The following is a 67,226-nucleotide window of genomic DNA, read 5'->3' on the forward strand; positions in this document are numbered from 1 at the left end:
GTAAGTGTAATTGAACCAAATATAGATTATTGCCACCATTTGATTGAAATTTTAGTAACGGATGTATCAGAAAAAGAAAAGAAGTAGCTGGAGGAGTTAAGTGCGTTGGGACATAACAAAACAATGGACATTGATTAGGAACGGAGAAGTATATATAACCCGAAAGATATATCGTATAAACATTGATTATGAGATGAAAGTCGCATCTCAACCAACAAAAATAGAAAACAAAACCCTGCACGTCTAATTCACGAGATGTTTGCTTTCACTTCATTTCTTCCCAAACCCAAAATCCAGAGTCAAAACGATTCTCTAGTTTAGGCGCCATAATCACAACCAAAAATAAAGTTCGCGATTGCCACCTTGGATCTTTCTAACCAATCAAGAACCGCCACGTCACTAGTCTCTCAAAGAAAAAGTGCACGTGAAGCCAGCTGTGGAGGTTTAATTGGAGGGTACAAAGACAAATATCCAAGATCCGAGTGCAGAGTATAATTCGCAGACATAATCATAATTCAGAATTCAGCATCCCCAACCATAGCAACCGCTTTATTGATTGATTCCACTTCAAATTTGGGCACCGCTTAAAATTCTCAGAACTTAGATCTAAAACTGATACTACTCACTCCAACACAAGCTCTTTCTCACTCTAACAACAATGCCTCCCACTGAAGGAGACTTCGATCTTAGGGTAAAACTCCGAGAATCCCTATTCACGTTTTTCTCCGTCTCTATTTCTCTCACCCTATCTCTTTTCTCTGCAGCAACCTTCTCAATCTGCCTTCGCAACCGGGTTAGTTTAGTACCTCAGAAAACCCTATGCTCTTCAATTTTTTCTTCCACGGTAATCCATTCGTAGGGTTTTCGATTTCCTTTATTTGTTTCAGAGAGTACACGTTCGCCGATGTGGAGAATTTGGAGCATTGCGCTAAGTATCTCAACCAATCGCTCGTAACGTTCGGATTCCCTGCTTCGCTCGATCTCTTCGCAAATGACCCCGTAAGAATTTAACTGATATTCACTTAACATCGTTTTTTTCGCCAATGTGTGTTTGTATGTTATGTGAATGGTGTTGTTTTGGAAAATGTGGTAGGTTTCCATTGCGCGGACGTGCAATTGCATTTACTTTCTGCTCCAACAGAGACAGCGCGATGTTGAATTTAGAGAGTCTGCTAATGATCAAAGACAACGGTAGTTCCTATATGGATACTTGTTCGGTGTTTCCCTCGTGATTCATTATCTGAACGAGTTCAATGTGTTTTGCCTTCGATGTTGTTGTAGACTGTTGTCTGACATCTCGAGGTTAGAAGCCAAAGTGGAGAGGCTTGAAGGTCAACTACAAGTCAAAGACAGGGAGATAGCGACTATTACTAGAACAGTAAGTAGATGCTTGGATTTCTGGTTTTCACAAACGTAAAGCATATTATTGTTTTGCTTAAATGAAATGTTCAGAGGCGTGTCTCTATTATGCAAACGGACAACAATTTCCTTATTTGTGCACTGATGCCACCTGAATTTATTTGTTTATTTATTGTTTTATTTTAATTGGGGTTGAGTTCCTGTGTATAGGAAGCTAAAAACACGGCAGCTTTGAAGGCTCAAATTGAGAAGCTGCAGCAGGAGAGGGATGAGTTTCAGAGAATGGTTATTGGTAATCAGGTTAGAATTTGATATACTTTGCTTATTCGTCTTATTTGGATTACCCTACTTCAAAATGAATAAGCCTCTGACTCTTGTCAATCTGACCATTGAATGGTGTTAAAGCAAGTAAAGACTCAACAACTGCATGAGATGAAGAAGAAGGAAAAGGAATACATAAAGTTGCAGGTGAGGTATCTTTGCTTTTGTATAGTTCGATGAAAACTAAATTTTGGTGATTGGTGCTCTTGCATCGGAGGAACTTTACCGATGATTGATTGAATGATTCCACAGTTCATTAGATTTTGGAAATGATGAAAGGCTGTTATTTTTGTATTTGCAGGAGAGACTAAACCAAGTTTTAATGGAGAAGAAAAAAGAGTCTAGGTCAGGCATGGAGATAATGAATTTGCTTCAGGTACGAGCTGTCCATTTGTTTTGGACTTTGCTTGGAAGATATTCAGTTTCATGATGGTTTGGTTTTTATAATGTGTGTAAACAGAAGGAAGGGAGGCAACGTGGAACATGGAATGGGAAGAAAGCTGACAATGATTTTTACAAAAAGATTGTATGCTGAATAATAAGCTTTCACCTTGTTTTTATAGTTTTTGCATTCTGTAAACATCCTCATCTCCTACCCTTTAATTTAATATTGAAAGGTGGATGCTTATGAGGCAAAAAATCAAGAACTGATGGCAGAGAATACTGATTTAAGAGCATTGTTAAGATCAATGCAGGTAGGTTCATGATTTATAATTATCGTTATATGCTGAAATTTCTAATAGCATGTATTTACGAATGCAAACTGTTTCATTTTTTCACATTTCACTGATTGTCCTTGATGTAATTTTTGTATCTTCATAAACTTTTGCTATGATATAATTCAGTCACTATGTGCTTCCTTTTTATTGTTTTCATCTTGCCTTCAGTTTTAGATAGGTCTCTTTTCCTGTTATTTCCTTTCTTCCCAAGTGAATATCTATGCGTGAATGTGTGTGTGCACACCTCTGCTGTACATGAATGGGTTTGCCTGTTTCTTCTATTATCTTTTCCATTATTAAAAGTTTTATGTCTTTGGTTTGGTCTCAAAGTCAATAATATAAAAAATTTGATGTGTTATGGGAATCAGTTAATTTGTCATTCAAAGTGCAAAATGATGGATGGCCATTTTAACTAAGCGGGAAATGGAAGAACATTGACATGATAGTGTATTTGTGATATTGGTGGCTTTCAGCATTTTTCTTTTCTGATTTCATCCAATATTCTAATTTATGTCTCCTACAGTCTTTGTTTTCCCCTGTATAAAGGCCTGTATTCTGTAATGCACCCCTCTAAAGCATGTTCCTCAACCTAGATTATGAGATTTGTGAGTATACTGATTACAGGTGGATATGCGTGATTTCTTAAATGCGCCTAACGGACTACCTAAGCAATCTCTCACTGGCAATGAAAGAGTTGAAAGTGATCCTTCACAATCTCCATTGGTTGGGAAAATGGTAAAGAAGCTTATTAAATTTTCATACTTTGTTCCCCTTTCAAACTACCCTTGGATATTGTTAATGAGTTTGTTACTTGCAGGACGTATTTGACCTACCTTTTCATATGGCCAGAGATCAAATAGAAGAAAGCCTTCGTAACAAAATGACTTCTATAAAGGTACTTACTGATTCTTTTCTTTAAGTATTTACATACATGAACTGTTTGTCTATGGTTGTTAAGTGCTTGAAAATTGAAATATGAAGGAGCGCATGGTTCAATTGCAAGATGCTCAAAAGGGAGCAGAAGTTACTTCGGAGGCTAGTGAGAGGGAACTTGAGCTTGAAGCTCAGCTTGTTGAAGCAAGAAGCATCATACAGGAGCAGGTAATATTTTGTGTTTTCCCGAGTTAGGTCACAGGCATTTAGAGCCTGTTTGATACTTTGACTGTGATGTAAACCAACACAAGCTGCTTTTTAGTCAGAGAAGCTCTTCTTTGTTATGTTTCGTACGTAGTGTCTAGCCAAAATACAAAATGATCTTTAAAATGACAGGTGGTGAAAAACAGATTTGTTAGAAGAAGCAAGAATAGGTGCTTCGCTTGTGTACATAGCGAGAAAATGGAGGGAAAATAGAAAGAAAGGAAGTACTGCTGTTTTGAGTATTTCTGTCTACATATATGCTAGGTTAATTGAAATTTCCACAGATACTCTAAATTTTCAACTTTTGTATGACTATATCTGCTAAAGCAGGTCTATATCTGCTACTAACAGCATAAAACTACTAATTGAAAGGCTTAAATCCATTTCTGGTTCCCATAGTTGTGAATGTGCAATTTTAGTTCCTATAAAATTTTAATGGCACGTTCCGTTCCCTAATTTTCCAAAATTAAGCAATTTTAGGCCACTGCTATTACATTATGAATTTCCAAAATTCTCTAGTAATAATAGTTTGTTACTTATTTATACAGGATAGTCATAGTAATCTTTAAAAATAAGTTTTAATATCTTTTATCACTGAAAACACACAAGTAGTTTTGTTAGCAATTGATGATGTATTTATGTTCGACCAAAATTGTTTAGTTTTGGAAATCTTAGGACCAAATGTGCAATTAAATATTTTTTAGGGACCGAAATTGTACATTGACGAAATTATGGAGATTGAAATTGGATTTAAGCATAATTTAAATCTGTGTAACTCCTATTTTTCATTAACTGAAATTTGAAAAGCTCGTGGATCAATATATATGTGGACTCTAATTTTTCTTTTTTCTGGGGGAGGTGTGTCATACTAAACGAGTGTCTCAATTCAAACACTTCTCTCTTTCTATAAATCCAAGTACTTTTCCTTTTAATCATGCCTTTTAATATAATTGCCTTACAGTATTTTTTAGCATATGTTTGTGTTACGTTGACACCGCATTACAAATTTTTTAATTTATTAATGTGATAATGTGTCGTATCGCAGGCATCAATAATGTCTAAACATCTTGCAAAATCTGATAGGCCAAGGTACTCTATACTTTTGATTTGTTAACAACTATCTAATCATGAAAAGATGCAGTATGTTTAAATGCTTTTCAACCTTTACAGGGATTCTCTCATTCCAGCACCGGCTGAGGTATGTATTTATGTATATGTTGTTTCGGCGAAGTATTTGTTACGTCCATTTAGCAGTCAACCTTGTTTCATATAATTAAGATTCTGAAGGTTTTTCATATTGTGATTGGATTTGTGGTAATTGGTTGTTAAGTAGCTTTGGAAAATTATTTGTAGCGAGGTATACTTTATTTTATAAAGTTATTATGGCCTTAAACTATCTTCATGGACTTCTCATTACTTGAATATCCCAATCTGAGTCTCTGTTTCTTGAGTTTCTTATCGAGATAGTTTATAGTTTTCACGTGTGATATAACATCTGACATTTGTCTATCCAAAAGTTCTCACGTATGAACTTTACAATGCTGAAAATATATTCAAAATGTATTCTGTCTAAAGCCATGAAATTCTGAAGCTAAGTTGTTAGTACTGAGAATTATAGAAATATAAAGGATAATAGAAATGGATTTCCATCATACTTACGCCGCTACTGGCTGCAGAAGGGATCAAATTATTAGTGTTGGCATGGTCTTGTGTGCCTTTGTGGTGTTGGCGGGATTTTGGTGTGGAAAGAGGGGTGTGGTGGTAACATTTAGAATTAACCATTTTTGTGGCCTCCGGTGCTGATTCTTTTAAATGGTGTTTTAATTCTCTTCGCTTGAAATGTTGATTAACATATGATTTAGGATTCAATCATAAAGTCGACATCATTATCTTGCATAATTATACTGGTAATTGGCAGCTTCTAATATGAAATGAGGTAATATTATTGTGTTCATCGTGTCACTTTCAGCTCTGTAGATTTATTGTTACTTCTCTATTGATCACATTGATGGTGCCAGCGTTGTGAAGTTGTTTTTTCTTGATTTGCAGGCAGTATGTAATTAACAAAAGCGAGGTTACTCATATTTGATGCATCGCATGATTAACTGAGTTGGTCTGCAGTATAACAGGCATGGGCATCGTTCTTTTAGACTATTTAACTAATCTTGCTTGTTCATCCTGCACTGCCGTAGTTTATGTTAGCAGGCAGGGTATGGTTGAATGTCTTTGTAATTACTAGAATGATGTTGTAATTAGTGTTATTGTACCCTTGAAACTGGTAGAAGAAAATTTAGATATTTATGTCACAACTTCACAAGGACCATTCAAACTACGTAGCATTTAAGATCGACGGTTAGAGTAGAGAGATTTTCTGATACCACTTTTGTCTCTTCTAAAATTCGTTTTCTCATTTATTCAGAGGAAATACACAGTTCACTTAGATTTTTTGAAGAAATGGTGGTGATAGCTTTCAAAGATAAATGCAGAGGGAGTAGTTGGGGACCAGTGCTCCGTAGAGCCAACAATTACTAGAAAACATTTATTCCATTTTAGGATCTTTCGTGAACCCCCGCCCCCCTAAAGCATTAAAAGTTATTTAATGCGGTGTACTTTTTATTTAAAATTAATAATTTATTTGCGAAATTTATTACATTTGAAGTGTTGAGTAATATTTTTCGGTGGGAGATAGTTTTTTTTATTGGATTGGGGTTGGGGGTGGAATGAGAAAGAGCGAAGAGGAAAGATATGAAAAGGAAATTGTTTGGATGAGAGGAAAGTGAATAGATTTCGTTAGAAAGAGAAATGTGATTATAAAAAAGTAAAAGTTACAATATATAAAAGATACTAAGTTTTTTGGATAATTTTATTAAAAATGTCCGTAATAGATTTGAATAGTGATTTATTGTATGAATAATGAATTGCAAATAAATATTTCTAGACATTTATTATCTTGGAATTATATTATATATTGTGAATGAATGTGTGTGTAAAAATAAAAGCAAATATATGGAATTGGAGATGAATTGATACGAATATAGTTATTTGAAGACTAAAAGAAAAAAAAAAGCAATTAATGTCGTAGGAAAATCAAATCTATTTATGCATGAACCAAATTCATGTCAGCAACATTTTTTGCACTGTAATTGGATGAGGTGTCCACCGATTTTGCATGCAACTTCAAGGATTGATTGATATTATTAATTATCATTTATATTTTGGTTTTGGTTGCACGTTTTGGCGTTGCTATAATTATTGCATTAAAACCAATTTAAATGTGGTTTAAATGATAAATTGAATGATTGAGTGTTGGGAATAAATTTAGAACCAATTTTTTGAGGATTAATACCCAATTCAAAGACAAATGTGTAACTGTATTGATGACGTTTATTTCAACACAGCCTATTGATGACGCCTTTGAAGGTTATATGCATATATGTTATCAACTGAACAATAAGAGTAGTTAACTTTAAATTTGAGCTTTTGCAGATACATTTTTGGAAGTGGGAGGATTTTTTCTATAGAGTAAATTTATGATATGCACTATAAATTAGTAAATTAATCAAAAGTAAAAGAATATGATACATAAGCAAAAAGGAGAAATGCGGAGGTACATGTTTCTCCAAGTTTGGGTATCTATAATCAATAATTTAAGTTCAAGTATCAATAATATAAAACAGTGTAGAATATTTTTTTTTTATCAGCAATAACAGCGTAGAAATTAATGAAATTGTGATACACAATATACAAGTTGAATGGCTGGAATGAAGAAAAATATAAAGAATTTTTGGTGACCACAAAGTACCTTAGTTATTGAGAGTTTTAATTTAGTGTTTTATTTTCTTATATTACGATTGGGTTATATTCCATTATATGAATATTAAACATAAAAGGGAGAAGAGAAAACTATGATTAGTATTAATGAGATAAAAGGGATGTGACCATACAATGTGAACCAATTGTCTGTGAAGTGATATTGGTATAGTAGTATCAATTGAAGAAAAAAATAACAATTTAGATTAAGATGATTTGAATACATAAAAAAAAAAAAAGGGCCATTAGAAGCAATGAGAGAGTGGGGTGATGTATGTAACAAACCTTGCTTAATGGCACTTCAACTGTTATTTTGAATTTGTTTTTTATGATGGATTTCGATGAATGACAGCTGTTTGAGTGAACATGTGAAATTTCTTACAGCTATGTAATTTATAAATAGTATTATATATTTTTTAGCAGGACTTCTTACCTTTTTTTTCTTTGCCAATAATACGAGTTGATTAGGTTATTTGAGTAGAGAGGCTTGACAAGCGTTGTTTTCGGCATGTAGGCCCAAAAGGCTTTTAAATGTATGGGTTGAGGTGAAGTGGCATGGAAAACACTAACTCCAAGTTACTTGTTTATGAAGAGTGATGATGAGGGTGTAGGTTACATGTTATAGTTACAACTAACTAGGCCTACTATGGCTCACCAAGACACATGGATGTGATGTGATAGCTTTTGGGTTTATGATGAAGGGGAGGGGAATGTGCAAAAGTTTGGTCACCCCATCTTACCAATCTACACTGCTTCACACAAAAATCGACTTTAAGGAATGTTTCCCAAACAGTTCTTTCCAATGTTTTTACTCTTATCGGAGAAAATACGTTACTCCCACCACTTTATAACTCCAACATATGCATCTTGTGTCGTCGTCCATACAAGAAGATACATAATTATTACTAGAATTTTATCGACTGAAATATATTGATAAAACAAATATTATAAATAAAATTCTAAATTTTAATTTATATTAATAATGGATTAATCGGTAAAATTTGTCAATAAATTATAATTTTTATTATTGATAAAAATATTTATTGGTAAAGTATTTTAATAAAAATTGTCGGTAAATTTCATCAATAAAATATGTGTTAAAGTTCCAATTCGTTAGTTACAAATGTATTTTGAAATTTGTTAGTAAATATGTTAGTAATAGATTTTCTTAAAATTTGTTGATAAATCTGTGACCAATTGATTTATTTGAGAATGCAGGGATAAATCTATTAGTAAATGTTTTTCTTAAAAGTCAATTGGTAATTCTGTGTGTAAAATGAGTATCTATTTCCCTATCAAATTTGACAAAAATATTTGTTATAAATTAAATTGAGATCAATGAGAAAAAGTAAAAAAAAAAAAGAAGAAAGAGAAAAAAAAGACGAAATGCAACATTGGTAGCGACGAAGCCAACAATGGTGAAGGTGACACTATTAATGGCAAACGCGACACCAACAATAACGAATGTAATGTCGATAATGGAGAAAATGACGTCGATAATAGAAAAGGTGAGGCAAACAACAACATATATGCAGGGGAGAGGAGAAGTTGAATGCGACAAACGTGACTATGACAACAACAACCAAGGACGAGAAGGAGAAAAACGAAGACGAAGACAGAGAAAATAATTACCAATGTATTTTTTTATTCATTGGTAAAATTTATTGATAAATATTTTATCGATACATTTTTTGCCATCAATAAATCGTCAATAATTTTAATTTATCTACAAATTTTAATGATTACTGTAGTTGTAGGCCAAAGACTGATATGTTGAGGAGCACAAATGTCGATTATGTTATTCTTTGGGAAAATTCTTTGGTCTTATGCTTTTTTTCAAGTTAAGGTTGAGGGGGGTGTTTAGTGATAGGTCAAAGGTGAATCTGTTGAAGAGTCCAAATGCTAATTGAGTTTAGGATGATCACCAATGGAGATGCTATGCTACAATAATGGAATAATAATTTAGATATTTAAAAAAAAAAATTATTCAAGCAACTGTTCCAGACATGTTAAAGGGTACACTTTAAATGAAAAAAGTTATCGAGTAATAAATGAGATGGTTTTAAAAGACTAAGAAGATAGGAATTTAGGGTGTCTCAAGGCAAAAGATAGAAAAAAGGGAGAAAAAGACAACTTTGAATGCTATGTTTTATTAGTCTCTTACCTTGTGGGTAGAATAATTATCAACAAATTTTAATCAATTTTATTATGTTTTAAAGAGTTAAAGTTATATATATATATATATATATATATATATATATATATATATATATATATATATATATATATATATATACGGTAAGTTTTTCTCGTACCATAGTGTACATGAAGAGTTATTACTCCATTAAATTCATTTTATAATTATTTCAGTTTATAATTTCATTTTCAATGTATTTATTTCTAATTGAATAACTCAATTCAACTATTTTTTACTATTTATTTTTATTTTTATTTATTTAATTTGTCTTAAGGTTAAGACCCTTCAAATTTGGCATCAAATACATATATGAATGTGGATAAAAAAATAATAGTTAGAGGGAGGAGCGTTGAAAATCTCTTATTAACTATAAATAAGATGAATTTATAATAAATAAGTAGATTTTTTAAGGTTGAATTAGATTTAAAGTCAACTCTTTAAAATGTTATCAGAGTGATGCCAATTCTATCTTAGCAAAAGTTATATTTATTGGACATATTAGCCTGAAAGATCCTTAAAAGTTAGTTTTGTAAGGTTGAGTTAAATTTAAAATATATCTTTTAATCTAAAGTCTATGATAGCAAAAATTGTGATTTGTTTGGTCTATCAACGTGAGAGATATGTTGAAGTCATATCAACTAAAGATAGAAGAATTTACAATATATGAAATGAGCGGAAATTTTATATACAAGTTGATTTTATAAACTTTAGTAACACTTAAACTCGTAGGAGAGACTTTCACAAAAGTGATTTCTTCTACCAAAATTAGTCTTCAACACTATATACTTCATAAAAAATGCATAATCACTATGTGCACGAATAAAAACGAAAATCTAGAGCCAGTTATCTTTCAAGTTTTCCTAACCAGAGTGAGCGAATTTTTTACATGATCGTCATAAAGTAAAGAATAACAATGTATGTGTCTTCGTCACAGCAGTTGAAGTGGCTGCATTAGACTTTGCCGAGAGGCTCTGATCGATAAAACTATTATTAGATGATGAAATTTTTACAAAATGAAAAATAATGTGAGTGTGTGCGCGAGAGAATATACCATTCTAAAGTAAACAGAATTAGCAGAACTAACTGCATATACAGAGAGTTATACATTTCAATCACGCCTTGCAACAGAAACGAAAACTCTGCTAACATGCATGGGGAAGCAACCAAAGCTCAAAGGCTTTCCATACACTTCTCTCACAGTAGTCGTAGGACTCTTCACGAATGACATAGACGACCAAGAAGAGAAACTCGAGCCACGCGAGGATGCCACAGACTCAGAATCGGAGCTGCAATCGAACCTTGCTAACATCTCCAAACCAATAACATCTTCTTCGTGGAAACAATCTTGGGATGACTTTTTGCTCTTTCCGCGCTCAACCCTTTTCTTCCAAAACCTTAACCTTGACCGTGATGAAGGTTTCGGGTCTGGAACGCAGGGTTTGGGTAGCCCCATGCTGAGAAGTGCTGGTGGGGGACTCAGTGGAGGAAGATCATCTTTTGGTCGTTCCTTTGCCACCCCTGGTTGCATTTCCCATTTGAACGGAACCCCTTCCCCACTCCTATAGTAAGAGTTGCGAGAGGAGCACCCCAGAGAGGATCTCCTTGAAAGAATTTTGCTCAATGACATCTTCTCGTACTCGAAATCCATCGTAGCTTTTCCAATAAACAAAGTTAGACGAAGTTGTGTTTATATAGGATGAAGTGTGTGGTGTTTGGTTTGGTGTAGTATTGTTTATATACGTAAACACTGTTTTTGACCATACAGACACTCATAATTGTTAATTACATTGATTGGTCATAGGTTGTTACTTCTAGTTTGAGTGACTCAAAGCCTTTTTGTATTGACAAGGAAACGAATAGTGAAGCAAAAGATGGGTACGTAGTTACTGTCGTTGTTTCTAAGGCTGCTGCAAACCAATTATTATTGTAAGTTGGCCGGCCTCTGTTGCATGTGCCATTACCATACCGTAGGACTTAGTCACCATCACATTTATATATGAATTAGGGTTTGTGATGATCACTGAGATTATTTATTTATTTATTTATTGGCTTGTGTTATATGTGATGCACATGTCAGGGTTGCAGTGGAAAGTAAGGCTAGGCTTTTTGTGCTTGAATTAAGTAAAATGATATATTAATACGTGTGACAACTAAGGGCCATCTTCTTATCTTCACGGCTTTGATTGGAACATAGATAACTTTTCTCAATTGCTAAGAAAGCAAAGTCCATTACTTGGAAATTACCTAAGGTTTCATTCATTGAATTTGAACCAGTGCAGATGCCACTGGCTAGCTACTATTTCATTATTATGAGAATGAAGAGGACTTTTCACAATAACTTCTTTTTAATTGTCTGCCATATACCCTTTAGTTTTATAATTATAACTTCTTAAAGAGTATGATTTGGAACTGTTAACCGAACTGTGGAAGATAATTTGGCCCAGCAGTTCAAATATTATTCTGTGTATATGTATGACTGAGGAGACAAGATCACGTTATGTTCACACCGACTTCAAGAAAATTCTTTGGTACGATTGAGCTTCACTGTTATTAATTATACCCTTTTACTTGGTCCAGCTCTGAAGTCCAAGTGAATGGTAAAGTTTCTATATTTACCCAAACAACAGCACTTCTTGTGGTTTGGTATCATTTAATATATCTTTTTGACAATGCATTGGATATGGATGTATCATTGTATATGAATAAGACATTTACATGTTATCTAATCCTAAAACATTAGGTACCTTTTGGCGAACACCCTATATAAAGCCGAGCAATTATACTCCGCAGGATCCATTTGGTTTATATTTTCGTGTATAAGGGTGGTAAAAAAAATCTATTTTTTTTTTATCCCAAAAAAATCTAATTTTTTTTATCCGATTTCATTTTACTTTTGATTCAATCCATTTAAAATTTATTTTATTAAAATTTCAATCAATTTTATTAAATTTGAATTGAATATTCATTTTTTAATCTAGATTTTTAATTATGAAAAATTCAAAATATTTAATCTAAACTTTTAGTTGGGTTGAATGGAAGGTCAGGATGGGTTAGTCCAGACCGAAGATCAAGACGAGTCGATACAGATCGAAAGTTAAGACAGATCAATATAGACACAAGGTCGAACTAGGTAGGCCCAAGACGAAGGTCGAGTCAGACTAGCGTAGGCTCAAGGGCGAGACGTGTCGGAGGTAGAGTGAAATTCAACCACAACTAAAATTTGGTTAAGTCGGTCCCGACCGAAATCCAGTCGAAATTCAGCCGAATCATCCTCGACCGAAATTTGGCTGAATTCGATCGAGTCGATCCAGATCGAAATTTGGTCATATTCAACTTGGTCTGTCCAATCACCCCCAAATGAAATACAACCATATTCAATCGAGTTGATCACGACCAAAATTCCGTGAATTCAACCAAGTAGGTCCAACTAAAATTTGACCATTTTCATCCAAGACGACTCCAATCAAAATTAGACCGAGTTAGTCTCGCCCAAAATTCGATCTCGTTAACCTAGCCTAAACTAAATTGAATCGGTCTCTACCAAAATTTGGCGAAATCAATCTCGATTGTATTCGATTGAGAAGGACATAATCTTAAAATAATGATTATTTTGTTACGTACGTGGAATGTTATTCACAGTATTAACTCTCGTAACAAAAATGTTGATTAAATTTAATATCTTGTTATAAAAAATTATTAAATTTCAGGCAGCCAATTAAAATATCTAAAATATAATCTAATTTATAAACTTTATCAAAATTAATTTGAAACTAATAGTTTATCCAAAATTCGTTTCTTCGTTACTATATAAATTTAATATGTACTTTTTCAAAGAGCTTAGAATTAACATATTTCTGGTAAATCCGACTATTCCCATATTTATATTCTCAAATATTAATTATATTTCAATTATTCGTAAATATCTTCATTCGCCATATTCCTGATCCATAAACCTCTTAATTTGAAAATTCTTTCACGCGCTCGACCTTTGCCGCGCTCCCGGTTCCAATCTCAAGCTACCTTTATCGTAACCTTAGGTTCGTCTCTCTCCTTTCTGGGGTTTTTGTTTCTTAGTTTTTCCCATAGGGTTTGATTCCTTTGTTGTTCCCATGTCTTTCTCTGTTTCTGCACTGGATTGTTAATCCTGTGTTGGACTGCTGGCTGTTACTGATTTCTCGGATGAATGTGTGATTGAGTATTTACTCTTCTAGATGTTTTTCATTGGAGTTCAGAGGATTGGATGAAAATTAGAAAAAAAAGGTGTATTTTGCGTTTGGGCACAGATATAGGTACAGCTGAGTTTGTCTGAATCCTGAAAACGCAAACAAATCCCACAATTAATTAGTCTGGAAAACTAAAATTTAATGACCTACCGTTAACGCGACCAATTTGGTTCACTCATCCAGTGGATGTCTAAACAACGGAAAAGAACACAAAAAATCCTGATTAAATGAAAAATATTCTACATTAAAAAAATATAGCAATAGTTGATTGACTCTGTTCCAAGACTATCACAATTAATTTGTTGAATCACAAATTTGATTTGAAGGTTTGGAAGTACAGAAGACCAATTTATTGCTGTTCACCAGAATGAAGAAATGCTAACTGTATTTAATACACCTATTTATCTGTAACATTCTAAATTCCACTCAATGACTGACGAGGGTGGCATAGTGTGTTGCCTTTTTCGGATGGCGAGTTTGTGAATATCGTAGGGTCTGAAGATGCGTGTGAAGCAATGTTTTATATTCAATGTTACAAAGCTTCTGTTTTTTAGATTCACAGTTGGAGATGTCTTGGAAGGACTAATTTTCCTTGGTTCAGATTTTGAGTTGTTGGTTTCTTAGATTCCTACTACCTCTCTACCACTTAAAGCTTCTATTTGTTTCTCAGTTTTCACCTCTCTACCAGATTCTTCTTGTGGATGGTTATGTAGATTCTGAAGTATCAAACTCCACTTATTTTCTTTTTCCGCTGTTCTGTCTTCTGATAAATATTCAGCCATTGACTCGTTTCAATTTAGATGTCCTGGTTGTCATATGATATAACTTATTGATTGGTATTTCTAATTTCTACTAATGATTTTTTTTGTTGTTTAAAGATATTACATGATTTTGTCTACTAGTGCTAGAATTGGAAGTTTTTATCTTATAATTAGCATATATATTATTTAATGGTAACTTACTGAGGTTTTGGCTTTATTTTTCAAGAATTTTATTTGCTATTCACTGTTCTGCTGCAGAAATGGAGATAGATGTGCTATGGTTATTTATTTGATTATTTTAATTATGAAGTGGGCATCTTTTATATGCTCTCATGTGTTCCTTAACAGTTCTTATATACATCAAATTGTTTGCATTCGTATATAGTTAGAATCCTTTATGTTTCCTGAAATAGTTTAAAGGTGGATCACTCATATGGTTACCATCCTTTGTCTTCTCTTTTCTAAACGAGCTTTGTCTTTATATTAGTTTTTTTTTTTGTTAAAATAGTTTGTTTTCTCTTCATTTCGTCCCTAAACAATCGCAAGTGATTTGGGTATTTTTTTCAGTGGATGATGTAAACCAGCTACATAACCACGACATGTTGTACTGTTTTGTTTTCATCAAGTTACCAACAATAAGGCAAATAAAACATTTATCTACTTTTACATTGTGTTCTTTTTGGGTGAAAAGGGAAGAAACATTCAAAAAAACCATAGTTTAGCCAACAACGGCTAGGTCATGCATGTAAGCATCCAAAAAAAAAATGGTGGAATTTTACAGAGGTTGTTTGGTAGACCATTTTTTTTTTATTTTAAAAAAGACAATGTCTAGGAGGAAAGAAACAGAAATAATGGGGGGAAACCAACTTTTGTATTTCCATATTATTATTATTATTTTTATTTTAAAAAAACAATTTATAGGAGGAAATAAACAGAAATAATGGGGGGAAACCAGCTTTTGTATTTCCATAATAATATTAATATTAATACTAAAGACTAAACAGAAAGGGCTTTTTATATAAGTTTCAGTTACAGTACGCACACCAAATTTTGAAACTTGTGTATGCATATCGATTCTACAAGTGAAGAAGCATGTATTCGAGTCCGAGCCAGTTCGATGGCAACGCAGCCTTCTCCGGCGGCGGATTTATGCCTTCTCAGGCCACTCAGGGCACTGATCCTTCATTGGTTACCTCGAAGGTCTCTTCTCCTTTTTTCTTTTTCTTTTTCTTTTTTTCCTTTTTATCATACTCACAACCACATTCAACACTAATACATTCCTAGGGTTTTGCTCTTCTTTTAATTAGAAGTTCTTGAGAAAATGATGTGGTTTGAAGTCATATTTTATGATTTTTTATTGTTTTTGTAGAATCGCGATGCTCAGTCCCTGCTTCCTCTAACAGTGAAGCAAATACACGATGCACTTCAATCGAGCGATGATAAAGCCAATTTGATTATTGACGGTGTGGACGTTAATAATGTGCGTTCTCCTTGAATCTTTGTTTGTTAATTTGGTTAAAGTTTGGAGGTTCTGACAATTCGAGTCCAGGTTACTCTTATAGGAAGGGTGTGCAACAAAGCCGGACGAGTTACTGATGTTACTTTTGTGCTTGATGATGGTACTGGGAAGATTGAGTGTAATAAATGGTAATTGTCGTTAAATTTGTTATGTCTAGATCATGATTCTTGATTTAATCTTTTTTTCTTTTGCGCCATTTTCTTTTAGCAGTGACGAGTTTTTGTTCATGTGCAGGTTTCATGAAGCTGCTGATACAAATGAAGCAGAGGCTATCTTGTATGCTACTGCAATATTGTATTGGCTGTGTGGATTTTCATTTTGTATTTAGGTTCTGTTCGAATAAAATTCTCAATAAATACTTATAGGAAAATAAAATAAAAAAGATGAAATTAATTAAATTTCTTTTATGAGTTTAAATTAATTTTTGTGTATGCTAATTTAAGAAAGGTTCTTTAATTTTTAACTTTTTCAAAAACTAATTTTAGTTTATTAAAGAAGTTTAATTCATTTTAGTTTCTTATTTTATTCTCTTATGTGTGTGTTTACTGATAATTTATTCAAATAGGGTCTTAAAAATCGATTTTTAGACTTTTTTGAGTAAGTATTGAGAATAATGGTTTTAATCACTCCGTTTCTCCATTAGAATCTTCTTCTCAAACTATACGTGTTTACTTGTTTAATTCAGAAAGGAAATGACATGTTTTGAATTACATCTTGCTGCTGAAATAAATAAAAAAAAGGTACAGAAATATGCCCATCTTATTTATTCTTCTGCAAGAAAATTAACAGCAGATACACTCAACTGATCATTTTGTTCATGTTTTGTAGAATTGTTATTTGTCGTCACACGTATATGTTTGTATTTTTTTTCAGACAATTCAGTTCATATAGTATGTAGTAATGATGTTCTGGTTTCATTCTTAGGGACGGAATGTATGCGAGGCTCCATGGACACTTGAAAAACTTCCAGGGTAAAAGGACCTTAAATATTTTCCATTTCAGGTGTGGTACTAAGTTTACCTATCACTTCTTATTTTAGCAGTCCAATATTTTTAAATTGTCTTGGATGTCTATCATTATCTTAGTTAAGGATGGTTATCTTCTTGTCTCAGTGATTTGAGGCGGACCAGTTACTGCTTACAGTTCAATATTTAATCTCACTCCACTGCATCATTTTCAGGCCCGTGACTGACTTTAACGAGGTTGCGAGTCATTTCATCGATTGCATACATGTGCATCTCCACAATTCCAGGATTCGGGTATTTGATACGATATTGTAACTTTTTTTTTTTTTGAGTTTGACAAATGTGGATATATCGTTATGAAGACCATACGTACATGTGTATTCTAATGTTGCACGTGGCAACATCTTCAGAGCAGTGTCCTTAATCAGCAACATGTTATGAATTCTACGCCAATTACTCCCGCAATGGGTTATCAAGCTCAAGTTGTTCCACCAGCAAATGACGTAAGAGAGTGAACCATACTTTTCTATTTTTGTTGCATTTTTATTTTATATCATACTTTTGCTACTTTTCATCTGTAGTTCTCTGATCAACATGTCAATGGCCAGAAGAGTGCTGAAAATATGATCTTAGATTTTCTGCATCTTCCCGCCAACAGGTACGTTTTATAATTGATTTATTTTATGTTACCTATTTGGTTGTAATTAAACATGTAATCAACTATTTCGTTTTTCTGAATGTTGGTTTTATCCTGATTTATGTGTATGCGTGTCCAAAATACCTTTCTTAAATAGTGCCAAACTTCTGCATTGTCTGCTGTAGAAGTAGAACACGGAGTTTTGTAATAGTTCAATTCGGAGCAAGGTTGTAAACAAATTTCTTAGGCTAAAATAGTTTTTATTCTTTTTGTTCAGCTTTTGTTTTTCTGTTGTGAAAATGCTCAGTGTGGTCCTCTAATTGTCAAACAATATGCAATGTCACTCTTTTCATCTATTTTCCCAATGTCCCAACGTTAGTATGATAGTCACGTGTCTGTTTTTCATTAGATTATTAGGTTAACATTGTAAGTGAGAAAATAGGCAGAAAGTACCACATTGCATACATTGGCAATTAAAATACATATTGATCTGTTAGGATTTCAAGTACAAATTTAAAAGTAGTATGTAAAAATGAAGACTTAAAGACTTATTGACTTTAAGGTTATGAATTGATTATAGTGTCTTGATTTCTTATGTGGTTTGTTTAGGGTTCATTGGTACTAAATCTTCCCAGCTCTTCCTCTCTCAAAAACCTAACATGAACATAATCATATGTTTCCCTTCGCATCTTGTGCTTACAAAGCAAGATTTATCTCATGATTTTTGGTGGTATCCATCAGTTTCAATGGTGTTGCGCAATGTATCCTCATATACTATTGTGATTAAAATAAAAATCCAAGAATGTCGGATGTTCTTTGTTAGTGTTCTGTTTTGAAAACTATTGGGAGACTTATTTGAGATGACAATGTACCTAACACACAAAGGGGAGTGTTATTATGCTACTGTATATCTTGTTATACTCTGGGAAAGTAAATTTCATGCTTAAAAGGAACAACGAGATAAAAGTTGTGTGGAAGTAGCGAAATGAAAATATTAAAATAGATGTCTTTACTCAATAGGAAAAGTTCAATTACAAAATAGTTGTATACGATGAGATATTGACGTGGCATCAATTAGGAATGTGATATAAAATCAATCAAGTTGGTTTTGCACTCATACATAGAAGGTTGTAGAAAAATCTGACTAGAGAATTCCCTAGATGATGAATAATTTGGTAAAAGTTAGAGTTAAAAAAGTAAGACCTCCTCTTTAAACATTGTAGAACAGTATTTCTTGAATCACTGTATATCCAATTCTTAATGTAGAATTAATCTTCTTAAGTGCAAAATATTTTCAAAAAGAAATTTCGTTTATACTGGTTTAATTTTTTTCTAATCTACCGATAGTTCAATCCAATCAAATTTGAGACGGATTATTCTACTATTTTAGAAAATAAATGTTACAATCACTAATTAAAGCACAGAGAATAAGGAAACTTCTCCTAGAACCTCAATGTGATCTTGATGCGAGATCCACTTTCTTGCTGGAAAAATTCAAATTGCTTTGACTCTGAGAAGAGGAAAAATGAACTCTCTGAATTGTAAGTATACGATCTGAATGATTGTTTAAGATTTGAATCCAATTGTAGAAGAAGAAAAATGAATGTTTTGTTCGCAAGTATCACAAACATTCATGCAATAGCAATAACAAGCAACCTTGTGTATTATTTGTTAAGTACAAGTTCATCTTGAAGATGCAGAACACAAGTGTCTTGACGTGTTCAACTAAGGTTACCAAAAGAACTTGTGAGAAATGAAAATTGCATGGATTTTAGTCCTATGAAAAAAGAGAGCGGAGAATGAAGTTTGCACTTGTTCTTTTAAATTCATGAGTTGAATATTGTTTGGTATTCATGGTTTAATGTTCTGATATTGATGTTTCAGGTCAAGGAATGAGGGAGTCCATCGTGATCTTATTGCACAGCATCTTCAAATTTCTTTAGAGAAGCTCATGTCTCTCTCTTTCTCTTATCTCTGTCTCTCTCATATTATCCAAATCTTGTTGATTCTTATTGAATTTCCTTTGCAGGCTGGCTATCAAAAGTCTTATCGATGAAGGTGCCGTTTATGAAACCATAGCTGATCACTATAAGTCAATAATCAATGGTTGATATATTGTTTGGACAATGACATCAATTATGTTGGAGTACGCTTAACTCTACGTATGCATTCTAGCGATGCAACACAAGCAAAACAGAAGTTCTGCTACATTTTGATCAAATCGTCTTTCTTTCTCACGATAACTATATTCCAAAATTATGAACCGGTGATAGCTGACAAATTGAACTTCATATAGAACTTATCTATTGTGCGAAGTGTTGTTTTTGTATTGACAAAGATTAACCAGTTTCAATTGTTATCGTTATTCGTTACTGTACTGACCCGTAGTTGTAAATTAGTGTGGGGAAGCTTCCTCCTTTCTTTCTTTTTGCACCCTATAAAAGTTGTACATCCAAAACTACCCCTCATTAAACATAATAAAAATTTCTATACCTAATTATTTTTAATGTTTTCTGGATTGGATGTTTGGATGTTTCGGAAGGTATTTCCAAATTCGAAAAATATCTTCCGAAACATCTTTTACGGAAACTTTTTTTCTATATTTTCTTGTTCCATACGCAACTAAAAGTCCATGTCTAAACGAGAGGTGTTGAGGGAGGCATGGTGTGAGAGGAAGTGTTGTGTGTAGGAGAATGAGGGAAGGAAGGAGCATAGGGTAGAGGGAGGGAGGTCATGTGGAAATGAGAATTTCAAATTAGGATCCGACTAAATATTGACCGAAGGTAAAATGGGATATTCAAATTTAGGGGGTGCAGTAAGAAAAAATGGTGGCGCAGGAAGGAAGAAGCTAATGGGCTTATTATTGTTTGAACAAGTGAGGCGTAATTGTTTGAACCAATTTCATAAATATACGTTCACTTTTTGTACGAGTAAAAGTAATATGAAATCATGCTGAAACTTGAAAGAAGTTCAGCTTGGACATATTATTGTCGAATTTTTCAAGTTAACAAATAGATGTATAACGTAATGTTTTTAAAATAAGGAGTTAATATTGGTTTGGAAAATGAGTCGCAAGAAGTAAAGTAACAAGGAGAATAATACAAGAAAATATATATATTAAGGTGAGAATCTAATTAAAGTTAGGAATGCAGAAGGGTGCAAATTATAAAGCAGAAGTAACAGATTACGATGGGCACCAGCATCACGTGTGGTTCACTCCAGCACAACTTCCACCGCCCTCGCGGTGTTGTGCCTGAAATGGCACGTGGAAACAGAGCTTTGTTCTCAAGTCACGTGCTGTGGTGGTGGTGGATCATTTTTCAGCGTAGGGCAGAGCTCTCAAGACGCCACGTGCAATCTCATTTTCTCTGTTTGACCCTCATATCATGTGGATGCACCGTTCTCACTCTGCCTCCTTAATTATTGGTTTTAGTTTTTTAGTATCAATCAATTCTCCATATTCAGACACTCATGCCGAATCCGACTTTATGTGTTGAATTCATAATAAGATCCCATGTGTCTTAGTTAATTCATTCTAGAACACAATTCGAAAAACGCCAAAAGAAAAATATTTGGTGGTTTGAAATTGGAGGTAAGGGTCTTCTGGATACACTTGTGATATCTCTTATTTTGTAAGAGAATCGCAATCTTCATGTCTCAAATCAGACACCGAACCTTTCTCCCACCCGAGAATGTAAGAACAATAATTTAAGCAACACAACTAAACGAAGCAAAGGCAAAGGAGAATTGGGAGAGTTGAGATGATAATGATGATGATGAAGAAGCAATAATAGTAATAAAATAGAAATGAAGACACAGAAGCGAACGTGAGAAATGATTCGGTTCTCTGACCCCAAACTACACTCTGCAATGCCTTTCTACAACAAAGTTTGACTGTGTTTGGCAAAGTATTGTGGTTGGAATTAAAGAAATTGGCATTTAGTAGCCAGCTGTCCACATTAGTGGGTGTTTTTTAAGTCCTCAATTATTAGTTTAATCAGTCCCTTTTCCTTTTACTGCAGATTTGAAGGGAATAATGAACCCTCTTCCACTCCCACTCCCGCCGAACTCTCTGCCAATCCCACAAATAAACCTTTTTCTCTTTATTTTGATGCCTTTCTGCATTCTCATTGCTTAGTGTAAAAGCATTTTTAACTCTTATACGTGTTTTGAGGACTACTATGTCTGCTGCTCCCCACATTTTGTAGTAGTAAATTCAATTGTTTTCACTATACCTAATCTCTCTTCCAATGTTTCTCGCTATCTCCTTTGTCCTCTTCTCACATGTGAACGTGAGCTTTGCTTCCTTTGCAATCTGGTTTGGTGAGTGGCGATTGGTGGTGTTGCTGAGTCACTATAAGACACATTTTTTTGGTTCCGATTGCGACAAGTGTCCGCATGGTCCGGGTCAAACTGTCCTTTCGGGAGCCAGCCACCATATTTGTTGCACAATCCTGCTTCACTTTTTCTATAATTGCCTCTTCAATCCATATGTCTTATTATTATTCTAATCCTTTGGTTTAAAAGGGGTGTGCCAAATATCAACACTGCTATCTTAATCCAATTTTCTTTCTTCACCCTTCACCTTCCTCAAGTGTCATTTATGTCATGTCGTTATCGAATGCATGCCAACTTAGTCGTATATAACAACCGAAACCTCATTCATTTGCTTCATTACTTTTCTTTACTTGCTTAATTATGTCCTTTCTGTCTCTTCTTTTCACTTATAATAATAATCCTTTACTCTTGTTTTCTATGTCAAATCTCACCAACAAAACTGTGAATACGTACCATTTATACTAAAATAAATTGCTAACATCATAGTGTAAGACTTGAATACTCTATCTTATGCAGCTTCTGATGATCATCTGTGAAGGATACGCATTATTTATACCCAACAAATAAATGCTACAATCTTTTATTCTTTCTATAAATCCAATTAATAGATTTTTTTTTTCTTTTAAAAGAGACCTTCACAAAACTCTAAATATAAAATCTTATATTATATCCATTTCGGTACTTGTCTTTATCTTGAATCAATTTTTCTTATATCCATTTATACTTGAATTTCTCATCATTTTTCTTACCAAGTGTGAGTGGCCTCAAACATTGCAAACTTTCTTTTATCTTGGAAGTTTTCCACCACAAGTCATTTATTAATATAATACTTTCCATAAATGATATAAACTATTGGTTTCACAGCAATAAAAAACAAGAAAATGCGAGAACAAATTGAAAAAAAAAAATTTATTAACACTGGAAGTTTCTGCACACAGACTCTAACATAATATATTGCATTGTTGGTATACATAACGGTCTTCATATACAAAATATAAAATTTTAATCGTTTTATATTTTAACACTATTAAACAGTTTTTACTAGATAGTTATTCTCTTCTAAAATATGGTTTAATCGTTGAACCGGATTCTTAAGATGATTTAGAGACACTCGTCACATTTTTGTTATTATATTTAAGGTGCTACCTAATCTTTCAATTGAAGTGCTTATAAAAGTTTAATTATGTCAATTTTTATGCTTTAAACGTGGAATCATGCACCTAATTCTAATAATGGATTGGAAGTAGTGAAGTGGTTATAGAAAAGTTACGGATATGCCAAAATGTGGAACTGATAATGAAACTTTAGTGAAAATTGAAATAGCAGAGGACAAATGTGCGGTTTAGTTCTTTGACCCTGTGCTGAACTGTTTAAGCATGACTAAATACCGAGATAAAGAAAAACGGCTTGAACCGAATTACACTCCATTAGAGAAGATAAATATATTATCTCAATTTCTATTTGTTTTGATTGAAAATCTCCGCAATAATTAGAAGGGAGAATTTTAGATTTATTCAATTAAATATGAGAATGGGTATGAAAATGTACACATTTGCTTTGTTCCTGTCTTCATATCTACTATAATACCGTCTTGATCATGTTCATATTTTCGTTTAAATTATTAAAATATTTAAAATTAATTAAGTAATATATATATATATATATATATATATATAAAACGATTTGGTTGTCTTCTTTCTTCTTATTCTCTTCTTCTTCGTTCTGTCCTCCTCTTCCTTCCTCTCTCTTGCTGACCCTCTTCTTTTTCTATTATTGGTGTGTTGTATCTCCCTAGTGAAACCCCTTTATAAATCCTAATAAGTGGTATCAGAGCCGATGGTTAAAATCGGCTCAGACGAGTACAGTATGGTCCTAGTATCGAAAGTCTTCCTGGTAAGGGTTCTAGGTAAAGCGTGTCCCGTTAAAAAGAACGGCGGTACAGAAAAGGGCAGTTCCAGGTAAAGCGTGTTCCATTAAGAAGAACGGCGGTACAGAAAAGGGCAGAAAAGGAGTACTCGTGGTTGGGGGTTGAAGGGACTCACCCTTAAGGAGGAGATTGTTAGGAATCCAAGTGTGATTATAAGTCTCACATTGACTAGAATTGAGAAAGTGGAACACTATATAAGGATTAAGACCCATAAACCCATTGGCTTAAGGTTTTGGGTTAAGAGTGGTGTCAATGCCTTATGTGGTTGGACTCAGGTCTTATTGGTGTGTTGTATCTTCCTAGTAGAGATGGCAAATAAACCCGTCCCCGTGGGTATTGCCCGAACTCGTCCCCGTTTTGACGGGAAATCCCCGCATTGACTGGGTATGGGTATGGGTATGGGAAATCCCCGACTTTTTCAGTTGGGTATGGGGATGGGTATGGGGATGTACATATACCCGCCATAATACCCGTCCCCGCCATATCTTCATTCTCGTTTAAATTATTAAAATATTCACAATTAATTAAGTAACTCCTATATATATATATATTTTTTTTTCTATTTTTTTTTCTTTTAATTATTTCATTTGTCATGAAACTCATTCTCATCTCCAATATATTTTTTATCTTATCATAACCTTTATGTAATTATGTTAAAATGATGTATGTTAATAAAAAAAAATATTATGCCTCACATTTGAATATTTATATTATTTTTTAATATTTTTATTTATTATAAATTTTCCTTTCACATGAGAATGTTTATACTCTAAATTTAAGATAATATAAAAAAAATTCTTTACTTATTATTATTATTATTATTATTAATTTTTGTTTAATTTGAAGAACTCTTTTGTTTCATTGAAATAATTTTCGTTATTTTTCAACCATTAAGTATATATGTTGATATTTGAAAAGTTTTCTTAGTTCTCTAAGATATTTTTCATCTTATCATACCTTAGTTATACATTTGATTTCCTTTGTGTGATTTTTTTCGATAGTCTCTCAAATTATTTCTAAAACACACATTTGTTAGTTTTTTAATATTTTTATTTATTGTTTTTATTTTTATCATGTAGAATAATATTTCGATATATTCTATCTAATTATTTTTTATTTTATAACTCATTGTTAATCATAATGTAATTTTTTCACTTTCAATTCTGTTTGAAGTGGTTAAAATTATATATATATATATATATATATATATATATATATATATATATATATATATAATGATATTTAGGAATAGTATATGATAATTCACTACAAGAAAAACATGAAATGGTGACTGATTTAGTCAGTAACCCATATCAGTCACTATTTTTCGTCATTGGTGGTAGTAGTTGATTTATTGTCTGAATCAATGACTAAATTAGTGACTGATTCAATGATCGAATCGATACTTGATTTAGTGACCAATTTAATTACTAATTTATTTGTAATTTAATGACAAATTGTTTTGTCACTAATGATATTTCTATTTAATTTTAACCACTTCAAACGTAATTTAATAATTAGTTCTCTAATGTATTTTTCATTTTATCATACCTTAATTATACATTTGATTTCCTTTGTGCGATTTCTTTCGATAGTCTCTCAAATTATTTCTAAAACACACATTTGTTAGTTTTTTAATATTTTTATTTATTGTTTATTTTCATCATGTAGAATAATATTTCGATATATTCTATCTAATTATTTGTTATTTTATAACTCACTATTAATCATACTGTAATTTTTTTCACTTTAATTGTATAAATAACTTTTATTTACTACAATATAAAAATTTAATGTAATTGCTATGAATATTTTTTTGTCACTATCCAACATATATTGAAGTTCAAAAGATACAAAATCTATGTCAAAATTTTATTATTTGTTCTTTGTGTCATTTTGATCAAGTGATGTATTATAACTTTTATTAGTGTATAAAAAAGAGATTTATTATAATTTAAAAAATTGAAGTAAACAAACATTTAAAATATATTTTAATTTGAATATTTTTTTTCCTTTTATTATTATGTTTATTATTTGTTCTTTGTGTCATTTTGATCAAGTGATATATTATAACTTTTATTAGTGTATAAAAAAGAGATTCATTAGAATTTAAAAAATTGAAGTAAACAAACATTTAAAATATATTTTAATTTGAATATTTGTTTTCCTTTTATATTTTTTTGAAATATTTTTTAATTTTATCAACTAAGTTCATCAATGTTGTAGTTTGCAAATTTAATAAATGTTTTGGTTCACATGAAATTTTATTTGGTATTCTAATATAAAATGTAAACAATTATAATTTATTTTAAGGTATTTGACATCGAAGAAAATCCTCCTAATATTGAATATTTCATAATATTATGTTTTTTTTACCGTAATTTTTTTTCTTTTATAAAAATTAATATTAAAGTAGTTAGAACACGGGTACGGGTATGGGTACGAGATTATACCCGTTACCCGGTGGGGATGGGGATGGGAAAAAAGTTTGATACCCGTTGGGTTTGGGTATGGGGATGGGGATGAATTTTTTATGCGGGGATGGGTATGAGATAGCGAAACTCGTCCCCGCCCCGCCCCGTTGCCATCCCTACTTCCTAGTAAAACTCCCTCTGTAATCCTAACGATGTTCAACGTCTTACCTTCTTATTACTGTTGTCTCCGTATTGACTTTAGTTGTTCTTTTTCATTTTCTTGTTTCTTTTTTTTTATCACTCATCCTTAATATATAAAAAAATATTATTAAACTTGACAAAAAGTTTCCATGATGAAAAATTTATCAATAATAAAATTATAAATCAATATCTTTTAACAATATAATTTTTTTTTATTTCTTGTGACTAGTCTCGAGAAACTCCTAATAATATTTTGCTTTTTTTTATATACTTTATTGATTTATGGTGTGAGGAAGAACTTTAAATAACAAACCAAATAAAGAAAAAGAAAGAAATAAGTATTCTTTATAAAAATTACTTTTTTCTTGATTTTTTTTAATAACAAAGTTATCCTTGAGGATAAAAGGAGCCTATTTTAATAATTTAAGAACAACCCATAACTACATTAGAATTTTCAATCTGACAACAATCAGATTAGCACCTTTCAATTTAAATTGTTATATAATTATACAACCGAATATTTGATTAAAATAATCCAACCAAATTTAATTGGGAATTATCTCTTTACTTTTGTATTATTTTAGTAGGTTTGTACTTAAAAGAGATATAAAATTTATATATATTTTTTAAATCAATGTTGAGATAAATATATTTGATCAATTAAATTATAAATTTATATTGTAATACAAAATAATTAATCATATTATTCGCATATTTAATTTCACTTACAAAATATACATGATTTTGAAAGGTATGTTGAAGATCTCATATCCAATAAAAACAAGAATAATTCATAACATACATATGAGTGATAGATAATTGTCACCTTATAATTTAAATGATATTATTTATATTTTACCTTTTATTGTATTACAATTTAATATGATTTTTTTTCTTCTCTTATTGTATATTAAATTGCTTTCAAATATTACATAATACAACATTAATATTTAAATTTAAATTGAAAGATGTATATATGTTATTTCGACAAAAGTGTGTTTAAAATTTGTATTATTCACAATAAAGAAAGGTTTTACTTTGCACAAATAAAAGTATTGACCAAGATTAATTAATTAATTGATGTGAATGTGAGTTTAGTTAAACTTAATTTATCCAAATACATAAAAATATATTAAACAATAGTAAACTTTATTTTAAGCTATTATATTTTTTATTGTATATGTATAAGTGAGTCAAATCAATTATTTTTGGGGTAAAAGTTTGTTTTTTAAACTATTTTGCTATCATTTGAGAATTTGTATAGGAATAAAGTAATTTTAATAAAAGTTAACTTTTATATTCGGATATCAAAATAATGTAATAATGTTAATAATGTAATAATGTTGTCTTGTGTCTTTAATATTATTCAATATTAGTGATCAAAATTCATAGAGTTATTATGATTTTAAATTAAAAGGGTTGTGCTTCTTAGTTTCAGTCCTTATACATAATAGGTTTTGAAGGAAAATAATTAGAATGATATTACATGACTTAGAGTATTACATAATAAGATGTTACGATCAATACTTCTTCTATTTGGTACAATAAACTAGACAATAGTATGCACACACGAATTTTATGTTATGATCTTAAACCAGGACTGTGCTTCTAGTTGATGATGATAATATATTTTGATATAAAAAAAAGAAGAAGAAGAAAAACTCCCGAAATAATATTAATTAATATTGTCATGTGGAGAAGGCATCGTCAATATTTTCCACTTCTGGTATGATCCTGTCGGTACATTTATTTGGTGTTGTGTTCATTTGTTTGTGATTCATTTGGTTGTTTCTTAGTGTTGAAGAATTATTGTTGACACAATTGAGAAATATTTTTGGTGGAGAAGGAGAAGTCTCTCACGTAATTTTGTTTATACAATAATGTCATTAACTATGAACATTTACGTCATGCACCTAATAATACAAACCATCCTTCAATTTATCCAATAATGCTATCCCAACACGTGCACTTTTCATTATTCTTCCTATTCTCACTTCTAATAATTCAAACATTTCACTACTTCAAACGCATTATGATAAGCGAATTAAGCTATTAAAACTTTTCAAAAATAACCATTATCACATCTCTTCAAATCATACCTATCTAAAACAAAAGTGTTATCATTTAAATTATTGTCTGTGAAACTCCAACAAAAAGACAAAGCCACAATCAACCTAGTGAATGCATGTCACTTACTACCACGCGCACTTAGATTTTAAAATGTTAATTATAAGATAATTTAATTTACTAAGTTTCTTTTATTAAATTAATTTCTTTCAACCAAGAATTACGTGATTATGTAATTTCCCATCAGAAAACTTCGACCTTCTTTGGGTGTCTTTAGTTTGTTTTTTTAGTTAGCCTAATCGAAATTAGACATTAACGAGCTGAAAAAAAATTTTAGGTTTAATTTCCGTTGAAAATTTTAAAATTCAAACCTGATATTTCATTTGAGGAATTGTAGAGCGGTTTTTAACTCGATGCATTAAAAATATTTCAAAATTTATTTAAAAAATATTTTAACTTGGTTTTATCTAAACGCAATTTGTTTTCATTTCTGATAGAAAAATTGTTGAAACTCACAATCCAAACAACATCTAATTTTTCTGATATAAACATTTTACTTTGTCGAATATTATTTAATGTTAATTTGGAACTACCAATATAATTAGCTATGTAACACACTAAAATTTAGCGTAAATTTAAACTTTATCGTGAATTTATATTTATATTTTTTTTATAACGCCATCATATATATATATATATATATATATATATATATATATATATATATATATATATTAGAATAATGGGAGATACAATATTAATATTAATGAGATGTAAACATAATTTACAATATATTTATAAGTAATTGATATTATGTCTACTCAACACTTTAATATATATATATATATATATATATATATATATATATATTTGGGAAAATCATGGGAGATACAATATTAATGAGATGTGAACCTAATCTACAATTTATTTATAAGAAATTGACATTATCTCTATCCCAACACTTTAAGATAAAGAATTTAATTCTTATATGGTGCTAAATTTTTTCATTCTTATTCAATGTGAGACTTAGGTCGTGTTCTTTTGAGACGAATGATAAGAAGAAGAGAGAGAGGGAGGAAGAGATGAGAATGATTAGATGGTGAAGTTTATGTTGTTTTTTTTAAGGGATTAGGAAGTGATTTTAGAATAGATTAGAAAGCGAAATTCAAGAAAGTTTGTGATTGAATTGAATGATGTGACATATAAAAAATAATTAATAGATAAAAAATGAGATTATCAAAATATCTCTAATGTTAAAAGTAATATAAAATGTTATATAAATCATTTAGAATAATTTATTTAATTTATATTGATTGTGTGAAATAATAAAAAATATATTTATAAAAAATGAATAATAAAATTTATTTGGTATAAAATTAAATTTGACATTTATCAATTTAATGTTTATATAAAAATAATTTAATTATGTTGTAACAAAAAATAAATAAGATATATATATATATATATATATATATATATATAGATATATATTGTTTTTAAGTCTTTGAAGTATAAATTTTTTTCTTATTTGATATGAACATATTTTTTTTAATTTGATTATGTTTGTTAATAATATAGGTAACAGTTTTTAATAAATTTGTTTTCTTTTCTTCCAATTTTATAGAATTATATATTGTTTATATATTTTTAACTTTTATATTTTTAGATGTTTATTAATAATAAAATTTTTATTTATTTTTATTAATAAATTAAAACTAAAATTACATATTTATTTTTTTTAAAATTAAAATTGGTAAACATTAATAAATTAAGCTATCTAAAAATTTAAAGTAAATAATATTTTCACATGGCACGTCAAAGAAAAACATATGAAAATTGAAAGACTAGAATAAATTAAAATTATTTTTTTACTATTTCATTAAATGATTAACAAATAATTGAAAACAAAATTTTATTGAAAAATGTATTAACAATAAATATAACGAGGATAAAGTGGTAATTTCTTATCCATTACATTCTAATCTTTCCAGCAATAGTGGGATGAAATCTTTTAGCAATCCCTCTATTCTATCTCTGTCATTTCCTTGCATTACCCCAAAAAGAACAAGGTGATCATCATTTATGTCTTCCTCTCCAATCCTCTTGAAACATTAGATCGAGTCAAAAGAATATGACCTTACCTTAGATTTACAGTTGGACTCCGATCCATTTTTTAATCTTTCAAAAGAGGATTACCGAAAAGATATATCATCAATGAGACATGAGTTCAACATACAGATAAATGGTTGATACTACCTTTATCCCAAAACCATAAGACAATGAGTTTATGAATTTTATCTTTTTAGTCATTGTCTTCCTCAATTTTAAACAAGGTGAGACTTAAACTCACAATTTGTTGTACATGGTATTGAGGGTATAGTAAATAGATATAAAATAATAGATATATTTTGTTATGAACATGCTTACTAAGAAATATGTTGGTCAAATCTTTCGGAATTATAATTCATTTTTTGTATTGTATTTTTAGCTTGGGTTTAAATAAACTTATATCACAATTAAAATTTATATATCTTGAAAATATCTCTTGTATGTTTTTGGAATCATGAACAAAAGTTACTCGAGGTAATGATTTTTCATATCTTTTACTAACATTGGATTAATTTTTATGTACTTTTATATATAAATTTTCTACATATTTTAAAATTATATTAGTATTTCATACGTTATCATGTACAATATCTCGTGATTTTATTACAAATATTTTAAAATGACAAAATTTCGCCCTCACGTGCTAATATATAAAATTTTCAAGACCTAAGATGCTCATATGAGGCTAGAATTACATTTAACATGTTGATTAGTTTCAAGGTAAATCAATGATAATAAATAATAATTCATGCATCAAAACTAATGATGATTTCATCAACACATATTCTTTTCAATTTTTCCATTTAACCATACATTTTAAAAGAACAGTGGTTGAAATGCTCAATATCTCACATGCAAGAATGATAATACATTCTTTCTCAATGTATAATTTCACGCCCTTTTTATTATAAAAAGTATTTAGTTTTCTTTATTCTTTAGATTCTTGTAGATATTTGGGTTTTGGAAAACATATTGAAATACCACACCACAAACATTTTTTTATCATTTCAAACTTGAAACTCTAAAAATTATAATATCTCATAATCAATCTCCAACTCACAGTTTAATGAAAGAAGAGCTTACATATTCACACCTCCAAATATTCAGACTTGATTCCATTAAATTTTGTATCCATGCTCCAAGTAGGGTAAACCCTGCTTTTTATTTGTAAAATCAGAATAAATTTTTATTTGACCATAAATATATTGAATTAAAATTAATTAAAACACTTTCAAAAACGAATCATTAATAGTCTTACGCATGCTTCAAGAAACCATTTAAGTTTCATAAAACATATTTTGATATTTATTTTGACATGTGTCACTAGTGTAATGACAACAAAGTGAATTTATTGTGGAAGGTCCACACTATAGTAATGATTCTGTGACTACCAGTAATGTTTTTCGTTTGCATTCTCTATCAACTACTCCCTTTCTTCATTTTAGCTCTCTTGCTTCCCAAGAAAAAACCACTTTCTTTTCAAATATGTTTTAGAATCTCGACAAAATATTATTTTTCTATCATATTTTACGTCGTTTTATAAATTTGGAATATATATTTATTATAGTAGATGGAGAGAAATAAGTAGAATAAAAAGTGGACAATTATTTTATTGAAATCAAGATTTTTTTATTTTTATTTTTACTTTTGCGAAGTAATCTTAAGTGTATCAGTAAAAGAAATTATTGGTGAGAAAAGAAAGTTTTTTTATTTAAAATTTAATAGAGAAAATCCGTTAAGTTGAGAATTATATTAAGGTGACTTGTAGAAAGAAAAAAAATGGTTATTTAATACTATTTTGACAATTATTTGACCATTCACACAGAGATAAAATAATAATAAAAAATATAAATTTTTATATTAGCCAAAAAAGAAAAGAAAATAAAAGATAGTTAAGAATAACATCAAATAAATGTATAAGAAATTTAGATATCAATAAAAGTTGGAAAAAAAAGAAGCAAAAGATAGAGACCAACACATGCATGATAAATAGATAATAAATATGTTATGAAGCATCTAACAATTATTTTCTATACACTATGAGAAATAAATCTCAAGTATGTACAGAATCGATCTTCTACAGTTTAATCTCTCTAATACCCAACATTTCAAATTCAAAACTATTGATTAATATAATAAAAATAATAAAGAGGAATCAGGTCAATGTCATTATTATTGTTACTGAAAAAAAATTATGCTGCAGAGGCAATAGATGATCCGTGTTGTAAGTATATGATTATTTATATTTTAGTATACATGATAAATATTTATTTTATATAATTAAATTTTCTAATGAAAAATAGATCCTATTTTCGATGGTTAAGCTCATAAGTACGCATAAAGAATAGATCCTATTTGACATTATTTTATTAACTATTTTTAATATATATATATATATAATAAAAATTTACATATTAAATATTGTTATTTACGTTTAGCTTATTTTTAATTAGAATATTGGGAGCCAATAACATGATACAGAATCGAATTAATTCGACAAATCTATTTTGTTAGAAGTTTGGATTGTTGGATACATTTGTCCACGTTCAGAATTTTGTCCAGGTCGAATGTCTGCATTCGTCACCTTGTACAGTATTTTTAAAATATAAATATATTTTATATAAACATTAAAATAAGATTTAAAATAATATCTATATATACTTGTAAAATATATTAAAATATAAAATCTTATTTGAAATAAATATTTATTTACACAAAAAATATAAGATATATGTAGATAATAAAAAATATGATTTAATATTATATAATTTTTAATCACCTAAGTTTATATTTTAATCTGAATTTGAGATCTAAGTTAAAATTAATAACATAATTACTGCATGTAGAGAGTAAAAAAAGTTAAAATACTCACATAGCTTCATATATTTTTCGACAAATGTTAAAATTTTCTTTACTATAAACATTAAAATATTGAGTAGACATCCATAGAGTGACATGCACAAAACAGTGTATGTCTATTCTAAATACACGATAAAACTACTCTTATTTGTACGTTCCCATCATGTTCTAAAATGACTAAACTAATATTTTAGGTATTTTGAATACCTTAAGTTAAGTTTAGGCAAGTTTTATAGAGAAAAAGTTATGTGATTGACAAAAGGCTCGTTTTCACCACTGTAATTTGATTTTACTCAAATATTATATTGAGTAGACAATTTTATACAATATTTTTGGTTCTTAACTTTTTTCTCTTTTATGGTTTTTCCGTATTTAGATTTCCTATTTTTTACCGACTTATTCATTTAAAGTTAGTTATAATTTTATTTTTCCCTAAAACATCGTATTATTTTAACCTTTCTTTCTAAGAGAAAAACTCAGAAGATTTCATTTGTTCTAAACTTTATTTGGAAGACATTTGACAAAAAAATATTAATGTACTTTAAAATTTTTGTTAGACTTATAGGGTTGTGTGTCGTAAAAGTTTTGACGTAAAATGTCTGTGATTTTCAACTGTGTGCTTTAAGTTATGGTGAAGAAAGTTCTGAAAAGGAAAATTGTGAAATTGATATAAAGATTGGTAAAAAAATGAAAGTAGTAGGGTTTGGGAGGAGTATGGGCGGGAAGAGGAGACGTTGAAGGAGTCAAAAGAAAATGTGTTGCTGCGCTTTATAAATTCACACAAACAAACACGCCAGTTTATCTTCCCATAATATTTTATCATTATTTGGCTTAATTTATAGAGACGCCTTATTTGTATGGAAAATGATTTTTTAATTATTAAATTTTAACAATTTTATATTAAAATCTTTTCTAAGTGGTTTTCATTTTTTCTTTTTTCTCATTCTTAATATTTTAAAATCATTGAGAAGATAACATTTCATATTATAAGAAAAAGTTGTCAAAATTTAGTAGTTAAAGTATCATTGTCCCAATTATATATTGTGTTGCTTTGAATGAATGTATTATTAAAAAAAATAGAAAACAATGATTAATAAGTGAGTAGAATGTTATTTTAAAAGTGATACAAGATCACATCATGTTGTAAAAAGAAATTATCAAAATTTAGTAGTCAAAATATCATCATCTTCAAAGAAATTCACTGAAGATCTAATCTCACAACCCATAATAAAATTAAAGAGAGATACTACCAAATTACCCTTTTACTTATATTCATTCTCTTTATTATGAAAAAATAACATAATAAAAATTAATAACGCAGATCATAATTTATTATGGTTATAGTAAAACTTTATTACTTCTGAAATTAATATTAAAAAGAAAAAAGTCTCAATGTGAATAAATTATTTTTTATCTTATATATTAAATTTATTTTCATACAAAATGTATATATAAAATATATTGTATTATTCTTTTATAAATATTTTTTTATATTTTCAATTCTTCAATAAAATTTATAAAAATAATTTTATATTACATATAACAATAGAGATATTTTAATAATCTAACTTTTTAATATGTCACATCAATCCGTTCAAAAATTTTACTTCTTAATTCATTCTAAAATTATTTTCGATCCTTAAAAGAAATGATACTAATTTTACCATACAATTCTTCTGTTTTATCCCTCTTCTTCTAATCATGGTGTTAAAATTTTTTGTAAGAGAAATAAATGAATAGAGAGAGAGCAGGCATGTTGAAATCGAAATGGGTGATGGGTCAGCGTGTCCCCTCTTCTTCCCTCTTGCTTCCCTACAATCATACACTAAACATTACTAACACAAAATGGTGCATCATCTCTTATACACATGTCTATGTATTTCGATCTTTATATTACTATATCATCATAACTTAATTCACCCATAAATATCTCTCTTATACCCATACTTTTATTGCATCAAAATTTCCATCTCTATCCCAACCAATGCTTTTTCAATCTTGGGACCGCCCATTCTTCCTCCAAAAACCATCCTCTTTATTTTTATCTTTTCTCTCCCTCCTCCTTCATTTCCTCTCATCAATTTCAATTTAATCACACTAACTCACTCACATATAGCGCTGGAGATCAAATCAAAATTTACATAAAACAAAATGTTGTTTTTTTTCCCTCTTCGCAGTATCAGACATGCATCGTATAATAAGATGATACCGTATGCATATTGACACAAATTTGAACAGGAATAGATATTTGTCGGTTGCGGGAGTGAAGATTATTTTATGGATATGTTAGGAAAAGATATATATATGCACACATGCACGGAAGGCATGGGCGTTTTATGCATTCATGGATCATATTTAAACATATTTGGTATTATTAGAACGTAATAGTAATAATAAAAAAAAAAGGTTAATATATATATTTATAAAATGATAGCATAGAAATGTCACTGTTGTGTGGCATATCTATCTACAACAGCCATCCTAAGAGAAAGAACCTCGTTTTTGGTGAACCCTAAGAAGCAGCTGAGTTGAGTCGAGTTGAGTCTCTCTCTTGGAGCACCTCTATATCTGTGTCATAATCTCACCCCTTTCTTCTTCAACCCTTCTCCTTCTCTCTCTCTCTCTCTATCTCTCTCTCGAATAGATTCTATAAGATCGCAGTTTCCAAAGACCCCAACTGAAGTTCAAACCCCATAATCTCTCTTTCACGCTCATCGAAGACAACACAACACACAAACAACATGGACTCTTCTTCATCACCGCCAAACAACAACAACTCTCTCGCTTTCTCTCTTTCCAATCACTTCCCAAACCCTTCTTCCTCTCACTCTACCTCTCCTCTCTCCCTTTTCCACTCCTTCACCTCCTATCCATCTCTCACCCTCACAGGTTCCTTTTTTTCTCTCTCTATACTCTTTAAAATATTTATTTTCTCTCACTTTAAGTAAAATCTTCCTAAAATATTTTATTAATATTCCATAACTTCAGGCAACAGCACGGTGGATGCACCACCGGAGGCAGCAGGCCGCGGAGGGGCCACCAACCTCTCCATATTCACCGCTGCTCCCAAGTTCGAGGACTTTCTAGGCGGTTCCGCCACAGCAGACACCACCGCCACGGCTGCACCGCCACAACTCCCGCAGTTCTCCACTGACAACAACCTATACGAATCGGAGCTGAAGACAACTATAGCCGCGTGCTTTCCTCGCGGCTTCGCCGCAGAAACAAGCACCGAACCTCAAAAGCCGTCTCCGAAGAAAACCGTGGACACCTTCGGCCAGCGCACTTCCATCTACCGTGGCGTCACCAGGTATCTTTTTCATCGCCACCTTTTTTTCGCCGTCATTGTTTCATTTCTAAATAATTGTTTTTGTTTATTTATCTGTTTTTTTTTTCTTGTTTCTTATTTTCAGGCACAGATGGACCGGGAGATATGAAGCTCATCTATGGGACAATAGTTGTAGAAGGGAAGGACAGAGTAGGAAAGGAAGACAAGGTAAAGATACTATTACATGCTAGTTTTAGGTATTATTTATTGTTGTTAGAGAGGGGTTGAGGCTAACGTGCACCGGGGAGGGTGCAGGCGCGAACCGGGTCCACGAGATCTGGAACTGAGTGTGAAACGGTCCACTGAATGTGACCGGAATAAATGGGAGTAAAAGAATGTGGCTCACCGTGTATATAATCCCAATGAAAACCCTTCTCAATGGTTCAGATTACTCTGCCAGCCTCGCAGGAGCATTAGATTGCTGAGTTTGTGTGTGTAGTAACAGTGCGACGAGTGTCATGTCTGTCTAGGTTTTACGAAGTGAAACAGTGAGTGGCACAGTGCGTGCTTTTTTATTTTTTATTTTTCTTTTTCATTAGTTCATTAGTGATATTAATGATATTATTTTTGTGTGATGACTGATGTGAGTGAATGGAGGTGGTGGTGTTAAAGATTCTGACCGTGCTTTGTTTTGTTTCTTTGCGTGGCTTTTGTACCTGGGGAATGATTGCTGACTCGTGGGATCTTTTGCTCATTATGTGGTTTCAGTTTATTTGGGTGAGTATGATTATTACTTTGCAGCATTACATGACTTGGTTTAGACATTGACCTCATCATTTGTTTTACCGTAGCAGCACATATTCTCTTCCATCTCCTGTTCATTTATGATCATGAGTTTGATTGCGCATTTCTTAGATTCAGATTCTTCCCAAGGATCCTAATCATTTTAGTCAAAAAATGACTTTTTTGTTTCTTCCTCCTTTCTGTGTTTAGGTGGTTATGACAAAGAAGATAAGGCAGCTAGAGCTTACGACCTCGCTGCTCTCAAGTACTGGGGTCCAACCACCACCACCAACTTTCCGGTTAGTAGAAGACACGGTTTCATTTTTACCTGTATTATGTATTACTATGCACCCGTTAGCTTTTGTGTGCGTGATTCAAACCTTTCTATAGTTGATAATCTTATTCTGCATTTCACAGATTTCCAACTATGAGAAGGAGCTGGGGGAGATGAAGAACATGACGAGGCAAGAGTTTGTTGCTTCTCTGCGAAGGTAAAATTAGTTATTTTTATTAAAATGTGAGGTAGGAGAATAGTTTTATGGGCATGTTTAATTTATTTTGGCTCCCTCCATGTTACAGGAAGAGCAGTGGTTTCTCTAGGGGGGCCTCTATATACAGAGGAGTGACGAGGTATTTGTCTATGTTGTACTTTTAGGTTTTAACGTTTTGTGGCCTCATTTTCATTCCTTTTGACCGCTAGCGGATATCTATTGATTCTGAATGAATAAAATAATTTGATTCAGACACCACCAGCATGGCCGATGGCAGGCGAGAATAGGCAGAGTTGCCGGAAACAAAGACCTCTACCTTGGCACTTTCAGTGAGTCATCAAAATCTTCCTTATATTCACATCAATTATTGTCTACTTTCTTGCTTTCCATTCCTCTACACATGTCCTTTTTTTTGAAAAGGAAACAACTTCCTAAAATTTTGTACACATACACACAAGATGCTGCTGCTGGCAATGAGGTGTTTGTTAAAACTACCCAAATGGCCAAAAATCCCTTGCCACTTGCCAAGTTGCATATTTTTATTTTTTTTGTTTTGTTTTGAAGTTTATGATTTGATACTAACTAAAAGGAGTAATTTTCTTAAAAAAATTAGGCACTCAAGAGGAAGCTGCGGAGGCCTATGACATTGCAGCTATCAAATTCAGGGGGTTAAATGCAGTGACAAACTTCGACATGAGTCGCTACGACGTGAAGAGCATTGCGAACAGCACACTTCCCATTGGGGGTTTATCCAGCAAGAACAAAACCTCCGGAGATTCTGCATCTGAGAGCAAAAGCCACGAGGCAAGCCGATCCGACGAACGAGATCCATCGTCAGCTTCATCCGTGACCTTTGGATCACAGCAGCAGCAGCAGCAGCCTTCCAGCTCTACCTTAAGCTTTGCCATCCCTATCAAGCAAGACCCTTCAGATTACTGGTCCATCCTGGGGTACCACAATCCTACCCTGGACAACAGGGGGGTCAGGAACACTACCAGTGTTACTACAACTTCACCCTTCCAAATGGACCTCTCAAGTGCCCCCTCAAGTACCGGCAGTGAAAACAACGCCGCGTTTTTCAGTGGAGGAGGCGTCTTTGTTCAGCAACAAAGTGCTCATGGTCACGCTAATGCTAATGGTCATGGTCATGGAAATGGAAGCAGTGGTTCTTTAAGCTGTTCAATCCCATTCGCCACGCCCATCTTTTCTCTAAATAGCAATACTAGTTATGAGAGCAGTGCTGGTTACGGCAACTGGATTGGACCTACTCTGCACACATTCCAATCCCATGCAAAACCAAGTCTCTTTCAAACCCCAATATTTGGCATGGAATGAGCTCATGCACGAGGTAGGATGAGAATCTGTGCATATAATGATGAAAGGGGAAGGAAAGAAGTGGTGATGGGGTTTTAGCATGCAACACAACGCAATGCAACGCAAGGACGAACGGACCAGTCTCTTTAGCTGATGCACCATTTCAATGAGTTGGACTGACACTCATAATTCATCACAACCGTAGCTAGACCTAGCTGACACTGTACTAACTCAAACTTCCTTTGTTGTGTTTTCTATCATTTCTCTTTCTTTTTTTCTTTTTTTTTTCTTTTACGCCTTTAGCTTTTTGTCCCTGTTAATATACTGACATGATTTCATGAGTATAATGGGAAGGAAATCCTTTTGTGTAATCCCTTTCATCTTATTTATTTGTTGGTATCACCTTGCCATCCATGCGAAAAGCATTCAATGCCTACATATATTGCAGCACCTTTAGCACAATGTCTTTTTTACCATTTTGGGTAAATTCGCATCAAATGTGTGGAATAGTTTAATTTTCTGGTTTCCAAATAATTGAAAATAAGAAATTGACCAAGTTTTGGAACAAAATGACTAGGGACGTATGATTATCCGCTTTAGTGTTTTTTGTCCATCGGGTGCGACCAGTGTGCTACGGAAAAAGCTGAGGTTATATTCGTTGAGTTAGTCTTGGAAGAATTTGAAAACTGGCGTTTATTGTGAGTGCTTCTTTCTCTTTCGGCTAGGCTTGTTTCACATGCAGCCACACCTCTCTCTCTCTCTCTCTCTCTCTCTCTCTCTCTCTCTCTGTCTCTCTCTGTACTTTATATATACTCAGTCATTTGCTTTTACTTTTTACTAGGAACAAAATTTTAATGCTTTTTTGTTTTTTGGAAGAGTACATATTTCTTAAATTCTTCATTTTTGTTAAAGGTGTAATTTTTTACTTTAAAATTTGATTTTTAAATAGCCCATCAAAGTCTAAGATATTTAATAAACGAACATTATAAGCTTCATCTCTTGCGACTGATTCATGATGATAATTCTAGAAAATGACGGTGCATAGTTGCGTATGTTTTTATTCAATTTAAACGTCTTGGTTTGATGTAATAACAGTTAGCCAACAAAATTGACGCAACAGGTTTTTAGAACAGAGTCATGGTCTGAAGCTGTTAAATGTAAATGAATTATACGTTAAAATGTGTGGTGTTTTATGTTGAAAGGGAAGTGAGGTTTTGATGATCGTAATGGGAAGAGCGGAAGAAATAAGCAAAGTGAAAGAGTGTAGGAGAAGGTAATAATTGGTCCTATATAGTTGTGTACTAGTTACACTAGAAAGGTAAGTCCGGGGCCACTAATTATGAGGGAGCACAATTTTGACCAAAAGTTGGATAATCGAAATTCAAAAGTGAAAAAATAAAGTATAACTAGCAAGGATCATGATACACATAGGACAGAAACAAAAACCGTAATATTGTTAGTGTTGTTGTGAACTTTTTGCAATGGGTCCCTTCCTTTTAGACTAGTTACAACTGGACTTTAGTTTGGAGACACAAGTTCAAAAATTGAAAGAAAAATGGAAGGAGAAAAAGGAGGGAATAGAAGAAGAAAATAAAAATAATGTGTTTTGGTGTGTGTCCCTTGAAGGGTTATGATCAGTGTCCTGTGTGTACCTTTCGGCGCTTATTAGATCCTTCCCCACCATGCCCTCATCTTTGACCATTGCTTTGACTATTGCATCTTTTTGTTTGAAGCACTACGTTATATGGAAGTGTACTGAAAATGGAACCTATAACACCAATACAGCATTCTTCCGAGTAATGCCATCTCCAACATTAATTTCCAACCCCTTCACCTGAACATCTCTTCTATCTTTTGCCGTGAACCATAACCAAAACAGACAAGAATATTCCAAACTTTTCCTTCTTTTTCTCTTTCTCTCTCTCTCTCTCTCTGTGATACCATGCATGACCACGAGGGTACTATCTTCTTCTCACTGCCCAGGTTAAACACAAGTACAAAACTAACCAAATACTAAAACCTATTTAATTTGCCTTTAATGATGCATAAATTACTCACAACGTGTGAGATCTCCTTCTATAATGTCTTTGCTATCATCATGCATCTTTTTAACTATCATAATCTCTCTCTCTCACTATGTCTGTCTCCACATTCACAGTTTTTGTTTCCTCAAAATATTTTTCATTTTTAAGAAAAGCGTTTGTTATTTCTTATCTAATAATGTCTCCAATTAATTATATCGTAAAATAATGAGGCGAAGGACTAGTACTCGTGTTATACATGCTAATTTGAAACATCCTCAAAATAATTTATATCTGAATCTTATTCTAATCCAGAAAGCAAGCTGTAAATATTTGAAAATATAAAGATGGTTACGATAAAGTGATTTGTAATTTAAAGGTGAAAATTGACAATGGAAAGGGAAATGAAAATAGCAGTATACAAACCTAAATAAAATTTACATGACTTTAAATACAAAAGCAATGTAGATGATTAGGAAAATAATAAAGACTTTCATAAAAAAAAAAAAAGAACAGAAAAGTTGAAAATGCATACTTTTTTCTTCTTCATGAAACAAGGAGTCTTTGATGCGTAGCTGTTACAAGAATATTCGGTGAAAGTATTTCAATCACCAATGAAAAATACAATTCCTATTTATAAATCCCCTAACCTAATATAATCATACATGTAATAACACCTCTCAATAAGGTTTACCAAACTAAAAGTTACACATGTATATATTAAAAGAAAATATATACACATGACATAGATAATACATTTATTTCACAAGATAATAAAATGGAGTTATGATATTATTTTCTCTTTTTCAGATGAATAAGCCCTTGAACATTAATACATATTTGTCCACAAATATAATTGTAACACCAAGTATAATTAATTACAACATGACTTTCATATACCCAATAAAAATATATAGCGCACTATAAAAAATAAAGTTACATTATATTAGTCACCAATTTATAATTATAAAGCAGAAAAATTCTCTCAATCATTCATTAGTTATGTACAACATCAATCTATATAACAAATGATTATTCATTAACAAATATATCACTAAAAAAATCCTTAAATCTTTAAATAAAGACAAATTTTAATAACTATATATAACTAGTTATTATATTGACTAATTTATATATTAATTTATAAACTAAAAATTATTGATAACTAAAATAGTTTTTATCTTGAACAAAAATTATAATTATAGTTTTTAAATTGGTTGACAACCAGATAAATTGGTTTCTCAATAGGAAATTAAAGTTTAAACATATTCTTTGTTACAAAAATATCATTAATTATGAATTTTCTTAATATTAGTATCAGCTTTTTTTAGGAAAATTTTTGTCAGTTAGTTGGAGTCGCATATAATTATATATAATTATATGTAATATTGTAATTGTTTGCGCTCACCAATCTTACGTTGTCTCTGGAAATAAGCCCTTATTAATCATTATATTACATAAATTCCTTCTAAAAAAGTGACTTCCCAATTGCATTATTTGAACTTATAGCTACCTATAATGGCTAGAATCTACCAAAGTATGAAACAAAGTCCCAGATATTTGTTCTCGTTGTTGGGCAGATGAATTTTAATTTCGCAATCCGAAAATACATTTCTAGCTTAACCTTTGCTCGGTTTCTTGAATTCATGAATGAAGTTGTAGAGGGAGGAAAACGTGGTTGAGCATGGAATAATTTGGAAGCAAAGAAACTAAGTGATAATTTGGTGGTAATGGTAGTTTATGTGAACATATAGGTAGGGGATTAAATTATGTGTTGAAAGGAAGTTGACAGGCACATGCGATTTGAAAAGGCTACACTTTGAAATGGAACAAAATGAATAATGATAGTCAAATGTAAAACTGCAAAAAGCTCCCAACTTTTTCTTTTTGTTCTTAAATTTGAGCGTAGGGACATCTTTTTTCTGTTTTCTTTCTGTAATGCTTTATTTTTTTTCTCTTTTGAGTGAGTTAAGTCGCAATCTATGTTCCCCATATGTTTTGTCTCAAAACAAGTTATGTCGGCCATAGGATAATACAAACATCCACCTTAACTTTATTCATTTATTCCTAATAACTAATTAATTAATTACATTTTTTTTTCTTTTTGGGTGAGTAGCTTTGGTTTGACCGAGCAACCAAACCAACCCACTATTTGTTTGATTGTGTTTTCCTTTTACGTTAACTTATAATGATGAAGGATTTAGAGGAACAGTGGGTTTTGGGATGCGAACAAGAAATGACATAATTAAGAAATTACTTGTTTTGAAAATATTGTGTGGAAGGAATTATAATAATGATTTGTTAACATTGTGATTTTGATAATCATGCGTGGACGAACCCTCACGTGCTTTTCTGATCGCACTGCTACCGCAAAGCGTGCGGTTTAACGTCAGAATTAGATTTCATAAATCTTATTTATTCCTCTCTCTGTCACTTTATATATTTCCCACTTCATTTCATATCTCTCTGAGTTGAATATTAAACTTAATTTTCTAAGTAGAAATTAACACATGTTAATGCATGCATTACTTAATAATTACACTTAAATTATAATTAGTAATACTCTATTTCGAAAGTAATTTATTGAAGGCACGATCAGTTGTAATTGTGAAAACATGTTCTAATGATAGTGTAAAAGTATATATATATTATAATTGAATGAAATAAAAAATAGAATCTATATTTGTTTTGGACAGTGTGTAGGACTCTAGATTTTTTACTATTCTAGAATCACATAGTACAGTACCATTTATTTCAATGGTGCAGTGAAAGTAATGTGGTATACTAAGCATAAATATTAAGAGGAAATAAAATATCTCCTTTGAAACAAAATATTCTTTAAATAATGTATGAGATTGAGATGGTAGAGCAGTACAAAGAGCTTTTATTAAGTTATTAGGAACTAAGGTAGCTGCGCTACTATACTATGGTGAAGTGAAAAGACATAAATACATAAATAAATAAATGCAGATTTATGAGGAACAGCAATGAAATATATTATATAGGGGTTAGCATCTATGAAGTTTTAATGACAAACTTTTTATGAAGTGAATGCATTCCACAGTTCAGCCATAGGTTTTATGACCTATCTTCTTTTAACACTATTCTCAGTCATATGTAACAGACCTCATCTGGGCCAATTATAGGTACTCCACAAAGCCCAAAACAAGTTAAGGTGTGTAAAATAAAGTTATTTACAATAATAAGTTTTAAGTGCACAAATATTAACAAAATGAAGGTATTATTGAGAGGAGAACAATAAAGAATGAAGAGAGAAAAGATTTAGTGATGGTTCAACTTGAAATATCGCCAACACCCACCTACCCAAGCTATGGGTACTTTCAAAGTTTTAGGCTTTTGCTTGTACATGAAGAGCTTTTATAAATTAAATTGTAGGTGTACTATGCAAGCAACTTTTAAGAATAGATAGGAAAAAAAATTATAATTAAGTTACTTGAAGTAATAAGATGACTAAAAATAAATACGATATCATAAAAAAAAATACAAAATATTAAATTGATCAATTTCTCTAAAATAAGGTATAATGAAGATTTAAAATTTTTTATCACCCGTGTTAATTTTCTTATAACAACAAACTTTTGATGGTGAACTCATGCCCTTTTCTTTCTATAGGTAGTTACGCATACGAAAAACAAAAATATTAAGAACATGTTAGAACATTACTAAAATAATGATAATATAACTATCTAGAGTGATTGCGTTGTTAACAAAGCAAAATACAAAATAAATGAACTATAATGTCAGATATGTGATTTCAACCAAAATTTGTAACAAATAGCGTTTTTCAACTATGTGATAGGTTGACATAAAATAAGTCTAACATATTAAGTTCACGGTTTCTTTTTGGAATACAAAGGTTAAATAGTAGTTTGAAACATTGCATCCCAACAGTCTAAACTGACAAGAGATAGTAACAAATAGTAACTACAATGATAGCTTTGTCGTATATTTGGGTTCGACCAGAGCAAGAAAAGACTTGGGTCCAAAAGTAAACAGATAATTAAAAATAGGTATTTCTTATCGGATTTTGCTTCCTGCACTCCCACAAATTTTTTGTTCACCCTCTCAAATCTTCAAAATCTTCAATTTACTGTTTATAGAAATGACTTCCATATTACATGTTCCAAAAAATTTCTGGAACAAGTTTTTCAAAATTCTCAGAACAAAATTTTCATAACAGGCTTTTTGAAATGAGATTTCCGGAATAAAATTTTCAAAATAAATGAAATGTATTCTTCTTGCACCTTTCTAATTTCAACCTACACCTCCATAAATTTTATTGTATTTTGATTGTATAATCTAAAATATATTTTATTTTTTGAACTAAAATAATAAAAAATACATTACTAATTGTACAATCCAAAATATACTTGTATTTGAAATTGTGTATTCTGAAATAAAGAATTATATTCTGAATTATATATTTCAAAATATAAAATTGAAAAATACTTTCATAAAAAAACTTATGGAGGTAGAGGAAAGTTGCCTTAAAATGGTTATTGATCGTGTGTTTGTTTGAATTGGACTAGGCCCATATCTAAAACTATATTATGGACAAGGCCGTATCTCATTTTGAAAACACGTTGTTTTGTAGGAATGGTGGCTACAAAAAATAAGTAGTCCAAACGTTGAGTCTCGTATTCTGAATAATGAAGAACAAGAATGTTAGGAAATTGAATTTGCAGAAGGAATTAAAAAAACTTGTAATTGCACATAAATTGTGTATTCAGCTTTTGTTACAAACAGTTAGGTATGCATGTTTTACATAATATTATGTTGTAATTTAGAAGAAGAAACTGGTGAAAGTTGCCAAGTTGCCTGATATAGCAGACACTATTTTGGATAATCTTTTTATTGTTGTTACCTTGAAACTAAAAGCTAATGAAAAAAAAAAAAATTGGTAAAGTTGATAATGACAATACTACTGCAGAGAAGGAGGAGGAGAGTGTATATATCACGTGAATAGTTTGGTGATTGTGTTGTTGCCATCGATAAACTTCACTCAAATGTCTTCATCTTAAGCTTTTTTTGGCTTTATTCTACTTCTGGCTACCAACTTGAACTGAGTTCTAGTGATGCTATCTCAAATCGCACTAACTAATAAATACTATTTTTTTTTTCACAGTCAATCACATTTTCTTAGGACTAATGTGCTGGTGGTACACAATTTTAGTAGACCAAATTGAGAGCATTATTTTTGTTTTACTTTTTTAAAAACGAGTGTTACTTTCAGCAGTGCTGGAATAAAAAATTTGAAAACCAAACTGAAAGTGTGGTTTTTAAGATTATGAGTAAAATTAAAGAAAGGGGAAAATATTTTGTGAGTTTAATTTGAAGTCGTAGCGGGCAGGGCACAGAAATATAAGGAGGGATATAGCATTGAATTCAGTGAATTAGGTATGAGAGTACTTTGAGGCAACATAGTACGATAGAAATCATCGAATCGAATGAAAAATGAATCGGTTTCTTTAACTTACTTTTGTGAATAGGAAGTGATGTTGTTTGCGGATACTTTTTCTTACAAGTATGCATGCTTGTCTCTGTCCTAACTAGCAACAAAGAAAGAAAGAAAAGAAGAGCATGAGCATGCATTGCATGCTGCTGCTTATCACTGAAAACTAAAAAGTAGTCTACACTTTTTGTTACCAATATTTTATTGTAAAAGTGCTTATCCTCAACTTCCTATTTTATTCAGAAACAGGACAACTACAATCGAACACCCTTCACCGGACACACAGGTTTCTTTCTAAGTACTCTGCTTCCACATCAATGCTACCCAGACACTCAACACACACACCGTAACAGAGAGTGGATAAATTAAATGATGATAGTACTATTTGGGAGTAGTTTTTTTAATGAAAATAAATTACTTATTAATCATTGTGCAAGGACATTAAAAGCAAATACTATCTCGTGAGTTCACTCACCGACAATGTAGGTAAGGAGAAAGGGACATAACCCTTTTAAGTTTTAACAATAACACATGTATTAGGTTGTCCAAGGTCTCCTCAACACGAGGGAATAGTGCCACACTCTGATTTTCCTTATTTATATATTTATAAACATTACTAACTATGCATGCATGTATAGCTTTAGATTCTATACATTCGTGGTGGTATATCTATGTAATCAAAATAAAAAGAAAAACAAAATTATATAAAAAAAAAACTAACATATTAATATGCAAGTAGGCAATGACACATAATGATTTAAGAACATTTATCGGTCAACTAAAATAATGTCGCATGTCATACTTTTATTAAATTCATATAAAAAGTCACCGACTTTTGTTTTTATGCCGAGAAGCAACGTTCCTAAAACTTAACCCATGTCATATGGCAACCGGCAACCCCAATCAATGGTTTTTATTATCATTGAATAGTGATTGAATTAATTTGAGTTACTTTTGCTGCAATGACACACTACTTAGGCAAATTGGAGAGAGGAAAAGTAGATGCAGACAAAAGAAGGTAGCTGGACTTAACCTAATTTTTATCATACTTGGACTTTTCTCACAACATTGCATTCAACACAAACGCACCTAAAAAGTGTAACTAGAACACCATTCTGTGAAATCTTTTCATCACATCCAAAACCTGCTGCAGAGGTACCCAATCAGAGCCTGGGTTAGTAGCCACACTGTTCATAGATGCTTTTTTGTTTTTTTAATTACCCTTTTATATTATGGACCGACTAAGACCTCAACCATATTAGCCTTTGTCATTTTCAATTTTAACCATAGTTTAAATTCTACTCAAATAATTAATGTATTTGTAGTTTAAATAAAATAAAATTGGATTTAATGTTGTACAAAATTTGTAAGTAATCACAAAAATCAGTCATAAATTAAAATTAAGGATGGTTAAAGATTTGATGGTAAAATCTTCATAGAAATTTTTTAATAATAGATAAAAAAATTTGTTGGTGGTCAATAATTATCTGTATGTAAATTCCTGGTTGATAATTATTGACTAAATATTTTGAATTAGTAAAAGTTATTGTTAAATATTTTGATTTAGTTTATTTTTTCTTTAATTTTTCTTTTACTTTCTTTTCCGCATTCTCTTCTTCATTCTCTTTCTACTTCTTCCTATTCTTCTCCTTCATTTTGTTTATTCTTTTTTATTGTCGTCGTTGCAAACACCACCACCATTGTCATCGTTGTTGTGTCCACTTTATTTACTTCATTTTTCTTATTTTCTTCATAATTGTTATCATAGTCGTGTCGTTGTTGTCATCGTCATATAGTTCTTATTATCGTCATTGTCACCTCTTTTTCTTCCTCTTCCTCTTTCTTTTTCTCTTTCTTTTTTCTCTTCCGATTCTCACTATCTCCATTTAATTTATAATAAATATTTCGTTAGATTTAGTAGAAAAGTTGACATACATTTTACCGTTTAAATTAATAAAAAATTTTGAAAAAAAAATTACAAAAAGAAATTTACACTAGATTTATCAACATATTTTAAAATTTTCAAACCATACATACAATTACATACTGATTTACAAAAAAAATCAGTCACTCAAAAATTTATTGACGTATCATATGATCAAAACCTAAAACAGAAAATTTAGTGTCAATTTCATTTGTCAATAATAAAAATTTTAAATTATAATGATAATAAAAAATATAAATTATCCACTATTTACCAACAAATTTTACTGTCAAATATTTCTCTCAGTAACTAAAATCCTAAAACTTTATCGATAAGTTTTGTTTTACCAAAAATTCTTTTTGTTGATAAAATCTATTAATAAATATTATTTTATTGGTGTATTTTTCTGTCAATATATTATCATTAGTAATATGCTATTTTTTAGTAATGACCTCAAGAAACTCTCTTTTGATAAAAAGTAAACTAATAATGCCTCATCCATAAATAATAAAAACTATGTATAATATTTTTGATAAAATGGAATGCGGGTAGACAAATTGTTTCGAATCATCATTGATAATCAATATGTTAGTAGAGATAATTTGAACAATGGAGAAAGGTATAAAATCTAAAGTTTCAAAAAATAACTAAATTGTTTATCTTTAATGAAAAGTTCAAAAGTTTGAATAGACAAGGATTGCTCTTTCTAACGTAATCTTTATCTAATCTTTATTTTACTTTCACACACAAAGATACAAATTGCTTTCCGTAGTTTCCCCACCGTTGCTAGAAATTCCATGCAAGAATATAAATATATTTCTAGTTTTTATATAAATTTTCTTTACCTTCTTTTTCCTTCACTTAAAAACTAATAAAAATAATAAAGCAATGAACACAAGATAAATGAATTATTTTTATTTATACAAATAAAGTAACAGATTTTGTACAAAATGATTTTGTATATTTTTCTTGGGCTAGGATTATCTTTTATCACGTTTCAGATCATATTAGTAATGCTGCGTATACTTATAAATTCATTCACGGTGCATAATGCTGGAAAATATATTGTATAATTTAACAATTGATTTGATTGAAAATCATGTGATTTGATTAAATCGACTCATACATTGAATCGTTACATTTTACTTCTGATATGTTTATTTATCATCTTGTTGATATTTTATATAATTGTGTCACATCAATATATATATATATATATTTAAAACGTGGAATTTTGTCACAGTTTTGTTCTTAAAATGTGTGTTTCATTCTTAAAAGGCGTCTCATGGAAGAATGAAAGAGTATTTAAAGCTCCCAGTCGAGGGCAATGAGAGTTGTTATTCTCATAGACGACGCTAATGTTCCGATCGCAAGTCTGACAATATCGTTAACATCAACAACCGCGTTTTCGAGGTATTAGTGTGGAGCTTCGCCATAATTTCTTCCTTAAAAGACGTCTCTGAGGGTGAAAGAGGAAAGAGTATTTAAACTAGACAAGCCCCCAGTCGAGGACAAGGGGAGTTATCATCCCACAGACAGTGTCAATGTTCCAACCCGATCCAAGTCTGTCCGGCAGCATTAATAGGAACACCCACCGCGTTTCCGAGGTATTGTCTCCCTTGGAGTGTGGAACTCCGTCACAATTTTTTTTGCTTAAAAGGCGCCTCGAAAGTATTGTTCTCGTACACCCAATAAGCTCAACATCGCTTAGGAGCCAAGGTCAAACGCAATTTAAATACTTATTCCTCCCTCCATCCTCCGAGGGTCGAAACAATATATATATATATATATATATATATATATATATATAAATAAATTTTTTATTCATAATGACAAATTAATAAGTTTAATGGTATTTTATATAACTATTTATCATGTATATTTTAGAAATGGATGGAAATTATTTTTTTTGTCTTTTTATGTTTTTTTTATAAAACATAACAATTAATGTTAGTAGATAGTAAAATATAAAATTAAATATATACATCATATTTTAGATTTATGCCAAGGTTTTAGACGAAAATAATATTTTTATTTGAATCCCATATGTTAGCTATTTTTGTGGAAATTCTCTTTCAGACAATTGAACGTTGTTATCGTGCATTTAATCTATATTTCTCTCTTCCAATCCATACAATCTTCAGACCATTTTGGAATTTGAAAAACTATTTAGGTTTAATTAATTTTTTTGTCACTGTTTTCGTCAAAAAATGTCAAGTTGGTCCTTAAGTATTTTCTAATTTCAATTTGGTCCCGACTTTTGCAAAATTGATGCAATTTGGTCTTTACCGTTAAATATATTGAAACAGATAAAGGATTTTCATCAAGTTTGACAATTGGATTATGTTAATTACACCAACAAAATAAATCATATTTATTAACAACTTCAATTTTAATGAAAAATTATTGATCTGTTTCAAAAAATTTAATGAAAATGACCAAATTACATTAGTTGTTCAAAATTTAAAACCAAATTGAGACTAAAAAAAAGTACATGACCAACTTAACATTTTTGAACAAAAACAAGAACAAAAAAAAGTAATTAACCAAATATTTATCAAGATGTTTTTTTTTTTCCTTTTTGATTGTCTTGTTAGTTTTACACAAATTGTACTCATCTCCTACTCTTATAAGTTTTTGAAGAAAAAAGGGAATTAGATATAAACTCATTTTTTCTCTCTATCATTTCTCATTTGTTCTATTTCTTTCTTGAAGAAAAAAAAGGTAACTCTCTTTTATCTTACTTGATAATAAAATATTAATTTAATAGTTAACATTATTTTTTAATCTCATAAACCTTTGGTATATTCATTTTTTATGAATATAGAAGAAAAAAAATAATGTATTATGTGTTTTTTCATAACCGATTTTTAATTGTGACTCAATTATAATATATTTTTCTTTTTCTAATTATATCTCTTAAATTTTTATTAGATTATGATAAATTATTTTCAATATTATTTAAAAAAATGTATATTGACAAAGGATAATAAAATAAATTTATTATTTAAAAATAAGTAAAAAAAGATATTGATAAAGATGAAAACAAGATAGATTATACTTCTTAACAACGTAATATTAATAATCAACTTATTCGGTCAATGAAACCACATTTTTGAAACATTATAATAATGATCCAACAATTTAATAATATTACTTTTCAACGCTTTTTTAGATCTGGTAATATGTATATTACGAACTATTTCCCATCAAGTCGACCTAAGAGTTTATTTATTTTTTTTAGAAATTTTGGATCGTTACAAATTGAATTAACGTAGTAAATATCTAGTATGTTAAATTTATTTCTAATTGTTATAATAAGTACTTATATTGATTGGAGTTAATAATTAATAAAAGAAGCTTTACATTTTACATAATTATACTATCTTATTTATTGTTATAGGAAAATTAAAACTGTCATAAAAAGTTTTCATGAATTGAGTGTTGCTTTTATTAACATAAATTAATCTGAGCTTATCAAACATTTTAAAGTCTTAGGAACAAGAAAAAATCGGATATATATATATATATATATATATATATATATATATATATATATATATATATATATATATATATATATATATATATATATATATATATATATATATATAAAGTTGAAATGTTCAAATACTCTAAAATATATTGTTACTAACTTCACACACACACACACCTCAACCACCAAGTAGAAAATGATTTATGACCCCTTTAAAATGGTCATGTCACAAATTAATTGGCAAATGGCTTTTACTGTATTTGGAATTCTAATAATCTGAAACAACCTTGACTTTGACTATTCCGAGTTTTCTATTTTCTTTGGTTTTTTCTATATGTTCTACCGACTCTAGATTAGTTCGATTTCACATTTGATCCCACTACAAGACATGACTTCACTTCTTGTTCATTAATTCTCGATGTTTCTATTAAGAAAATGCTCCTATGATCATAACAATTAATCATTTGAAGAAATGTAATTTAAAGCCAAAGTATTTTGTAAATATTGAGATTGTGCAACAGGAAAAACCATGCTTATAAGTCCAACATAATTCACGAGACATGGGAGATGAAGTTGAAGTTAGGTGGGGCACTAGAGATATATATAAAAATATTGAAGTCAAAACTTCCTCCTTACAATTCTTTCTTTCTTTGAATCATTGAGTGTTGTAGGAATCATAATTCGTTGGTGTTTAGAAGAACCTTCACGCAGTGTGGCTAATTATTTCAAAGTTTAATTTGGAGTAGTAACATCGTTTATCAACAATGAAACTTAAGCGATGATATAGAATGCAATGATTTTCATGTCATCATTGATAACAAGAAGGACCACCCAAAAAAAAAAAGAAGGGAAAATGAAAGAAGGACCACAAAAGGATAATAATAATTGTTGGTGAACGATGGCCACTAATAGAAAATTCTTTATGAAACAGCAACACCAATAATAGCTGATAATTAATTATAACACCACTAATAATTATTCCCGATCGTACGTATGCAATGTATCTAAGCCTTTCCAATAGCTATATGAACAAGATAATATTCCTTTCATATTTTTAATTCATGGAGATGCACAAATATTATATAAATAGCTTCTTTGTTATTGTTACCCACTTCCAACGCTAATTTTTCATTTTTAATCTTCTTTCAAACGCACGGCTCTTGCCAGCTGGAATAACCTAAATTTTTCTTCACTTCTCATCGGATTTTACGTAAATTATCTTTTCATCATGATTTTTACGTAACACTATCATCATTTTCAATACATTTCATCGTAATTTTTAATTCTTTATACTTTTAATAATTGTTCAATAAAATAAAATTGTTACAGACTTTTTACGTATGGTTTGTTTATTCCAGTGCAGAATCAAAATAAAGAAACAGAGCACACTAGTGTAGCCCTTGTAAATAAACTGTTGCTTCAGAATAAAATTTTCCTCCTCTGTTTTATTTTATTAGTGTTGGGAGTTGGGATGGTAAGCACGTGGGACACGTGGCACATTCACGATGCCGTAGGATTGTTACTTCTTTGTGCATACATAGGGGTCAGAATAAGTAAAAAAAACAAAAAAAAACAAAACTCAAAAGTAAATAAATAATAGAAGTGGATCTGGAAACAGACAACTTCAAATGATGTTTATGACTTATATGATCAACACGTTTGAAAGTACTGATGAAAATCTTATATCTTCATATGTTTGTATGTCTTGAGATCTATCTTTTGTAAAAAGATTAATATAAATATTTGATATTAATTATTGTAATATGAGAAGTTCTATGTTAGATCTTTGAATACGGAGTCACCCATTTTATAATTTTATTTATTATAATAATAATAATAATAGGAATAATGATAATATATTTGGTTGAATGATCTATGAGATAGATGATTCTACAAATCTTCTGCTAGATAATCCCACAAAAGTTTGTCATGGCCATAATCATAACAAAACAAAAATCCCATGAAGACAACTTTAACATCCTCTTGTAGATAACAATCAATGTCTTATCTAGAAAATTAGAAATCAATAGGCATTTATGATGAAATATCTCTTCCTCCTTCTTCCATACATGCAACACTAATAGAATAGACACTTATATATATCTATCTCTTTCAAATATATAACTTTTTACAAGTGAGATTATGAAAAGATTAGAAACACAAAAATAAATCACATGATGAAACATGTTCCTTACATTAGAGTCAATGGCTGAACTTAATCCAATGATACCATCTTTGAATTATTTTATTTTTGTCGTGAAAAATAAATATATATTTCCTCCCAATGGTACGTTCTGTTACCCTTAATAGATATTACACTAGTTATAATTTTAATTTTATTGTAAGATCAAAGTATACCTTGATCTCAAGATTTAAATCTTATACTAAAATAGAATAGATAAGTTATCCCAAATACTCGATAACTACGTTTCATGTTCAATATTTAATATGAAATAGCGTCACTTGAGTAATTGGTTCTGTACGAATTTATATTTCTTATTCAGAGTAGGTGGATAAAAGAAAATAATAATAAACACCTGTGCACCATTATTTGTTTAATGTCGAAATATATATATATATATATATATATATATATATATATATATTAAAATTTAAGCAACTCCAACAGTACCATAAATCTGTTTAATTTATTTTTCTAAAAATGAGCTCTCATAAAAAAAGAATTAAAATTGTAAAATAAAAATAGAAAAGCAGAAAGAAAGGTTTGTAAGCATTGGGTGGTACCCATAATTTTGATTTCGTCGGCGCTCTATGCGGCACCTCCTTATCTCTGCCACTCTTTTGTTTAGGCAAACGTCGTTTTCATTTTAACTATAAATAATTCACTTTATCTTTTCCTTTTCTTTCTACCATTCCTAACGCTCCACTCCATTTAAATATCTGTTATTCGGTTGAGATCTCCCACATTTATCCTCCATTTATTTTTTTTTTCTTATTCCTTATTCTCTTAAATTATTTTCTGGATTAATTAAAACAGTAATAAGAAGTGCCCTTTTATTATTTTTCTATTTTCATATCCATAAATTTGCTTAAAGCAGTAGTATCTTTTAAGTACTGTACCACATATAGAAGAAAACCAACAACCACAGAGCATGATTGATGATGCTCATACAATTTACACAATTTTTAAGTGTAATACAAACCAAACATGGGCTGCATTATAAGCCAAACCAATAGAAAAAGTGAGTGGCCTCGGATGGGAAAAGATCACTGCACAACATCCTCATTGTACAAAAATATAATTTAATATGGGAAAAAAAATTTCTCTCTCTTGAAAATGTGAATAATTTCATTTATTATAAAAAATATATATAATATAATAATGTACTTTCTGCAAAGGAGTAATTTGATTGGCTAAGTAGATGGATAAGCTGTGTAAATTTTGATTATAAATTAAAAAAAAATGTGTACTTTTCTTTCTGCAGTAATTTTGTGGGGGCAATTAATGTTAAATGACTATGATACCCCTAGTTGACCTGATCACTCATCACCCATGTGTGTTCCTTCGGTACTGTCAACAACAAAATTTAACTCTCCCACCCATATTTCAAACCTAAGCATCGCCATGGATAGTTTTGTACATCTGTCAGAAAAATAATAATTAATATCTATACAAAATTGTTGATAACATTATTTATATACATTAAAGATTAAACATGCTTTATGAACTTCAAGTAGAATTATAATACGTATACAAAACTTTAATTTATTAATATAATTATTTTAACTCAATTATTTTAACATCTCAAATATATTTTTGTGAATATTTAAAATATTAGCATCAACTTTATACTAACATTTGAAAGAAATGTGTTTAAATTATTAAACAAAATAACATAACTATATTAAAATGGCTATATATACTAAAAATATATATCAAGAGAACCATAATTAAAATATATCAAAATTTTGAAGATAATCACAAACTTATTTAACTCGTTAATTAATAAATAGAAATTATGATAACTATAACTTTCAAGATTTAAAAGTGTTGTTTTCTCATTTGAATTCATTTAAAGGTAAAAGTGTCACGTCCTTCGATAATAAGTTCTGTTTTCAAAACGAAAAGTCACAAAAAAATGTGTTTCATGATTTAAAATAACCTAAATATCTACATGTCTTTATTTTGATTGATTTCCTTGAAAGATGTATAAAGTTATCTAATTTTTCATTCTAATACGATAACTGCTGGTTATAAAGAAATTTGAGGAAGGAATGAAAAAAAGTTAGAGGTATTAACATTGTTTACATTTGAGTTGTGCATGAAATTTGTAGGAGTGATGAAATATATGAAAAAGGTGTGAAAAATGACAATGAATGGAGATGGAGAGAAATAGACAAGACATATAGGTAAAATATTGTCCTAGAATGCAATGCCATGTCACACCAGAACACTCCCTTTCATATATGGGTATGATGTATGAATTTATGGTGCAGGTTAGTGATGGGATATGGTGTATGTGGATGCTACACTAATTCGGATGCACCACACAATAAATGCACTCTCGCCTAATTCAATTCAATATTAACCCCTCCACCACCGAGATTCAATTCAATATGAGATTTTTTTTTACGTCAATTAGGTAATTAAGAAAGATCTCATTGATATTTTTTGTGGAATTTATTTTATACACTTTTTTTTTTATATTTTCAGATAGATATCTTATCTACCCACAAATCTTGTTGGTTAATTTTAGAAAAAAATATTGTTTTAAACAACTAAATTTATTTTTAACAAACTTGTGTATGAGGTGGAAGAAGATACTGCTGTACATAACAGGTGAAGGATAGTTCGGTAATTTTCTAACTTGGATTATTCCAAATTCCAACCGAACCAAGGCTGAAATGTAAAAATGTCTCGAGTGAGTGAGAATCGCAATATCAATAGCAACAGAGCATGCAGCTGTTTTATTTTTTTATTTTTATTTTTTATTTTTATCAAACAAACAAAGCAAACTCTTCTCTCTTTCTCTCTCTCTCACTCTTTTCTCTATACAACTTGGGAGCTTTCTCTCTCTAAAAGCAAGGTCCTCCGCCACCACCACCACCACCACCACCTCCAATCTCCCTCTTTTACACGCGCAGAGAAACTGTGACTGAGACTAACTTTTCTGTTAATGGATTCCTTTTTTTCTTCTACAATTCCAAGCATCTATTTTTGGTACTTGTTATTCCATTCCCTCTCTCTCTCTCTCTTAATATTTTCGGTTCTCATAATTTTTTCCCTTTAATTTATCATTTTTTGGTTTATGAACGGCGACCCATGATGCGGGTTGGATTTTGTGTTGTGCAGGTTCGATCAAGTTTTGGGCTTTTGGCGGTAATGTGGTGGGTTGAGTGATTCCTTCGTGTTGCATATCTATGGCTACAGATTCGTCTTTTGAGGGTGAATTGCTTATTCGTCACTCTGTTTCTTCTAATTTTCATGCATAGTGCTCACTTTTCCGTTCTGTTGAAACTGGGGTGATTGAATTCTCTCAAGAATTCTTTATCTGCGCTTTGTTCAGGCTCATGAGATTTACTTTCTGCTCAATTTGACGATCCACGTATAGATTAATCCGTATGGTGGTATTTTAGCATTGTGGCCTCTCTTATTTTCCCGAAGTTTGATTTAATTTATCGTGATCTCTTCCTGTGTGCCTTTTCTGAATATTGGGTGGTGATTAGCTTTTTATTTATTTTTCAGTTCATCATAATAGAGGTGTTTATGCTTGTTTTTGTTTCTATATTTGATTTGATTTTTGTTTTTATATATTTTTTTATTTTGTTTCTGTGATTGTGTATTTAGGGTCGTAGAACTGGCTTCGTGAGAAGTGCAAAATACTTTATTGTTGTATTATAAGGGAGGGAGTATGGTTAGTCAGTTTGTAATTTGGTGTACGATGGGCCAGCTAATAAATTAGCGGGTCTATGAGTTCTATATTAGGAGAATGGAGTCTCCAATAAAGGTCAAAGAAGATTATGTCCAACTGCTTAATTGTCTTACTTGACTAGTCCCTTGCACGATGTCTCCTATGTTTTTATTTCTTACAGTGTTTCAAATGGTTGGTATGTCCTTGTGGTGCAAAGTCAACTGGTTCCAGTTGTATACCTTTCCTTGTGTTACTTGTTTTGGCCTTCTTGGCAATATTTTTTAAGTAGTCAAAGTTTTATACTATTACAAAATTGAGGCCATAACTTGGCAGATAACTTACTGATTTAATACGTATGTAGAACGATAATTGCAATAATAATTCATTTATTCTGAAGAAATTTGAAAAAAAAATATATGATGGTATGAGTCTCTGTGGATCTAGCTTGTCTCCTTCACTACTTGGATGTTTTAATGTTGGAGTGTTTTCATGTATCTGTTGTGCAGATAATGATGTGTTTTCTTTTGCTTAATCTCAGGTCTTGCTCTTGATCCTTCCAAGTGCAGTAAATTGAGTATGGAGGAAAAAAGAGAACTTGTATATGAAGTATCTAAGTGGTCTCATGGTGCATCTGAGATGCTGCAGTCATGGAGCCGTCAGGAGATTTTGCAAATATTGTGTGCAGAGATGGGAAAAGAGAGAAAGTATACTGGGTTGACGAAGTTGAAAATTATAGAAAATCTTCTAAAAATTGTTTCTGAAAAGAAATCAGGGGGCCATGAAGCTGCAACAGACCCTGAACCACATTCTTCTTCTCCTGCATCTGGTCAGAAACCTGCTAAAAGGCAGAGAAAATCTGAGAATCCTTCTCACTTACCTGTTCCTGTGACCAGCATTTCAGTCAATAATAATGGTAGTGATTCTGTTAATACTACATACTGCAAGAACTCAGCCTGCAAAGCTACCCTGAATCAAGCAGATGCATTTTGTAAAAGATGTTCATGTTGCATTTGTCATCAATATGATGATAACAAAGACCCTAGCCTGTGGTTAATATGTAGTTCTGAGAATCCATTTCCAGGTGTTTCATGTGGCTTGTCATGCCACCTTGAGTGTGCTTTAAAACATGATGGTTCTGGAATTGGCAAAGATGGGGAGCGTCCCAAGCTTGATGGAGGCTTCTACTGTGTTGCTTGTGGGAAAGTAAATGATTTACTCGGGTAATACTTATGCTTTTCAATTTCTTAGATTACATCAATTATTGATTTAAAATTCTGCTTCTTTTCTCCCTCTCTCTATTTAAATACTTGTTGCTTTTTTTTTTACTACACATGCAAATAATTAATATGCAACAGGGTTTTAGAAGATTGTATCAATTTTCTTGGAGTGTTTTTGCTACACTTGCAAATAAATAATATGTATCAGGGTTCTAGAAAATTGTATTGAGTCATTTGCTGTTTGCAAAATCCATCAAAAGAATTTCAGAATAGACAAAAAAAATTGGGATAAAAAGTCAACTGAGTAGTCTTAGAATACCTTTCATTCTAAAGTTCACATCTGGTCCAACTGTATAAAATGAGTCAATGATATTAAGATGTAGATTGTCTCTTCCCATTTCAAAAAGAAAAAAATCTTGCTCCCTTTTTTTTTACGTGATCATGAAGCTCTAGGTTGTGTATGATAGCAAATTGGATCATGGCTTTATTTAGTGCGTAATTTGCTTTATACATGCATAGGGCTGATATTTCAAGAAGAATCTTAGGCATGATCAGTTTTCTGAAAGAGAGAGATTGATTATTTGTTGAATGTTATTTTTGATTGCTTAGCTATGGTAAGACACTCTACTCAACATTATGGCAAAGACACTACTCTATCAAAATATGGTAAAGTTATTTTTTACTGCGTGATGTATGTGCCAAATTAATCATAGGATGAAATTTTGGCAATTTGTAAGGTTAGATCAATCTCATCTGGGCTTGTTTATCAAAATATATTAGATGCTGGAGAAAACAACTGATGGTAGCAAAGGATACTAGACGTGTAGATATACTCTGTTATCGTGTCTCCTTAAGCCAGAGACTTTTACAAGGAACTGAAAAGTATGACGAACTTTATAAAATTGTTGATGAAGCAGTGAAGAAACTTGAACCTGAAGTGGGCCCACTCACTGGCTCACCGGTGAAGATTGGTAGGGGAATTGTGAACAGGCTTTCATCAGGACCTGAGGTTCAGAAGCAATGTGGTTTTGCTCTTGAATCGCTTGATTCACTGCTTTCGAAAAGGATCTTGCCATCATCACCCAATCCAACAACTCAAGGTGATCACTCTGCTGTTATTTTTTTCTCAATTTCCCTTGTGAATCTATATCATTTGCAATTTCCCTTCTGATTTGTTTTATATATGGAACTAACTAGTTTATGACTTTCAATTATTTTATCTTAATTTTTCGAACTTGTTTGGGTCATTGGTAAGACATTGAAACACTCGAGTAATTTTATAAGAATGAGATTTATGTTTGGGAATGGTCTCCCAAAATTAATTTTTGATAATTGGTTGGGATGTCAAAATTACTTTTGGCAAGATGTAATAATGTTAATTTACTTTTTGTGAAAAACTATTTCTGGGATCAGCAGCCAAAACACGATATATGACCGACTACAAAGGTTATTCTTTTTACATTTTTGTTTCAAAGCACATGACCATGGTATTGGATGTCAAGCGGATTCAGTGACTTTTTTGAGGAAAAAGTCAAGTAACTTATTTTCATCTGTTTTTTATTATTTCTTTTTTGAAAATTGAAGTGGGTCATTGAATCCGCTCCCTATTGGATGCAAATATTGTACTGTTATCGGTAGATTAAATTTTTTGACTGGGTTCAGATTCTCGAATAATGTTATAACATTGATCTCTGTGTATACATCACATTTTCAGGTGCACATTTGCTGACTCCAAATATGGTGAGGTTTGAAGATGTCACCGCCACATCCCTCACTATTATTTTGGGTTCCGAAGAACCCTGTGGTGAAAACATCCCTGCTTACACCATGTGGTACCGCAAAGCTGATGAAGTGGAGTATCCGATGGAGCCGACATGCACCTCGCTCGTACCAAATAGAAGGTTCAGTGTGAGAGGTCTACTTCCAGGTACAGAGTACAGTTTCAAAGTTGTTCCAAATGATTCGAGGGAGTCAGGTGTGTGCGAAGTTCAAATCTCAACAGAGCTTGGCGAGGATGAAGTTCCTAATTGCTCAGCAACAGAGAGAAGTCAGAGCCCAGTAACCAACTGTAGCAGCCTTTCCAATCCGTCATCAGTGGAAGATGAAACTAATAACTGCAATCCATACAGTGAGCTGACCGATAACCACCGAGCAGGTCATTATCCTTCTTTTCGCAAGGAAAGCGACCAGCTTGCTTCTGGAAATTTATCTAATGATGCTGTTAACTGTTCCAACATAGATGTTGTGGGTATTCCTCCTGATGCAGATTCTTTGTCAGACAAGCAGCATGCTACAGGAATGGCTGCCTCCATACCCAGTTCCGATGTGCTAAAGCTGGAAGACAAGCACTCGCCGGAGGAACAAGTGACCGAGGACATCATGAGCATTGACGAAGGTTTGAATTCCCCAGTTGTAACGGGCAGGGAATGTGTGCCGTTGGTAGGTAGCTCGGAAGGAGGGTTACCAAATACTCCGTGCAAGTTGGAAAGCCTTAAAGATGGTGCAGGAAGGATTGGAAGATCGAAATCGAGTGCGAAAGATCAAGAAAATGGATCAGGGAAAAGGGAGGGTCCCCAGGATGGAAGCACATCGAAGAAGAGAAGCGGAGAAAGACAAGATGAAGGGCGCATCACGAATGGGTTTTCGGAGCGTGATTTTGAGTATTATGTGAAGGTGATTAGGTGGTTAGAGTGTGAAGGGCACATAGAGAAGAACTTCAGGCAGAAATTTCTGACTTGGTACAGCTTAAGAGCCACCCCTCAAGAAGTTAGGATTGTGAAAATATACATTGATACATTTCTTGAAGATCCAGCATCTCTTGCAGAACAACTTGTGGACACCTTCTCAGAATGTATATCCAGCAAGAGAATATCAGTGGTTCCGGCGGGGTTCTGCATGAAGCTTTGGCATTGACCAGTTTTGTAGGTCCTGCTACTACCCTCAAGCTTCAACCCCCTTCTGTTTTCTTACTCAGTAATTCTTTAGATTTTAAATTAATATTCTTCATTTAGACACAGTTCAAATACATATATTTATAAATTATAATTTATTTCAACATTGTCATTCATATTATCATGTAAGTAAGAATTTTAGATTTACTTTTGTTATACGGTTACTATTTCAAATTCACATTTTTCGTTGCGCGTTTTGGTGGATCGCATTGAAGGATTTATTTATGCTAAAATTAATGTTTCTGTGGGTTGTCTTTTCATGTTGACGTATGGCTCTCATTTAGTTAAAAGTGTTCGGACTGGTGGATGGAAGATCTATTGTTAGCCTGCATCTTTAATTTCTACCAATTTGATTGTACAGCAGATATTTCGGTGTTGACAGAGACATCCTGAAGATTAAGTGAACGTGTATAGACACATTGTTAGTAAACAATCGTTATAGCTAATCATTTATAGATCAATAATTAGCCATAGTTAACAGTAGTTGTAACTAATCATTGGTAGAGCAATAATTAGCAATAGTTAACAGTAATTGTTGCTAATCATTGGTAGACTAATAAGTAGTAAATGTTTTGTCTATAAAGTAAGACTTCAATTTTGCAAGTGCTTTAAAGTCTTTCGATTCTGCTTAAACTATTTCTTAGTGAGTTCTGTTGTCAAGCATGCATGAAACTGTACAAGTTAGTGATTGCGTGCTTGACCAAACATTCTGCAAGAGGATCAATATCATGCTTTGTTGGACCATCTTGGTCCGTGATTATTGCATGAATTGGTTAATGAAACACGATATTTGATTTATCTTTTTTTTTTTTCCAACACATCTTATCATTATGACTAAATCCTTTTCAAAACAAATGACTTCACTGAACTGAGTATGTCTTCAAAGATTTTTATACATGAAGTTAAGAATGAGTATGTCTTCAAAGATTTTCATACATAAAGTTAAGAAGTGAATATTGCGTTGAGCCTTGTTGGTTTTGGATTTATTCAAAAGCACTAAAGATTGATTAAGATATGGGAAACTTGTACAAGCTGTGTGTTTTCACGTGAGAACATATAATTTACAAGGTGATAAAGATGTGAGAACATATAATTTGAAAGGTGTAAAGATAAGAAGAACAACAAATTGAAGAATAAAAAGTTTGAAGACTTCAATAGATAGCAACATGAGACTTTTTCCCCTTGTTTACATTATAAAAAGACAAATCATCCTCAAAGAAAATGTTAGTAGAGGTTGAATATCAAGGACAAAACATGTAGTGATTTTGGACACGTAGAGCATATTTTAAAGTGTAGATTGGTGGAAGAGGCAAATGAGACCATAGAGGAATAAGATGAGCAACTTTTTTTGTTGCAACATGTTTTGCTATGATTAACACTTCTAATGTTTCATGCTTGATAGACAATAATTGCACAAATCACGTGACCAACAACTAGAAATCCTTTATATAGTTGGACAAACAAACTCATTGTTTTCAAATTATAAATCGCAAATAATAATCTCATTTTATTCATGAGAAAATGAGTTTATGCTATTGAAAGTTAGGAAAGAAAGGCATATTTTAAATATATTATGTGTCTAATATTGACCAAAATTTGATCAATGTTTCACAACTTGTAGAAAAGGGGTTCAAGGTTGTGTATGAAAATAATTTACTTTTTTATATGATTACATGTAGGAGGAGGCACTATATGAGTTTTAAATCATAGGAGAACAAAAAAAAGTTTACATTTTGGAAAATACCTTTTATGGTCTTAAAGGGGTTCTAAGGATGTAGTGTGACAAGATAAATGATCATCTTTGTTAAGTCAAAGATATTGATAAAGATGTGAAGTTTATTTAAGATTTACGGTTTAGAGTTTACTAAACTTTCATCGTAGTTGTTATTTATGTTCATGATCCACTTGTGATAATAAATTATTATGAGAAACTCAAAGAGAAGTTCTAACATTTTGATGCTTAAAGAGTTTGAAATGACACCTAATAAATGACATGAATTGAAAGTTGCATATAATATTTTTCTCACAAATTAGAATGAAGAGAATAATTAATGGTGATTGGATGTTTACGATGGGAAGAAGACAATAATTAAATGAAGATTGTCACTGAACACGAATTTAATCTGAATGGATTATGTTGCTGAATAAGTGAAGCACAAATTCCTTTAAGAGTATGACTTGGGTTTCTATTGGACTTAGATGGCCCAAATTTGCTACATTTAACCCAAACTACATCTTGTACCAGAATAAAGAGAACAACTAATGACTCAGTCCTAAAATATCATACTATATGCAGTTTATATTTTGAACGTTAATTATATTGTTCTAGTTTTTAAAGTTTCAAATAATTTTATTACTTACATGAAATAAGGGCTTATAATGTAATTCACCTTATTGTAATTTGATGCATTATGTTTTTGCGTAGAGCCTTTAATAAAATTAAGTAAAGGCTTCTTTCAAAACTATATTTTCTTTGTATATGCTCTTATAAACCAAAGACCACAAAAACTGTTGTAACTCTGTCATACTTCTTGTCCATTGCATGAAGAATGACAAAATGAAAATGGTGGAAACAAATATGAAAAAAAATTACTTTTAACTTTCAATCATTTATTATTTAAGCAAATAATAAAAAAAAGGTCAAAAAAGAGTAAAGAGGGCAAAGTTTGGTACGTGGCACACCATCCGTTGCATGGTTGATATGAGAGTCAAGGAATCGTTTCTTTATTTTATGGGTAGTATTATTTGACATTCCACAAATTTTTACACACACTTTAGATCAACCACTTTACCCTTCAATCTTTCTTGCTTTCAAATATAAAAGTTAATTTTTTTTAGTGTAAAAAAAAAAATCTTTCCTTATTTTATTTCAACTTGATGGTAAAAGTTTGCCAGCATCAGAAATTGGGGGCCCCAACCTCCACTTCTGAAGTTTTAATAAACTAAAACTGTGCAAAGGTACAAATTATGGTGTTGGCAGTGTTGATGAAACCAAAGGTTGAAGCCTGATTAAACTCTCCCTTTTTCTTGCGCCCACCGTTTGCAAATACTACTTCACACATTATTCCAGGATCTTTAAATCCTATTTTCTTCTTCCTTTTCTCTGACCAGAAGCCTCATTCAAGATCAAACAAACACTGCATAATAACCTTTGTTTTCAAATCAAAACTTCAATTGAGTAAAATGTCTGCTGCAACTTTTTCAGCTCAGGTTGCTGGAGCTGGCTTTGTTGGCTTGAAGTCCAACTCATCAAGTCTCTGCCAAATTTCAGGATCTATAACATGGAAAAGGAAGATTGCTTCCAACTCTTCTAAGACTTACTGCATGAAGGTGAAGTCATCAAATCACTTATCCACATACATATCTTTGATGTGTTTAAACTAACATGATGAGTGTATATATTATGTTTAAGAACTTGTTTCAGACATGGAATCCCATCAACAACAAGAAGTTCGAAACACTGTCCTACCTGCCACCTCTTTCAGATGAATCCATTGCAAAGGAGATTGACTACATGATCAAAAAGGGATGGATTCCTTGCCTTGAATTTGACGAGGTTAGTAACATAAATTACATTATTCTTAAAATCTCACCTTATAAACTGGTTTTGCAGAATTTAGTTAAGTTGGTCTTAAACTTTATTTCTTAATAATTACAATATAAATTTCTGTCTTTTCTTTAAAGTAGATTTTAAGTCTAACTCAGTGTAGCAGATCCAAAGTGAATTCTAGATAATAAAAAATTGGGTTTATGAGTGTTGATTAGAAAAACTAAAGATGGATGTAATTGGAACATGGAAACAGTTGGGGTGTATTCGTAGGGAAAACAGCCATATGCCAGGGTACTATGATGGGAGGTATTGGACATTGTGGAAGCTTCCAATGTTTGGTTGCAGTGAGTCTTCTCAAGTTCTGAACGAAATCCATGAATGCAGAAAGGCATATCCAAATGCATATATACGTTGCTTAGCATTTGACAACAAGCGTCACATGCAGTCTATGGCCTTTATCATTCACACACCTTCTACCACTTGACCCATTTTCCTTCTCTTTCTCTTCATGTAATATCAAGTTTATAAGTTTTCTCATCAGACAAGTTGCTATTGTTTGTTTCAAATTATAGTAGACACGCAAATCTGATTTCAATCTTAAGTTATAATTTAAAACGCATTTAGTGTGTGTAATTAAATAGCATCGTGGTGTATTTATTAAATTACGAATAAGTGCACTTTTAGTGCGTACTGCAAACATAAATGTTGAAGTTGAAGGTTACATTTTGAACCTTGAAACATGCTCAACAAAAGTATTTAATATCGCAGTGTATTTCTTTTCAACATGTGTTAGTTCGAATTAAAATGGTTTTGGATTCTTCATATCAAATTTTGTAAAAGAAAAGACGTGATCTATAGAAGGAGAATCTGATAAAAGAAATGATTAATCAGTTAACAGATACGAATCATCAATAAACTAATAAATATTATGTACTAATATTATGATGGAAAACAAAACTCTAAAATGAGTTCATTTTAAAGAATGTTTAAAACCATGTCAAGCACAAATGATCTGGCCTTTGAATATGCTCCACACACATTCTGGATTCCGTTTGTAAGGGGTTCAGGAATGGATTTTTTTTCGCCAAGAAGGATTGAGATCTTTTTATTGAATAATGATTAATTTGTCCTGATATTATAGTGGTATTATATTGTTTCTGTAAATTACCGAAACTTTCTAAAATTTATTTAATTTCTTTAACTTTCTTTTTATTTTGATCTCTAGTCTAGAAACGGAAATAATAACAACAACAATAATAATAATATTATATGTTTTGGGATTAAAATGAAAAAAAAAATTGA

At 31.1% G+C, this 67,226-nt stretch overlaps 6 protein-coding genes across 11 annotated transcripts; 5 read left to right on the forward strand and 1 right to left on the reverse strand.

The window, feature by feature from the left end:
- Positions 1-309: 309 nt before the first annotated feature.
- LOC114179465 (afadin- and alpha-actinin-binding protein) lies at positions 310-5,915 on the forward strand. The gene is made up of 16 exons (XM_028065813.1): positions 310-691; positions 765-793; positions 888-999; positions 1,094-1,191; positions 1,282-1,378; positions 1,570-1,659; positions 1,765-1,827; positions 1,982-2,056; positions 2,141-2,206; positions 2,298-2,375; positions 3,024-3,134; positions 3,217-3,294; positions 3,381-3,500; positions 4,582-4,625; positions 4,707-4,734; positions 5,586-5,915. The coding sequence occupies exons 1-16, from the start codon at positions 659-661 to the stop codon at positions 5,598-5,600; spliced, it is 1,137 nt and encodes a 378-aa protein (XP_027921614.1). The 5' UTR covers positions 310-658; the 3' UTR covers positions 5,601-5,915.
- Positions 5,916-10,430: 4,515 nt separating this feature from the next.
- LOC114179780 lies at positions 10,431-11,218 on the reverse strand. Its single transcript, XM_028066235.1, has one exon. It carries the CDS (start codon positions 11,189-11,191, stop codon positions 10,652-10,654), a length of 540 nt encoding a protein of 179 aa, XP_027922036.1. The 5' UTR covers positions 11,192-11,218; the 3' UTR covers positions 10,431-10,651.
- Positions 11,219-13,466: 2,248 nt separating this feature from the next.
- On the forward strand, positions 13,467-20,092 carry LOC114176889 (replication protein A 32 kDa subunit A-like). Its single transcript, XM_028062078.1, has 11 exons — positions 13,467-13,580; positions 15,557-15,727; positions 15,897-16,007; positions 16,077-16,174; positions 16,281-16,322; positions 16,971-17,048; positions 17,227-17,305; positions 17,422-17,514; positions 17,593-17,669; positions 19,533-19,601; positions 19,678-20,092. Exons 2-11 carry the CDS (start codon positions 15,620-15,622, stop codon positions 19,757-19,759), a joined length of 837 nt encoding a protein of 278 aa, XP_027917879.1. The 5' UTR covers positions 13,467-13,580; positions 15,557-15,619; the 3' UTR covers positions 19,760-20,092.
- A 16,212-nt stretch (positions 20,093-36,304) lies between these two features.
- LOC114179102 (AP2-like ethylene-responsive transcription factor AIL5) lies at positions 36,305-39,869 on the forward strand. Its single transcript, XM_028065321.1, has 9 exons — positions 36,305-36,452; positions 36,552-36,873; positions 36,977-37,059; positions 37,600-37,608; positions 37,825-37,913; positions 38,032-38,105; positions 38,194-38,244; positions 38,358-38,434; positions 38,719-39,869. Exons 1-9 carry the CDS (start codon positions 36,305-36,307, stop codon positions 39,438-39,440), a joined length of 1,575 nt encoding a protein of 524 aa, XP_027921122.1. The 3' UTR covers positions 39,441-39,869.
- A 17,403-nt stretch (positions 39,870-57,272) lies between these two features.
- LOC114176014 (VIN3-like protein 2) lies at positions 57,273-62,552 on the forward strand. Of its 5 annotated transcripts, none has more exons than XM_028060903.1 (6): positions 57,273-57,515; positions 57,648-57,740; positions 58,745-59,426; positions 60,204-60,523; positions 61,138-61,578; positions 61,663-62,552. In XM_028060903.1, exons 2-6 carry the CDS (start codon positions 57,716-57,718, stop codon positions 62,334-62,336), a joined length of 2,142 nt encoding a protein of 713 aa, XP_027916704.1. In that variant the 5' UTR covers positions 57,273-57,515; positions 57,648-57,715; the 3' UTR covers positions 62,337-62,552. The 5 variants fall into 5 exon arrangements, with proteins under 5 accessions (XP_027916704.1, XP_027916705.1, XP_027916706.1 ...); XM_028060904.1 differs by having other exon boundaries at positions 61,690-62,552; XM_028060905.1 differs by having other exon boundaries at positions 61,702-62,552.
- Positions 62,553-65,345: 2,793 nt separating this feature from the next.
- Positions 65,346-66,671, forward strand: LOC114176527 (ribulose bisphosphate carboxylase small chain clone 512-like). Of its 2 annotated transcripts, none has more exons than XM_028061596.1 (3): positions 65,346-65,704; positions 65,787-65,930; positions 66,178-66,627. In XM_028061596.1, the coding sequence occupies exons 1-3, from the start codon at positions 65,558-65,560 to the stop codon at positions 66,406-66,408; spliced, it is 522 nt and encodes a 173-aa protein (XP_027917397.1). In that variant the 5' UTR covers positions 65,346-65,557; the 3' UTR covers positions 66,409-66,627. The 2 variants fall into 2 exon arrangements, with proteins under 2 accessions (XP_027917397.1, XP_027917398.1); XM_028061597.1 differs by having other exon boundaries at positions 65,348-65,704; positions 65,799-65,930; positions 66,178-66,671.
- The last annotated feature ends 555 nt before the right edge of the window (positions 66,672-67,226 follow it).

This window comes from Vigna unguiculata, chromosome 3, assembly GCF_004118075.2.
Source record: "Vigna unguiculata cultivar IT97K-499-35 chromosome 3, ASM411807v1, whole genome shotgun sequence".
Classification (NCBI taxonomy): domain Eukaryota; kingdom Viridiplantae; phylum Streptophyta; class Magnoliopsida; order Fabales; family Fabaceae; genus Vigna; species Vigna unguiculata.

Excerpts from the sequence above, each read along its gene's own strand:
- LOC114179465 (XM_028065813.1), top strand. The coding sequence starts at position 659 with ATGCCTCCCACTGAAGGAGACTTCGATCTTAGG. Across the intron at positions 1,379-1,569 it reads TAGCGACTATTACTAGAACA|GAAGCTAAAAACACGGCAGC; the intron begins GTAAGTAGATGC and ends TCCTGTGTATAG. Across the intron at positions 2,057-2,140 it reads AGATAATGAATTTGCTTCAG|AAGGAAGGGAGGCAACGTGG; the intron begins GTACGAGCTGTC and ends GTGTGTAAACAG.
- LOC114179780 (XM_028066235.1), bottom strand. The coding sequence starts at position 11,191 with ATGGATTTCGAGTACGAGAAGATGTCATTGAGCAAAATTCTTTCAAGG.
- LOC114176889 (XM_028062078.1), top strand. The coding sequence starts at position 15,620 with ATGTATTCGAGTCCGAGCCAGTTCGATGGCAACGCAGCCTTCTCCGGC. Across the intron at positions 17,049-17,226 it reads TTAAATATTTTCCATTTCAG|GCCCGTGACTGACTTTAACG; the intron begins GTGTGGTACTAA and ends CATCATTTTCAG. Across the intron at positions 17,306-17,421 it reads TCCACAATTCCAGGATTCGG|AGCAGTGTCCTTAATCAGCA; the intron begins GTATTTGATACG and ends CAACATCTTCAG.
- LOC114179102 (XM_028065321.1), top strand. The coding sequence starts at position 36,305 with ATGGACTCTTCTTCATCACCGCCAAACAACAACAACTCTCTCGCTTTC. Across the intron at positions 37,914-38,031 it reads CCACCACCACCAACTTTCCG|ATTTCCAACTATGAGAAGGA; the intron begins GTTAGTAGAAGA and ends TGCATTTCACAG. Across the intron at positions 38,435-38,718 it reads CCTCTACCTTGGCACTTTCA|GCACTCAAGAGGAAGCTGCG; the intron begins GTGAGTCATCAA and ends TAAAAAAATTAG.
- LOC114176014 (XM_028060901.1), top strand. The coding sequence starts at position 57,716 with ATGGCTACAGATTCGTCTTTTGAGG. Across the intron at positions 57,741-58,744 it reads TACAGATTCGTCTTTTGAGG|GTCTTGCTCTTGATCCTTCC; the intron begins GTGAATTGCTTA and ends GCTTAATCTCAG. Across the intron at positions 59,427-60,203 it reads AAAGTAAATGATTTACTCGG|ATGCTGGAGAAAACAACTGA; the intron begins GTAATACTTATG and ends AAAATATATTAG.
- LOC114176527 (XM_028061596.1), top strand. The coding sequence starts at position 65,558 with ATGTCTGCTGCAACTTTTTCAGCTCAGGTTGCTGGAGCTGGCTTTGTT. Across the intron at positions 65,705-65,786 it reads CTAAGACTTACTGCATGAAG|AACTTGTTTCAGACATGGAA; the intron begins GTGAAGTCATCA and ends ATTATGTTTAAG. Across the intron at positions 65,931-66,177 it reads CTTGCCTTGAATTTGACGAG|TTGGGGTGTATTCGTAGGGA; the intron begins GTTAGTAACATA and ends ACATGGAAACAG.